Consider the following 70,874-nt stretch of genomic DNA (forward strand, 5'->3'; position numbering starts at 1 on the left):
ACAATTCTCCACATGCAGCTGAAGAAGATGGCCTTGCTCAGGTCGCTGGAGAAGGAATTGCGTTCCTCACGCAGCCACCCAGGTTACCTGAGGTGGCTGCCGCATTGTCACATAAGGGGCTCCGTCAGAAGCGAAATGCAGGAGGCAGGAATTGAAGGAAACATGCAATCAGGGAGGCCCCTCGAGAAGGTTGGGTTAAAGGCAGAGCCGGCACCAGGAGTTTACATAATGGGACAAGGGCTGTGTCTCGATCAGGACGATGGGAAGTGGGGTACAGCCTGGAGATCAGTGGCTCTGGTCACAGAGTTAAGCCCTAACATGAGAGCAAAATTGTTGGCACGTCGGACCAGCGTGCGGTCAGAAGCCTAATGGCAAAGCAAATGATAAAGTCGTTGAGATTTTAGTAGGGAGTAACTGAAGTGGTCTCAGTAAAGCTACAGCAAAGGGGTAGAAATGTGAAGACAGAAATGTGATCCTGACCCAGTCACAGTTGTTCTCCAGAGTGGCCAGCTGGGGCTTCTGTGGTTCCTAACTCTCAACCCCGTGAGGCAACATCACCTTCTGGGGAACCATAGGGACACCCAGAGCAGATCTAAATGAGGTAGACACCAGGATGTCAGCCACTCACTTCTTCTCGCCTCTAGGACATTGTCTAAGGGCTAAGCTAGACCTTCCTCAAGGATGGCAGTAAGGGCCATCAGTCCAGTTACTCAGAGAAAGAAAAAGCTGCATAAAAGAATAGACATTAATCAATATTAACCACTCACTGTCTTCTTTGTGCCTGGTAGTGTGCTAAGTATTTTACAGGTATTATTTACTCTTCACAATCACCCAAACGTGTAAGTACTAATAAGCCATTTTACACAGAGGAAGGTGAAGTTTAGAAATTTCAAATAACTCCCAAAGCCACACTACCAGCAAGCTAGAATGGGTCTGAATGGAGGCTGATACCACAACCCAGTGAAACAACACAGGGATGGGCTACTGAGGAGAGAGAAGGGATCTGGAAGTCAAAGACCCTCAACCACAGTTAAGGAGCCAGTGAACAGGAGCAGGCACAGCCGACTTCGAGAATGCAGAGTGTCAAGGGAAGACTTCTGTGGTCCTCAGACAGCTATGGCCACGGATTCACAAATGGCCAGCCACTGGTATGACCCAAAGCTAAAGATCTGACCTAATCTGACAAAGGGTGGTTTGTCTCAAGGCAGGACCCTGTGTCCAAATGAAGACAGACCTAGCCTTTGGGAAGCACAGAAGTGATACCTCTATCCGATTCATGTTGCAAACGGCAACAGGACAAATGGGAATATGGGGAAATCCCAATAGGTGGCGCCAGACAGCCTCTTTCTACCTCCAAGAGCTGTCACCACAATTATTTATGTAAAACATCACCATCCTTTGGCGTAATACAATGCTTAACGGGAGACAGTTGAAAGTGGTGGGAGAAAACTTGAGTACCAGTGTCGCTCAGACCTAGGCTCCAATCTTTGTCCTGCCCACACTCATCAGCTACGCGTTGTCCTAAGGATTAAAATAAATCATCTATACAAAATGCTTAGCCAAGTGCCTGGTATACAGTGCTCATAAATGCTGGCTATAACAATTATTTATGCTTTTAAAAACTCTTTCACATTCACAGTTTCATCTGAATTGGGGGAATCTGGTAGCAGGCTCAGCATACAAATATGAGGACACGTATAAGCCATCAAAATTTTCTTGGCTGTCTCTGTTCCGTTTTTTCAGTAAGTGGTATTTCCAAATGGAGCGGGCAAGCCAGGAAATAGCATGCCAGTGACCATTTTCTGTTTCCTCTGCCCAGGTGGAAAAGGACATTATTCATTGAACTTTAAAGTTTTTTTAACAACCAAGCACAATAACCTTATGTTCCAAGTGGTCCCCTGGCATAGATGCTGAGTGAACACAAGGGAACAAGCCCAAGCTGGCCTTCCGGAATTCTGAGTCCCTGCCTCCTCCGTACTTACAACTTAGCAGAATTCAGAACATGTCCCTGAGGCTTGTCAGTTGACACAACTAAATGACTTATGTTGTTGCTATTTTAAGGTAAACCGTGTACTGGCTCCCCAACCTATTGTAAACTCCTTGAGGACTAAAACTTTGACTTTACACTCTCTCCACTATCCCGAGAGCATCCAGAATGGTGTCGTATGCATTTAAAAATGCCCAATAAATATGTATTGATTCATTAACAGAGGGACTCAATATTCAGAAAACTAATGCAATTTCAATTAGGTGGAAGGCATCTGTGAACTCGTTTATCCATCCCTAACAGCTCCAGGTAATCTGTGTGCGGAATTAAGAGGTTTAGGGGAATAAGCAGGAGCAACTGGGGTGCTTTCCCATTGCCTCGTCCATTTGCCCTGGAGAATGACATTCTGCCAGGGACGCCTTGCCGGCATGGCACTAGAGCTCCTGGGCCTGGAGCACTTAGGTGCTGACTCAAGCACAGTGATCTCTCTGCAACTCAGAGCAACCACCATCCTGGCTCACAAGAGAGAAAATGGTATCCTTCAGGGCTGACTGAAAAACCAGATCCAGGAATCTCTCTGAGTATGAGCTCTGACTGTCACAATCAGTAACTCAAAAAGCAATAAAATCTCTTTGCCAGGATATGGGTTTAGAACGGTTGGCTGCAATGTGGAAGGCTAGGTGGCCACTGGGGACCCCTTCCACGTCCAACATGACAATTTTAGGATTTCCCCACTTACCATAGACTACAGAAGAGACCCTGGCACCAAAAAACAAAGTATCAAATAAAATCAAGCACCTGAGAGTTGAAATTTTTAAAAGAGCCATTTGGCAACTTCTATTATGTGCTTGTTGAAAGTGGAAACTTTGCCTGGCAAGTTGAAAAGCTATACCAAACAAACGCTATCTCTGGCAATTAGAAGCACTTAAATAAGCTAATATAATCAATTATGTCTTTTAATTTGCCAGACAGCATTTACAGGGTTTAATTTTCTGCTGCTACACCTTCCAAATTATCTTCAGGTGGTGTTCAGAATCTAATGGGAAGATGTATTGCCATTGCATTGATATTATCTGTGCTGAAATCCCCATATACATGCCCCCCCGCCCCCCCCCCCCCAACCAACACCCTCTGGATCCCATACCTAGAGGTGAATGATTGTAGAGAAGAAAATTCATAAGATGTTTACTTAATTTCTTATTTGATAATATTTATATCATCCTCTTGTCACTTTTTCTATATAAAAAACAATTGCAGCAATGATAGAATTGAAATATAGAGAGATACTGTCTAAAGGAAACATGTGATACAAAAATGAAAGAAAGAAAGAAAGAAAGAAAGAAAGAAAGAAAGAAAGAAAGAAAGAAAGAAAAAGAAAGATGGAGGGAAGGAAGAAAAGAAGGGAGGAATTAAGGGAGGGAGGAATAAAGGGAGGAAGGAAGGGAGGAAGGGACAAAAGAAAGAAAGGGAGTAAGAGAGGGAGAGATGGAAGGAAGGAAGGAAGGAAGGAAGGAAGGAAGGAAGGAAGGATGGAAGGAAGGAGGGAAGGATGGAAGGAAGGATGGAAGGATGGAAGGAAGGATGGAAGGAAGAAGGAAAGGATAATTAGAAAACTGGATCTCTTATCATGGGCTGGTATCATTTGAAAAAAATGTTTCCTGGTAGAAAAAAAATAAGATGTAGGACTTCGGTAACCATAAAGCAGATATTTGACCTAGTCAGTGTCTTTGAGCAAACCTTCAAAGTACTAATATGAATTAGATTATGGTATTTGAAGTATCATGACAGTTGAGGAGTTAGTGTAAGATGTGGAAAAGGGACAACTGTTCACCACAAAAGAACTACTTCTCAGCTGATGGACAAGTTCCACCATAATTCTCCCTCTATATCTGGAGAGCACTAGAATCCACATATAATGAACAGCAGTGCTTCTCTATGTGTCATCAGAGCTAAGCAACCATATAAATGTAAAGAGCAGCTATTCTCTCAGAAAACTGCAACCAGATGGGGTCAGAATGACAGAAGTCTCTGGTAACATTAAAAATCTTAAATAAAGGAAAGAGTAAGAATTCATCAGTGTCTTTCCAGTTCTCTCCATGTACTGCAAAGGACCCTTATGTTTGATATATGTAAATATTTCAGTCCACCCAACAAATATTTTATCAAATAAGAATAGCCCTCAAAAGCAGCCAGTCTGTATCATCCCCAGAAGATCTTTCAGCTGGCTTTGCCAGATGGAATTAGTTACCAGAACTGCTACCAGGTAGCAGTTTCTTGGGTTCATTTATAATTGACAAAACTTGGAAGCAACCAAGAGTCCTTTCAGTAGGTGAATGAATTTTGAAGTGCTGGTACGGCCAGACAAAGGAATATTATTCAGTGCTAAAAAGAAATGAGCTATTAAGTCATGAAAATGGACGAACTTTAAATGCACATCACTAAATGAAAGAAGCCAATCTAAAAAGGCTACATGCTGTATGATTCCAACTATATGACATTCTGGAAAAGGTAAAACTATAGACAATAAGAAGATCAGTGGATGCCAGGGGTTGAGAATGGGGGAAGGGATGAATAGGCAGAGCTCAGAGGATTTTTAGGGCATTGAAAATTCTCTGTGTGATACCATAACCATGGATACATGTCATTATTTGTTTGTCCAAACCCATGAAATGTAGACCACCAAGAATAAACCTGAAGATACACTATGGACTTTGAGTGGTTAAAATGTGTCAGTGCAAGTTCATCAAGTGTAACAAACATACCACTCTGGTCCAGGATGTTCATAATGGAGGAGGCTGTGTATATATGTGCCAGCAAGAAGTTCTATGGGAATCTCTGTACTTTCTTCTCAATTTTGCTGTCAACCTAAAACGGCTCTTAAAATTAAAAAAAAAAAAAAGTCCTTAAAATAAAAAGTTAGCATGTTAACTTAAATTGTCCAGCATCTTGATAGCAAAAAGGGAATGTCCTACAGAGCAAACCTCAGAACTCAGTTAAAAATAGCTAAGGGGCACCTGGCTGGTTCAGTTGGTTAAGCATCTGACTCTTGATTTCTGTTCAGGTCATGATCTCACGATTCATGAGACCAAGCCCCGTGTCAGGCTCTGCACTGACAGCGTGGAGGCCTGCTTAGGATTCTCTCTCTCTCTCTCTCTCTCTCTCTCTGTCTCTCCCCTGCACATGCTCTCTCACTCTCTCTTTTCTCTCTTGATATACATAAATAAACATTTTTTTAAAATAGCTGAAAAGAGAAGGGAGTCTGAAGTTCTGGTGTCGTTTTGCCACTTCTAGCCACATGACCTTGGAAAGTTACTCCAACATTCTGGAATTTGTCATCATTAAGGGCTCTTCCAGCTCATGGGTCACTGAGTCAAAGGAATTCTGATCACTGGAAATCTATAGTCCATTTTCCAAATTAATTGTTGTCTTTATTTTCATTGAAATCAGTCTTTTTTTTTTTTTAGTTTGATTAGTGGCAGCCCATCTCCCAGAGTCCCATCACTTGTCAACATAATGATGAAATCAAGTTTCTGAATTAATGGTGCAACACTAGACAGCTACCCCAAAGTCACACTGAAGGAGTTCATAAGAAATCCCAGCATGAAACAAACAGAGAGCAGCTGAAAGCCTCAGGGAACCTCCTGAATTAGGATGGGAAGTGTAGATGTTTAATGTAAATTATATATTATATGACATGTATATAGTGCTCTGGTCTGAATGTTTACGTTCCCTCAAAATTCATATATTGAAATCCTAACCCCCCAAAATGATATTATCAGGAGGTGGGTTTGGGAGGTGATAGGTCATGCTGATGGAGCCTTCATGAATGGACTATTGCCCTTGTAGAAGAGACCTCAAAGAGTGCCTTCTCCCCTCTCACCATGTGAAAACACAGCAAGAGGGCATCAGCTATGACCCAGGAGGAGAGCTCTCACCAGAATGTGGCCAGGCTGGCACCTTGACCTTGGACTTCCCAGCCTCCAGAACTGTGAGAAATAAATTTCTTTTGTTTGTTATCTATCCAGTCTGTGGTTATCTTGTGATTGCAGCCCAAACAGACAACAGCATATTACATATATATAATATATATATATTTGAGGTGAATATGGAGATATATATATACATATATATATATGTATGTGTATATATATATATATATATATATATATATGTATACACACACATAAGGTAGGTGGGTATGTGTATATGTATATATATATACACACACATACACACACACATATATATAAGATATAAGTTTGGGGGGAAGACAATAGTAATATATATGAAATCTAAAAACTGAGAAAAAATAAAGAAAAAACCAATCATTTGTTCTGCCCATAATGACTACTAACATTTTGCTATATATCCATAATCTTTTTGCTATACAGAGATATAGATGCTTTTAAAACATACACACACACACACACACACACACACACTGGAATCTGTTCTATTGACTCTTTCCCTTCTCTCCTAATAACATCATAAGCATTTTCCGATAGCTTTCAAAAATTCTTTCAGATAATTATTTTTAATGATCATACTGTATGCTGGATATACATGTACCATAATTTATTGAACCAACCCTATTGTTTGACATTTAGGTTGTTTCTACTGTTTTCTATTATAAAAAAATGTTGTGATAAATATCATACATAAATCTTTAGGTACATTGATTATTGCCTTACGATAAATTCCCAGGCATGGAATTACTGGGTTAAAGGGTAGAAATGTGTTAAGGCCTTTGATACGCACGGCCAAATTACCCTTTGAGAAGCTTGTTCATGATTACAAGCCCACCAGCTATGTAGGAAACTGCCAACGAATTTTGTTAAATGCTTGGTATGGCTAAAGAACACCAGACACATAGTAGAGATGAAATGCATTATTTCCAATGGCATGAAACACATACCCACCTACCTTATTCTCACATGGGATTAATTCCAGGGGAACCTGGTTGCAAGTACATTATTTTAGGGGGTACCTTATTTAAAGTGACACTGGTGGATTATCAAAAAAGATGGTCTGAGATAATGTGAGATTCTGAAAGTGCATTAGTTACTACTTACGATTTTGTGCCTGGAGTTTTTCCTTCCATGAACATATCTGGCTCTTATGATGAAAGTTGATAGAAACATGTCTTTTAATTTGCTGACAATATCCCATCGCTAAATTTATGGGACTAAATCTAGTCCAGAGAATGAGATCCGTCTGCTCTCATGTGAAATCCAGGGTCAAAGCAGAGCCTTGCAACTCACTCACTCTCTCAACTGCCACGGACGGCCGAAACAAGTCCAGTGGTAATATTCCCATTTTCTAGGTAGAAAAACTGAAACCCGGAGATGCAAACGGATTTTGTTAAAATTTCAGCAGGTAGTGGACCACAAAAGTCCAGTTTCTTTATTGTACTATTGCATTGCCAGATATTTTGCTACACTTTTTTATAAAACTCAGAATCTACACCCTAGCAATACCTGTGTTAGACACATGCAGCAGAGAAAGGTCTTTTCCAAGGTGATGGACAGCTGGCAGGAGCAGATGGCTGGAGGGAGAATGTTCCAGGCAGGGGCTCTGAAGGACAGATGGGTCACAATGCCCTGAGTCACTCTACCACATGCTCAGGGGTCTACAGGCTCTAGGAGCTTTGAAGAGGTTGTTGCTGTCATCTGGCCTGGGGTTTGCTTTTGTAGAACAATAGGGACCCCAAACACGGAGATCAAAGTTATTACTGGCTGGAAATGGGGTGTCTCATTGGAAATGGGCCTGGTTCTCTAGCAAGATCCTAAGAAGCATAATTCAATTAGAGGTTGATGCAACTTTGATCACCATGTTGCTCTCGATTAAGGGTATTGCTACCTGTTTCTGTAAGCCAAAATCCCAGCTATTCTCCATGTTCACCTCAAATACTGTCTCTTCCCAGATTCCCCAGCCAGAAGCAATTTCTGCTGCCCTTGGCCTCTCGAAGCCCTTCACCTCTCTCTCCCATTATACTTAATATTTGCTATCTTGTATTAAAATGACTTACACAGGCATCCCATCTTGGCCTCAATGAGCCGGGAGTCTGGCTGAGGAGACTGCTGTATCCTTTTGCACACATGCCCTATTGTATCCTGCACAATACATTGGAGCAGAAACTGTTCAATAAATGTTTACAAAACGACTGAATGAATGAAAATGTATTACGCAGTCACTTCCTGCCAATTCTATTAAGCAGCTCAGATGCTAATCACCAACTCTCTTGAACTTTAAAAAGTTGCCTCATAGGCCAGAGGGGAATTACTATCTTAACATAGCTTTCCTCTAAAATACAAAGCTTAATTAGTCTAGCTGTATTTTTCTGTGTGTTTTTATTTAAAAAGGGACACCAAAGGGAAAGATGAGAAATGATTGATAGCACATTGCACTAATAAATTCACCATTCTGGGAAGTTTTCATCATCCGGTTTTAAAACAGCCAGATTTTTAGCAGTATAAATATTAATTAAGTTTCCCATACTTGTCCAGGAGGGCCCGCATGTGATATCTCAGCTTAGAGACAGTCTTGATGGTAAAAATAAAGATACTGCCCATGTCAGAATGGTATGCTGCTTCCAGAAACAGCTAATACTATCCACTCCTTCTCTTTAATAGGACTAGCCTCTCAGTGGCTTAGCAAAGCTTTATTCCTTCAGCAGAAGCCAAAATCTGGGTGGATATCTAGAAAGAGAGTATACAAAGCAATATTTCATTTTCACATCACAGGACCTCTTTGAATATTCTTTAAGTAAGAATGTTTTCGTTTATTATTACAAATGACATGTGGTTATAAAGGGAAATAGCCAGAGCATATTAAACACCTGATCAAGCTTTCCACTGATAGGAGTATGCAGAGGACTGGCAAATACATGCATGCAACGGCATTCACAGTGGGTTAGAAGAAACACATATGCTGTGCTGTAACTGCGAGGTCATGTGACCAGAGCTATTAGATTAGTACCCAGGAGATGTCAGCACAGAGCTGGGACAGATGGGTCTAGTGTGGGCAAAAAGCTGAGCAGAGGGTTTTTATAAGGGAAAAGTTGTTTTGGAAGCTCTCCTTTGCAGCAATAATCTTGTGTGGGCAAGAGAGTTATGCAATACGGAATAGGCCGATCAATCAAACACATTTTACACGGTGAACACCCAGAGGGCTGAGTATGAAGATTTTGGAAAATTGCTAAAGCCACAGGAGCTCTGGTAGAAAACCACTTAAATGCAACATCTCTTGTAACATTAAGTCAAAGGAAAAGCTGCTTTAGAGCCACAGTCCTTATGTGTGTTGAGGAAAAGCCATGTGGCTTGAAGAAATGAAGGACTGGGATTCAGGAGATATGGGTTCAATTCCTAGTTCTGTTACCAGCCGACAGGAAGACATCCTCTTCTTCCAAAGCAAACCTCTGTATGTCACGAATGTGTTGCAAGAGAAGAGCCGAGAAGCTGGTCCAGTACACCAGCGAGTCCCTTACGAGCTCAAGTATGTCGCAACTGAAAGTATTACTACTGAAATCATCTTTGAGAGCTGACCTCTGATTCCAGGTTTTCCTTAGTTCCTTTGCTGGAAAATGGTAAAATTGGTTATAACTACAGCTGCCCAGACAACTGTAATCATAACAGTGTTTTCTCTGAAATAACAATGGGAAAGCTGGTTTGATATTGAAAGGAAACTTATCCGTGATGCCGATATAATAATACAGCTCTCATTTCTTGATCCAAAGGTTTTCAGACTCTAGCTGATGAAACTCTGTGGTTTCAGAGAAACTTGCCAAAATTATGGGGTAGAAGCTTCTAGAAATTGCTCATTTTTTCATACAGTAAATTTAAGTGAAAGCATATGACCAATTTTTAAAAAATACTTCACGGATTTGAATGGATATATGCTTGTGGAAGTGTACACATGAACACCCTCATTATTTATATTGTAAAAACCCCAGGTAATTTTAGTTATTTTTTATTTGCGTCACCTGTCATGGGATAAGAGCAGAACATTAGAGGTTCCCACCACTAGAACAAGTGGAAAATTTTTTTTATTTACTATAATTTTAGCCTTAAGTACTTCGATGCTGTGTTAGTTGGTGTAAAAATATTGTTTTAGTCTCCACATGGTGTATACTCTTTACTAATATCAATTATTTATTTTGGTCTTCTGTAATGCTTTTTTGTTTTAAATTCACTCTTCTCTCATATTAATAGTTCTCACTCCTGGTTTTTGTCACTCTTCCTTGTTTTTGGTTTGGGCTATAGTTTTTGTTGTCTGTTTTTTTGTTGTTGTGGTTGTTTTCTACCTGCATGTATTCATCTGCTGGGTATGGCTTTGCCTATTGATTCATAGGTGATATTTTGGAGTTATTTTATTTTAATCTGCCCCTCTTATATAATCGCAGACATTCTGTTTTATTAAGTGGATTTATTCCTTCTACGCTGTTTTATAAGAAACGTGTTGAGTCTCAACTTTTCATCTTATTTTACGTTACTGTTTCTGTAGTTCTATTATCTGCTAACTTTTCCTTCAGGTTATTTCTTCATTTTAATTGCTTGCACCGTTCTGATGATTTAAAAGATATGTTGTCAGTATCTTTTTTAAGTTCTTCAAACTTTATCTGCTGCAACCTCTATTTATTGACATCAACTTTGTGCAGTGTCTTTTGACTTCCAACTATCAAAAATAAGGAAATAAGTACACCCTCTTGTATTTCCATGTCCCCTCTTCCCTGTCTCCCTGCAGATTTCTGATTAGGTTATTATCATTTTACATGGCCAAGGTTTGTATCAGTTGTATTTCCTTCTGTTCCCCAAACCCCCATCGCCTTTATTTTTCAACTTCCTTATGTATTCAAATGAATGCATTGTTCACCTCCAGATTTTTCATACTGCTGCTTCCCCATCCCTGAATCCTTTATCTAAAATAATTTCATTTAGTTGGCAACTGGTTTCCATCACGAAGTAATTATTTTGAAAGGGTTTATGAGCATTCACTTCTCAGTAACATGCATGTTTAAGAATGCCTTTATTTTTACTTGAAAGACAAGTTGGTATAGAATATAATCCTTAGGTCTCCTTTTTAGCCCTATAGAAATCTATAGACATCTATCCATTCTATTTTTAAATTAAATGGTTAACCTGGGTTCAACCTCACATCTTCTCCCTTCTTCCTCTCCCTTAATTTCTATAGGATTTCTCCTTCCTTTGAAGCTTACTAAGTTTATTAGGCTACATCTCAATATCTACTGTTCTACATTATTTTTTTCCTCTTGAAACAGTATGCCTTTTAGGACAATGGATTCTTGAAGCTTTTCTTACGTTTATATTCTTTCTCTCATTACAAATGATTAGTAACATACTGAATTCTACTCTGTTCCACATATCTGTTTTCCTCTTTGGAATCGTCTTTATCTTTTGGTTCTTCATTTGTGATCTTCCCAGGCACATTCTCCATATCCCTGACTCCATCTATTCCACTTACTGCTTCCAACCTGGATGGTTCTCCGTTCTGGTAAAATGCTGATGGTTATTTTCAATTCCTCTCCTGAATTCTGCCATCCATTTTTTTTTTTTTTTTATCCTTGAACTCTTATATCTTTTCATTTCACTTGAGGTTTTTTTGTGGGTTTTTTCCCCCAAAATTCAGAGAACTTCTCCTTTCTTTTCTCTCTAGAATAAAAACGTTCTCACTAGGGCACCTGGGTGGCTCAGTCGGTTAAGTGTCCGACTTATGCTCAGGTCATGATCTCGTGGTTTGTGAGTTCGAGCCCCGCATCGGGCTGTGGGCTGACAGCTCAGAGCCTGGAACCTGCTTTGGATTCTGTGTCTCCCTCTCTCTGCCCTCCCATGCTCATGCTCTGTCTCTCTCTGTCTCTCAATAATAAATAAAGGTTAAAAAAAAGTATAAAAAAAAACGTTCTCACTATATAATCTTAAGCAAGCTGGTTGCATAAGAAAATAATTTTCTTGGTGGGGGAGAGGGGAAAATGGGTGAGGGGCATTGAGGAGGGCACTTGTTGGTATGAACACAGGGTGTTGTATGTAAGCGATAAACCACAGGAATCTACCCCAAAAACCAAGAGCACACTTTACGTACTGTATGTTAGCCAATTTGACAATAAATTATATTTTTAAAAAATGAAAATAATTTTGTCTCTGTAACAAAAGACAGCAGTATCTCCCTATCCAACTCAAGGCCTTGTTATGAATATCAAAAAAAAAAAAAAAGATACGCAAAACACTTCTTTACCTATAAAATACTTTACAAACATAATCTATTATCTGTAAATGGCACATCATACCACACAGTGGTACATCTGTTCATAACTACTACAAAGGCTACTGTTACAACTGTAGTCACTAATAGCCACCACTTACTGAGAACTTATCAGGTACCATGCACTGTGTTTATCACAGAGGTCATTTAATCTTACTGCTAACACAACGAAAGCAGTATTTGGATATACACAGTGCATGCTTTATAAATGGGATGACAGAGACAGAGACTTTAAGTATTTCACCCAAGGTCATAGAGTTTGTCAATAACAAAACAGGGATTCAAATGAATGAATGTGTCTGATACCAAGTTTGTGCTTTCGTGCCTTCTAAGCACAGATAAGGAGAAGCAAACAAAAAAATAAATTTAATTTCAAATTCCACATCCATCATAACACCCTCTAGTAACCTCAAACTTATTTATTAATTGACATTCATCCTTGTATTTTAGGTCTTGTTTTAATAGACTTTATTTTTTCAAGCAGCTTTAGGTTTACAGAAAAACTGAGAACAAAGTGTAGCGACTTCCCATCTACCCCTTGCCCCCCCCCCACACATGCACAACCTGCCACCTTATCCTGCACTAGAGTGGTACGTTTGCTACAACTGATGAACCCACGCTGACATCTCCTTATCAGCTGAAGTCCATAATTTACATTAGGATTCACTTTGGGTGTTGTGCAATGGATCTGTACAAATATGTTATGGGATGTATCCATCATCATCGTATCATACAGGACAGTTTGCCCTAAAAATCCTCTGTCCTCTGCCTTTCTCCTCCCTCTTCTCTGACCCGAGGCAACCACTGATCTTTCTGCTGCCTCCATAGCTTTGCCTTTTCCAGAATCATAGACATGGGATTATACCTTATATACCCTTTTTAGACTCCCAGTTAATAATATGCACTTGGGGCTCCTGGGTGGCTCAGTCGGTTGAGCATCCAACTTCGGCTCAGGTAATGATCTCATGGTTTGTGGGCTCGAGCCCTGCGTCGGGCTTTGTGCTGACAGCTTGGAGCCTGGAGCCCTCTTCGGATTCTGTGTCACCCTCTCTCTCTGCCCCTCCCCTGCTCACACTCTGTCTCTGTCTCTCTCTCAAAAATAATCATTAAGAAAAAATTTTTTAATTAAAAAAATAAATAATATGCATTTAAGTTTCCTCCATATCTTTCACAGCTCAGTACCTCATTTCTTTTCAGCACTGAAGAATATTTCATTGCCTGAATGTATCACAGTTTGCTTATCCATTCACCTACTAAAGAACTTCTTGGTTGCTTCTGAATTTGGGCAATTTTATAATTTACAATCTATGTAGTTTTTTGTGTGGACATCAGTTTTCAACTTATTTTGAGTAAATATCAAGAAACACACTTGCTGGATCATACATAAGAAGTATGTTCCATTTTGTAAGAAACTGCCAAACTATCTTCCAAAGGGGTTGTACCATTTAACTTTCCCACCAGCAATGATCGAGAGTTTCTGCTGCTTCTGTTACTTTGCCAGCATATGGTTTATCAGTTTTGGATTTGCGCTGTTCTAATGTTGTGTAGTGTGTCTTGTTGTAATCTGCAATCCCTAATGACATGTGATGTTGCATATCTTGCCAAATGCTCATTTGCCATCTGTATATCTTCTTTGGTGAGGTGTCCATTTTATAATCAGGTTGTTCATTGTCTTATCATGGAGTTTTAAGCACTCTTCAGAGCTTTTGGGTAATAATGCTTTATCTGGTATGTCTTTTGTAAACATTTTCTTCCAATCCGTGGCTTGTCTTCTCATTCTCTTGACAGTGTCTTTCACAGAGCAGAAGCGTGGAATAGTAATGAGCCCAGTTTATCAATTATTTCTTTCATGGATTGTGCCTTTGGTGTTTTATCTTACCAAACCCCAAATCATCTAGATTTTTCCTGTATTATCTTCTAGGAGCTCAAATTTATACTTTATTGTTCTTTAAGATCTCCAACTCTCTGATGCATATTATTGACCTCCACCTGGTGCCAACTTTATTTTTTCACTAAAATTTTACTTTTAGGCCAAAACCATACATAAATATGAACATGTAGATATGTATGTGTATATGTGTATGTGTGATTTCTATGCTTTCTAACTATTTAAAATTTTTGCCATAAACAATTCCGTAAAATAAGAACTCTTGTAGGACTGATGATGTGCTTAGATGTCAGAGCAATGTCAAATTGCCATAAAAGTTTCTAAACACTCACTCTCGATTTCTTATTCCTAGCACATCTCAAACCAGTAAGAAACACTTCACAGACCATCACCAATCTATAGACAATACTTTGAATAGTTGTGCGAAATGAATCAGCAAAGCCAAAAGTTGCTTTCTTGAAAAGAGTAACAAAATGATTATATCTCTGCAATGACAGATCAAAGAAAAAGGAAATAAGGCAATATAGAATTGGAAAGAGACCTCTGCACAGAAAACAAAAGACTAGAGAACTAAAGGAAGATCCAGATGAATGCAGACATACATCGTGTCTGTAGATTAAAAGGCTAAATATTGTGAAGATGCCATTTTCGAAAATTTTATCTAGATATTCAATGCAATTTAAATCAAAGCCTTAGAAAGGATTTTTCTTTTGTTTGTAGAAGTTGGCGTGCTGATTCTAAAATGAATATAGAAATACAAAGGTCAAGAATAGTTGAGGCAATTTTAGAGAGAAAGAAATCAGAGAGCTTTCAGACAATGTGCTGTTGGAACAGAGACACATACATAAATAGAATAGAAAAGAAGGTCACCAAACATATAAGGATTCATAGTTTAGTTTTTATTTTTATTTCTTTAAAAGACACTGAAGGGGCGCCTGGGTGTCTCAGTCAATTGAGCATCCAACTCTTGATTTCAACTCAGGTCATGATCTCACAGTTCACGGGGTCAAACCCCGAGTTGGGTTCTGCACTGACAGTGCAGAACCTGCTTGGGATTCTCTCTCTTCCTCTCTCTCTGTCTGCTCCTCCCCTCTCATGCTCTCTCTCTCAAAATAAATAAACTTTTTAGATAAAGGCACTGAAGAGTAGTGGGGACAGTATATCTTCTAAACCAATGACACGAGGTCGGTGGAATGTCTTACCGAGAAATTCTTATGTTTTATAAAGTTTGGATATTAAAAGCCAGATGGCTGCATTAACCCAGAAACATTATGCTGCTCTGGGACAGAGAGACAGATAGACAGACAGAAGGTGGACAGTTGGGTTTGGGAAGAGAGACATGCTTTGGGTATTTGCAATAAGGTGATTATAATGCTGAACCATGGACTCCAGGCTGGGGGTGACAGTAGGGACTGATGCCTAGTGAAAAAATGCCAGGACTTTCCTTTTATGGGTGGTTTGAAGGTTTAAGGAAGGTTTCTGACCCTTCCAAGGCTGAAAATTATGTATGAGGTTTAGCTTGACCACAGGATGTTGAGAATGGACTGGAAGATTAAGAAAGATCAGGTTGGCCCCACTACCTTTTTTTCTTTCCCCTGTGTTTTTCTTTGTTTGTTTTTTTAAGTTTATTTATTTATTTTTGAAAGAGAGAGAGAGAGATGGAGAGAGAGAATCCCAAGCAGGCTCTGCACTATCAGCACGTAGCCGGATACGGGGCTGGAACTCACAAACGTTTGAGACCATGAGATCATGCCCTGAGCTGAAACCAAGAGTCAGAAACTTAAACTGAGCCACCCAGGCACCCCTTCCCTGTGTTTTTCTGATTCTTGCTTTTCTCTTTTCCTTTCCCTCTCTCCTCTACTTTCTATGCTCTCAACTTCATACTTCTCTAGCCTAATTTACTCCTTTTCTGATTCCCTTTCCTTGCCTATTCTTCTGTCTCCTGACTCAATCTTATGCCTTGTATCCATCTTCCCAGGGGATGCCAGGATCTGGAGGTGGTGGTGATAAAGGGGACTAGTGAATGAAGGCTCGCTTTCTGCCCCCATTGTCCTTCTGCTACTTACCTACCTACTATTCAACTGTTACTTTTGTAGTTTGTCACTTTTTTAAACAGTATTTGGCCTACACATTGTGTTACCATTTTCAAAGGCTTTCACACCCATCACGTCATGCAGATCCCACCATATGTCATTAGCAAGTTCAAGGAAGCCTGTGTTTTCCCGTCTTGTGCTCAACAGGGAAGAAGAACAATTTTGGACACTATCCTCTGCAGACCCACCCTTCTTGTTCTTCCAGAGAGTTAATAATCTGCCCCTCAGCCTTAATTTCAAAGTTTCTAATTCATTCATTAGCAGTGCAATTTTCAACATGAGGTTTGGTATGAGATGCTTAATAACTAAAATGCCCTATCAATCTCTTTCCCTCTTAGAACCTAGATTCTAGACTGGGATTTCAGAGAGCCCAGCTCAGACACGGCAGGGCCGGAATTCGAACTCAGACATCAACCTATTACCAACACTACAGTCCTGAGCAGCACTTTACAGTTTACGAAACACATCCATGTGCATCATCACACTTTATCAGGCCACACCTTTGCCATAATTAATAAGCGTGGCTGTGGTTCCCCCATCTGGCGAAGGAGGCGGCAGCATTCGCCTACCCCAGCACCGTAACAGTGCTCTGTACATTATGCAGCACTAATGATGCAATTAATTCTGACATTAGCTGACACACCATTCCTTAAGGTAAAATGTCCGAGTAGAAACCTTAAAAAAAAAAAAAAAAAAAAAAACAGTTGAAAAGGCAAAGCTGAGGGCCGGCTAAAAAAGACTGTACAAGGAATCTTAATTCATTCCCAGCTTCTGCCTATTATATTGACAAATACACTACTTTAATCTCTCCCTACCAGACCTCATACACAGTGGTCAAGAGGCCACTTTATTAGAGTTTCTTTTTTTCATCCATTCATTGTGAGAAAGGTTATGGGTACAAATACCTCAGAGCCAGTATTAAAAGGACATACTGGCAGGAAAAAAAATTATATAGTCAGTCTTGCTAAATTAGTTTACCTAAAATTGTATGTGTGAGTGATTTTAATCAAAATCTAATTTCCCCTCTTTTTAGAGTAACTGAAATGAGATTTTTCTAATTTACTTTTTGCGGTTCAAGTTTCTCATAATTCTTCTATGGTCGTGACAGCACCGTGAACGCGTCTGCTTCTACAAAGCATTAAAAAAAAATTAGATTTTCAAATTGATGTGCTAAATTAAAAATGTTTAATGTTTCTCATCAAAAGGCACAGGAGTATGCAAGGGGCCTCCAGTACAGTTAAAGGCGCAATATTTTTTTCATCTGTTTCTTTAATTCACAACCCAGGGCAACTGTACTGTGAAAATTAACAAGCTCTAAGTAAAGCAATCCTTGTAAGCAGTGTCCTCTACGAAGCTTCTTTTTAATTTCCTTCTATCCCTTGACATGGTGACCTTAAGGATGTCATAATAAAAATGGATGATAGTGCCTTGGGTTTGTTTTTTGCTTATTTGCTTGTTGTTGTGTATGGTGTGGGGGTTTTTTGTTTTGTTTTGTTTTTTTGCCTTCTGCCCCAGTTGGAGTTTGCCAGATGTTATTAGGGCTTGTGAGCCTCTGAATAATTGTAACTCTCAGGCTTGACTAGCTAATTCCAATGATTTAGAAAATCATATTACTTCTGTAAATTGGCTCCAGTTGTTATATTAAAATCCAAGTTTCTGCCCTTTGTAGATGTCTGCCGCCTCGCTTGGGACAAAGCCGGGCATACCCCAGGAGCCACAAACCCAGACTTTGGAAGATGACTCAGTGGGTAAAAAGGCTTGGGAAAGGTTTTGGATGTGCAGCCTTTTATTCAACTTTTACATGCATTAGATTCCCCCCCCCCACCCCCAATAGAGTTCAGAACCACCTCTTGGTATGAGATTAAAATTCATTTATTTCTGAGATAATGAAGTGTAAGACCCAGTTCTCAAATACTACAGCCTTCTCTGCTTTGATAAACCATAGGTACAAATTTCAATGAGGAACAAGGCAGGTACTCCCACACTGCTCCTCTCTCCACCATCCTTGGCACGGATAGTTCAAGAAACTGGGTCTCTGGAAAGAGGAATGTGTTTGCCTCGAGCCACACAGTAATTCCCGGCAGAGCCAGACCAAGGACTTAAGGGACCTGGCCGCCAGTCCAATGCTACCTCCATGCCATGGAAATGCTCCCTGGCCGCTGTGAGGAGAAGAGCCCTTGGTGCATTTTGGTTTATAGCAAAACAACCAAGCATGCACAATGTACATGACCATTTGATGCTGACGACCTCAGCCATGCTTCTTGATGAGGAAACAGCAAGAAGAGAGAAGGCAGAAACTATAGCTCCTCTGGCCCCCAGTGGACAGCCAAAGACTTCAACACATTTTTCTAAAGCCGCCAAGGCTTTAGAGCAGCCTGAGAGCTTCTCTCCTCTGTCTCCCATCCATACTTCATTAAACCTTATCAATTTCCCATTCTTCTTTCCCAGCTCACTTCTGTCCCTTAGGTGAAACTGAACGCTAAAGGACTCTCTAGATAAGCAAAGCCCCGCTATGTAGAAACTATCCAAGACGTTACCTTCTAGGTAATAAGATCTTAATCTATTTACAGAGTAAATGTCTCCAGAAAGCACCTACCTGCAAACTTCAGTAAGGTGGGAGTGAGGGGACTGGAGTTGCTGCCAGCCAGGGGAAGAACTATCAGACGTCATCTTGACCTTGAGGTATCTTGAGTCATACCACAAGGACAGCCATTGCTTCTCTGTCAATAGGCAAAACAGTGGGTCATAAACTTGCATGCTACCTCTTTCTAACAACATTGGAAGCAATGAAGTTATGGGGAGAGGTCAGCCCAGGTTCCATCTTCATAGAAGGTAGTCAAGACATTCTAGCTCATTGGTTTTTTTCTTCCCTTATGTGGTCCATCAGTTGATGCTGCCCAGAGCCAAGATCCTCCCTCTCTCCAACCTTCTCCCAAAAACTCAGTTTCATTTTTGTTTAAAAAAAAAATCCTATCATTCTTTCTCCCTGTTTATTTGTTGTAGGATTTTCAATATATCATTAGGCTACTTTGCGGTTTCTAATAATGTCATAAATTATTTGTTTTGTGGAAGCTGCAATTAAGCCAAGCAATATTCTCTTGAGGTCATTTCTCCTTAGTCTAGGTCAAGCATACAATAAAAGCATGCCTTTTTCTGTCACCACTGTTGAGAAGGTGACGGTTTCTGTGGAATGCAGTGGATATTGAAGCCAGAAAACAAGGGGAAAATCAGCTCCCCTAGAAAATAGAAACATAATTATGAAAGGATTAGCCTCCTTTACTTGGTAGCAAGCAAGATCCTAAAAGCAGATCTGTGTCTTATTCATCTCTGATCAGTTCTCTGTAGTTTATTCACAGGAGGCATTCAGTAAATAGCTACTGACTTAATGAGACTTCAAAGATCAGGTTGCCAGCAACTATCAGTTATCCCTTCCTAAGCTGCAATGCTTTGCCCTGCAGAGATTGGTGTTTCCTGGGTAATACTGAGGAGCTCTGGAGTTGAGAGGTCCTATGGGACAACAAGATAGGAAGGGCCCAAAGTTCTAGAAGGTGCTCAGAAAGGTGGGACCTAGGATCTAAGGGCATAGGAGCAGGAGGGATGGCCGGTGACTTACTGAGTAACATAGATTCAACCCCAAAGAATCTCTTGGAGTTTTCAAAATAAACCTGCATGTCAAGTTGAACCAGACAAGGAAAGGAAACTTCTGAATCAATGGTCTAAACATAAGGACTAATTCTACAGAGACTTCAGGATTCCAGGGCTTTGTATGATGCCAACATAGAAGAGATATGCATCCAGGAAAATCTTGCAACCACCACCTTGTCATCATTCAGAATAGCACAAGTATCACTTGTCTTCAAGTTTTGATAGCAGAGAAAAAGAGGAGTTCAGTTTTACTTCTGCCCCAACAAACTGTACATAGGACCCCACGTGAGTATGAGTCTGGTGACAACAGTACTTGCTAAACCACTTAAGGGAACAAACTGTTTTAAGCACTTTTGTACCCCACGCTGATGTATAAACAATAAAAGTTAATTACATATCATTCTGATACATTCACGCAAAGATCTATATTTGGCAAAACATCCTGGCAACATTTTGTTAGCCCAGTATATTTATCGTGCCCATTTGAAAGTAATAAAAATGGCATTTCTGAAAAAGTAGCTCATAATTCAAACTATTCACTGCCCCCGGTGGGAGCACAAACCAGGGAGATTTCACCGTAAATCCTGACAAAATTCTCTGCCTAATGAAGGGCTACTGGCTGGTGCTTTAGGTTAGGGAAGTAGAGGAGTTCGGAAGTATTAACTAGCCACAGACTCAGACTGTTGTATCTAGATTAGGAAACTCTGACCGCTCCCTCTCACCCCCACGTGATACTGATGAAGAAGATTCAGAGATGCAAACACATCGCCCAAAGTCAAAACAAACACTGAGCTGGGGAGTTGGGTCTTGAACCCTTGCACCTCCTACATCCCAAATGATACAGGTTCAGGAGCTGGCAGATCCTAAATTTATCCTGTTATCTTTCAGTCTGCAACAAATAAAGTCGGAATAACAGAGAAGTCTGCTGTGGAGCAGAGACTCCCGCTGATGGTTGTATTCTAACCGCACAGTGCTGTCGTCTGCCCCTGTTCCATTCTTCCAGAGAACAGCTAGACAGAGTGTATTCCTCCTTTTTTAAAGTATAGCATGTGCTTCTATACCTTCCGTGAGCCTGTTTTGTGGATGGGCCCAATCATACAGAGGAATCTTGCTTCCTTACTTGGTAGTTACATAGGGAGATAATGTGTTTTTTTTCCAACTTAGCCCCAAAGCAATCAGTTGACAAGTCCAGAGTAGACCCCTGCGGTAAAGTGAAATATAAAAACTCTCCGGGTAGCAGGTGTTTCCCTTTTAATGACAGCTTAACTGGTGAAGTGTTGAGCCGAGCACTGCCGTTTCTCCCTGCTGTTTGCATTGGGCTGGGAGCCAGCACAAACCTGCCTCGGTGACATTTCAGGTCAGGCCATTATGTCAGGAATTTCCCCACACAGCCAGGGGAGGGAGGGCTCCAGCCTGCACGCGTGTAACTGGAGTCTGAAAAGGAGAAATCTGAGGGAAGGAGGACATTCTTGGGGCTGTGATTCATGTTGAAGACTTGAAGGCGGCAGAATAGAACAAAGTGTGGGCTTTGCCTGAAAACGGTGGCCATTTACAAATATGGGGTTAAAGAAGGACATTTTTCAGGAGGGTGATGGGATGAATAGAGAACAAATGGAACCGTGTGTAAGGCTGTAGTGACTCCTGTCATTCCTTCACTCAATAGATTTACATCATTCAGCTCCTGCAAGGGGCAAAGTACCTGCTAGAAAGTGGGTGGGAAACTAAAAGCTAATACGCTTTAACTTCTATCTTCAGTAAATTTATAATCTCACAGAGTGGGAGACAGATATATGAACAACTTTTAAGCTGTCAAATGTGACCTAAAAACAGGGCACTTTTCTAATTTAAAGGCAGCAGGGGATACTTTCCTGATTGGGGGTAACAGGAAACTCTTAAAGGAAAACATGCATTTGCTTAAGGAGCAGAATTTCTATATGGGAAATGGAAGAACTTTCTAAGGTTAGCAAACAGGATAAAGATTAGCTCATGTCATGGAATACCATGAGAGAAGGAAGACCCTATTTCAACTGGAACAGGGTTCTCTGTAGGAGAAACATAAAAAGTCAAGCCTGAAAATATAGGTTTGACCAAGATGGTGAAGCACTAATCTATCTCAGTGAGAAGGGTCTGCCTTCATTTGGGAGATGCTGAAGTTTTGATCAAAAGGGTGATGGCATTGTCTACATTTCCACACTAGGCAAACAGAGGAGAAAGCCAAGAACAAGACAAGATGGAAGGAGATGGTAAAGGGAAAGGAGAGGAGGAGAAAAGGAGGTTGAGTCAGGTTGGAAGCATGATGAAAAAGAAGAGAGCAGGTGCTGGACAGGATGAGCTTATACAGGGCTAACTTGGGAAGATGCATAGAGCACATATGAGTGGCACCTCAGAACAAGGCAGGATCAAGGATTAAGGGATGCTTCATGGCATTTAAGTCCAAAAGAAACAGACAGCCAAAGACAGAAATGGTATATAGAAACCCGTTGTAGAGTGGCAATCCGGCAGAATAAAGTAGTTGGGACTCAGAATGGCAAACACAAGGAAGGGCCAGGAGGAGTTCTCTGGAACAACAAAAAGGAAAGAGAAGAGTCTGCTGCTTAAGAGCTTGTTGCCTCTGACACATTTGGAGCTAGAGGGTATTATGCTAAGTGAAATAAGTCAAAGAAAGACAAATACCATAGGATTTTACTCACGTGGGATCTAAGAAAACAGATGAACATAAGGGAAGGGGGATAGAAAATGGAGAAAGAGAGAGAAACAAGTCAGAAGGACTCTTTAAGACTGAGAACAAACTGAGGGTTGATGGAGGGAGGTGGGTGGGGATAGGCTAGATGGGTGATGGGGACTAAGGAGGGCACTTGTTATGTTGAGCACCGGGTGTCATAAGTAAGTGAGGAATCACTAAGTTCTACTCCCAAAAACAATATTTCACTATATTTTAACTAACTAGAATGTAGACAAAAATTTGAAGAAGAACTTGTTGCCTCAACCATGGCATAACAGACCTCAGGTAAGGTGTGTGATAACATGCCAATAGTTGGTTAGACATGAAAAGCGGGGGGGGGGAGTAAATTTAGTGAGCTCAGCTCATCAACTCCCTTCACATCCAGGAGAGAAGAGATGAAAACCTAACCCAGCCAACAGCAGTGGTATTCAAAAATACACAGCCAAGAGCAAGAAAGAGCTGGGTTTGTAAGGTCTTCTTGCAATGTGTCAACTCATTGGGTGCAGAAGGAAATGAGATCATGGAGATTACATTCTGGAATGGCTGACTGCGTTGATTTCAAATATAAGTAGATCAAAAGAAGAGCCAGTTTGTAAGAGGAAAGTGACAAATTTGGCCCGAGTCACATCGGGTTTGAGAGGCTAGCAAAATGTTCATATGGTGACGGCTAGCCAATTAAAATTCATGAATTTAATTTAGCTCAGGAGAGGAAAATGTGTTGTATAAAAAACTTAGACTTAAAAAGTGTTCACACGTTGGTTATAGTTGACAGGGGTTGGGGAAAGACAAAAGAAAATAGATAATCACACAAATTCAAAGAATACATGTTCCAAGTCAGTACAGGGGAACCACAGAGAGGTGCCCAAAGATCTGAAAACCAAGACTGTCCTCAGAAGATTATACCATGTACTTACACAAAATAAATCCAAGAGGAGATATTTTAAAATCTCCAAAGGGGATAGAATGAGTCCTAAGATGAATGATACTCCCTACCTCTAGAATAGTCTTGGCAAGCCATAGATGATAAACAAATGTTAGGTTATTGCAGAGGGATAAGAATTGATTTCATTAGATTGAAGATCCATGTCTAAGGAAGGAAGATATCAGTCAGAAGTTGGATTGATCAGAGGTGAGGTAATGAAAGGGCAGATGTTGAACACGCCTATCCAAGGCACCTGATCTTTCTCTGTGGAGCCTGGGCAGACCCATGCATTCTGTGGAAACAAAGACATGGGGCTATTTCAGGCACAAACTGCCAGGACTTCGTTTTATGGTTGTGTTTAAAAGCTTCAGCTGTTAAAAGCAGAGACCTCTCCTACCTACTTATGTTTCTAGGCACACCTGGAAACCTGATTATAATTTGGCTCCCATGCAGTTTTTCTACAGGGAGAAGATACCTGTCAAATAGAAATGAATATTTGTTCCCTTTGGCCATTCTATTTCTCACTGTAAATTAACAAATTGCCATTGTGTTTAACATAGCCGTGTCTTATGAACTTTGTATCCTGAGTCTTCCAGCATGGCTAAGTACTGTCACTTCTGGGACACCAAATAGATCAAGTTTCAGGGCTTGCAAAGCTAAGGGCAGGACACTGGACTACTGGGAATCCAGCAAGTTCACAGCATTCTGAAAGACATCTCAGGAGCCAGCCTACTGACATTCTTTAATTAGCTGATAGAATGTCCAATGCTGAACTGCATTACATTTTTGGGAAGTTAAATTGGGATTCAATAAATTTTAGCCAACTTTCCAGGACCAGAAATAGATGAACTTTCAAACTGGCAGTAGAAGTATTTCAAGCCTTTCTTTCCTGTATTGACTGAAGGAAAATCATAGCACAGTATATTACGAGCATATGTTCTGGTTTAGACGACCAGAGCTCCAACCCAGCTCTGCCACTTACTGGCTGTGCAAATTTGAGACAGTAACTTGATGCCTCTTGACATTTCTTCATCAGTAAAACTGACATTTATTATTAAAGAATTATCAAAGAATTATCAAATCATCAAAGTTACTGTTATATATCATGAGACACATAAAGAATAGTGTTTATCTTGTCAGGTTAAATGAGTTAGTATTTGTAAACATTTCAAATAGCAGTTGCTAAAATTTAAAAATAACTGACAGGGGGGCCTGGGTGGTTCAGTCGGTTAAGCGTCTGACTCTTTGGTTCAGGTCACGATCTCACAGTTCGTGGGTTCGAGCCCCGTGCCGGGCTCTTGCGCTGACAGTGCGGAGCCTGCTTGGGATCCTCTCTCTCTCTCCTTTTCTCTGTGCCCTCCCTCCACTCTCACTCTCTCTCAAAATAAATAAATAAACTTTAAAAAGAAAACAAAATAAAAATAACTGACAATAGCAAGTGTTGGCAAGAAGGCGGAGTAACTGGAATTCTCATACATTACTGATGGGAATGCCAAATGGTACAGCCATTTTGTAAAACACTTTGGCAGCTTCTTATAAAGTTAATGACCCAGCAATCTCATTGCTAGATATTTACACAAGAGAAATGAAAACTTATGTTCACATGAAAACCTATATGCACATGTTTATAGCTGCTTTATTCATAATTGCCAAAACCCAAAAACAGCTCAAATATTCCTCAGGTGATGATGGATAATCAGACTGTGGTACATCCATACAATTGAATAATAGAACAATGTACCGATCTCAAATACGTTGTGCTAAGAGAAGCTAAACTCTAAAGGTTGCACTTATATGACATTCCAGAAAAGGCAAAACTATAGGACAGAAAATAGATCAGTGGCTTCTAGGAGCTAGAGGTTGAAGGTATAAGGATTTACTACAAAGGAGCACAAGGAAATTTGCAAGAGTTGGAGGGTAATGAAACTCTTCTGTATCTTGATGATGGCGGTAGTTATACTACTGTATGTGTTTAACAAAACTCACAGATATGTACACCAACAGTAGTAAATTTTAGGCCAATTAGAATGTATATAAAAGGGAAACAGGGAGGTAGTTGGGGAGACAGAGAGAAAATTGTGTCTGGCATATAGTCATATAGTAGCTATTCAAGTAGCTATAGAAATGCTTACTGAATAAGAAATTAAATTTCTTTCTTTGACATGTTTCATATAATAATACGACTCTACTATCTAAAAAAATACTAGTAGAGTTGTCATTTCCTAAGTTCTTACAAGGATAATATCTAGGGTAGATCATTACATAAGTCATTTGTGATCCTTCTGAGAAAAAAAAATAGAATATATAGATAAGTAAAAGAAAACACAATCACCCATAATTCCACCATCTGAACATAACCACAGTTGAAAACTAATTTATAGTCTGCCGGAATTTTTGCTATAGATGAAAACAATCAATTTTTTAAATTAGAAAATGGTTGCATACCATACATTCTGCTTGAAAACTACTTTTTCACTTAGCAATATATTCTGAAAAAATATATAGATCTGCATCATCAGTTTTAATGATTGCTAATTTATGCTACCAAGTCTCTCTTGTTGAACATTTAACTTGACTCCAGTTTTTGGTAGTGTAAACCAAACTGTGTGGAATATTCTTGGTATATTCAACACATCTTTATAGACACAGCATTATTTCTTCATGATAAATTCTTAGAATGGGAATTGCTATATGAAAAAAAATGTACATTACACAATTTTTCATTCATATTGCCAAATTGCTCCCCAGAAGATTACAGAATTTACTTACAGCAGCTGTGGAACAGGACTTGGAGCTGTATTTCAGTGGTCCTTTCCTTTTTCTTTTTTTTTTTTTTAATTTTTTAATGTTTATTTATTTTGGAGAGAGAGAGACAGAGACAGAGCATGAGCAGGGGAGGGTCAGAGAGGGAGACACAGAATCTGAAGCAGGCCCCAGGCTCTGAGCAGTCAGCACAGAGCCCCCACGTGGGGCTTGAACCCACCAACCATGAGATCATGACCTGAGCCTAAGCTGGATGCAGAAGTTGGTACTGAGCGGAAGTTGGTCGCTTAACCAACTGAGCCACCCCAGCACCCCTCAGGGGTCCTTTTCTGACAGATCCTTTTTCTAAACTACTTTGTAAGTTGTAAATGTTCTTTTTTTTTTTTCAGTTAAAATATTTTTAAATCAACCTAAACACTATGAACATGTGCTGTATTTTTATTGGGTATCAAGAGATACAAAACATAATTAGGAAGGTAAATCAACTGAGCATCTAAAAGTACTTTGGGATTGCTTGGGAGCATGGTCTACTCTACAGCTGGCTATCTTTACTGGGTAGTTTGGGGAGAAGTGGTTTCATTTTATAGGTAGGGACACTCCCTAGAAAAACGGTAGTGTTCTATTATGGTTATCTCTAGGACAGTTACTCATGACACTTTCCAATCTTGTTTTACTGTTTTGCATACTTATAAATGGTCTTGAGTTATACTCATCACAGTGACCTTTCACTTTGGGGCAGGGCCCTAAGTCAATGACCCACTACTTTTCTATAAGGTAGATGAATGGATATTGTCTACATTTCCTTGTTCTATTTAAATCAACTGTTTGGGAGGCCATTGAAGAAGCACCACGCACTGAAATCTCCCTGAAGCAATAAACAAAGAGACAGAAATCTGAACTTCACTCTGCACAAAAGATCTATTCCATCGTTTGCAAAACATAGGTTCCGTCCCTATACTCAGTCCCTCATTAAATCCTAATATGGTTTTGCAAGCCACCTCTAGGCTTAGTTCAAGTAAGTCTCGGTCAAGGGAAAGAATTTCAACCACCCTGAAGATCAGAAACAGTTAACTAACAAGAAAGTATACTTACCTCAGACAGAAAACTAGGTCGTTTCAGGGAAGTGACCTGTACAACTGCTAACCTGCAACTTTCTAAAATATATTACTTTTAAGACTTTGAATTATTTTCCTTAAAGTCTGAACCTTCCAAATAACTAGATTCGAATTCATACTGCATTAAGACAGTTCAGAAAATGTACTTATTAATTACCCCACTGAGATGCAAATAGTACCCTATTTATATTTATATTAATATATTTAGTGTAATATATTTAGTAATTACATATATATATTTATTTAGTGTAATATATTTAGTAATTACATAACATGATTAGGATCGCTTTTCAGTTGGTGTATATTAACATCCAGCTATGTGCCAGGCATTGTGTTAGGTGCTGGGAAAACCACATGCTCCTGTAGGAATTCTCCACTGCTCTGGCAGGAGTGGGTCCAGCTCCTCTGTGCCACAGGGAGCCTCATGCTTGCCTGGGATATAAAGGTGACTGGACTGAGAGCAGGTCCAGTGCCTCTCTTCCCAGGCTGGTCTCTCTGCCCTGTAAAGCCTTCATTATTGAAACATTTTAACACCACATGTTCAGGGAAACTGACTTGGGCTAAAATAACTTCAGTTGTTTTAAAGATGATAGTACCAGTAGGATGGAAACTGTAATGGTAAACATCTCTCAAATAATTAGAACCAATGATTTATGCTAACTACACAGTGCTCTCCTGAGAGGAGGGTAAGCCGGATGGCATTTAAGACCTGCAAGAGTCCCTCAAAACCTTACGCTGGAACCTCTTTCTTCTTTGGGACTTGGAAAGCTGCCAGGACTCACGTGCCTCTCCATGCAGTTCTACAGCAGGTGCAGGATCTTCACCACCTTCCCCTCTACCTTCACTGGGATGAGAGCAATGACCTTGGACTGACACAAGGAGAAGTGGCTGCGGGGGAAAGGAAGAGAGGGACCTCACCAGAATTTTCCCCTAGGGTCAAGTCTGAGGAAAAACATAACCACTGATTCATAATTACCTTTCCCAATAGTTCTAGAGTTTATCACAGCCTTTTTATCTCTGAGATATTTATTCATGACCTGCTTTTCTTAACATCCGTGATGTTTTAGGGCTAATGGGTGTCTTCAAACTCACATAAACTAAACCCCACATTTTGTTTCCTGGCCCTGCTCCAACTCACATGGCTCGTTATTGAGGGAAATGGGCTGTCCTTGCTCTCCTGAATGCCCATCTGGGATCTTCCAACAGTACTCAGACCTCCTTTTCACTGTTCCTACTTTTAAATCTGGTGTCACTTGTGAAGTCTTAAGGGAACTATACCTTATCTCCTTCAAAGAGTGCTACCTATGTCTAATTCTATAATATTATATCTGTTAACATTACTCAAAGAGGCCAACTTCAAATTCCCACACGAAATCTTCAATGTCAGTCAAAAAGCAAGTTATTAATAGTCACCAATACGATAACAAGAAAATACTTGTAGCATAAAATGGACCTTTCCTTTTTCTAAAATGTTTATTTATTTTTGAGAGAGAGGGTGAGAGCGAGCGAGCACGAGCAGGGGAAAGGGAGAGAGAGAGGGAGGCAGAGGATCTGAAGCAGGCTCCACACTAACAGCAGAGCCTGCCACAGGGCTCGAACTCACAAACTCTGAGATCGTGACCTGAGCCAAAGTCGGACACTTAACCAGCTGAGCTACCCAGGTGACCTAAATGGACCTTTTCTTGATGGTTCAGTCATTTGGGTGTCCAACTTGATTTTGGCTCATGTCATGATCCCAGGGTCATGAGATCGAGCCCTAAGATCCTCGGTCTCTCTCTCTCCTCCTCCTCTGCCCCTCCTCCACTCATGCACCTGTGCTCGCTCTCTCTCGCTCACTCCCTCTCTCAAAAAAAAAAAAAATGGATCTTTTCTCTGTATGATCTTTTCTTTGACACTAAAAATATTTATTCAATAGATCAGCACTCCTGGGGTCTAATAATTTATATAACCTAAAAATGCTTAAACTTAAAAAAAATGAAATACCTAGAAGAACATTCATTCTAATTTTTAATTGTGTTGTGACAATTAATACATATTTGGAATAATCCAAAGATGTGTACATTCTGGCACCTGCTTGCAGGAGCTCACACACCAGTAGAGAAGATGTGTACAAAAAATATAGAGAAAATAGGTCTAAGATTTTCAAGAAGGAAGAGGGGTCTCTTTACTGGGGTGATAAGAAAATGGTTCCTGGCAGAGGTAGCATTTATGCTGGGTCTTAAAGAATAAGATTTGGGCAGGAGACACGCTGATGGATGGGCCGTTTCAGAAAAAGGGAAGAACCCGGTAACAGGAAATTGCAGGTTTGCTTAGCAAAAGATGAGTATTCTAGATGACGGAGTGGCAGGATACACAAAGTGCACAGTGGGAGAGAAAGACTCCAGTTAACATTAAGACACTTTGTGGAGAACACTGAAGGCCAAACTTTGGGGTTCTTTGGCTTTTTCTCAATTAGGTTGGCATTTCAGGCTTCGGGGAGGTTAGGGATATACTTACAGAACCATCTGTTCCATTAACAAAGTCTTGCCCCAGTGGAGTTTGCATCCTCGTGTGTGGTTTCGTTGCTTTATCAATTAGCTAATAATTACACTTGGGTGGACAGGAATCAGGGAGTCTGCATTTTTTTTTGGTGTAGTTCAAAGTTGATCTGAATACTTCTGTGGCTTCATATTATGAGTGTCCAGATGCTTACCAGACAGGGAGGTTTGGTCATCCTTATCTGACAGGGAAACTTTGGAAGCTAATAGATTAGGTTTCATCATCTAATTGAGCTTCACCTTTATAACCCCTCAAATATTGTCACAGTTGTCGCTTTCGCCGCTTTAAATAATTAACAATAGATTGTTCCAAATCCAGGAAATCTCAGACCTCAGCCTAGAGCCTCAGAAGGAACTGTTCCCTCAACTCTATGCCTGAGGACTCCTATGACCCTAATGGAGAGACAGGCTTTTCTGAACATTTTTCTGGATCCTATCTTGTTTGGGCTTTATCTGTTCTCCAGGGAGCTGACAGTCAGAGAGTAACGCTTTGTGTGGGTGGTAGAGGTCTGGCAAATCCATCTGTGTCTTATCACTGTTTCTTTTGCCACGCTGCTGCGATCCCTGAAATGACTCAGTTGTTGACACATGCAGTATCTCCATACGAACCACGGGAAACTCACCCACATACCATTCTTCCAGACTCAATCTCATATCAGTTTCAGCTCTATTTAGACATGGATGTAAACTTCTTGGTTGTTCCTTAAATTTGGTCTTAGACTGTAAGCCCTTTGCTGGGCAGGGGATAGTGTTAGGTTTTCCCCTGGTTCATGGCAATTCTGGCCACTCCTCTTCCTCCTGGATCAGTCTTTCTTAGCTCCCCAACACACAGTACTGCCAACGGAGCTGAAACGTCTGGGGAAAAAAAACTTTCTGTGGAGAGCTACTCAGATCATAGGCTTCCTACTTGCCAGAGAAGCCTTTGGCCAACTCAAAATCAGCTAGAATAAAACTGTTTAGGCAGTACCTTCAAAGGAAGAGCAGCATTTTCTACCATGATCTGGTTGATCTCAATTTTCAAAGCTCATTCCTCCTCATAGATATCTACTTGCATCTGTTTGGTTACATATGATTTACTTTATATGTTGGATATTACAGGACAGGCGATAGAAAGCTTAACTTACACTATACCAATTGCATTACACAAATATCTCTAGTATCAATCTAGTATCAATATCTAGTATCAATAAATATCTCTTAGAGCAAATGCCAAGTACTGAGCAGGTCACCAACTAAATCTGAGATGACTTCGGCATCCTACACTATGGAGTGAAGATCATATATTGTTTCCTCTCTAACCCAATGCTAGAATCCCCAAGCCAGTTATTTTCAACTCCAGGGTGCAAAGTAATAGCCGTTCTCTTTATGGGTGTGTGATGTGAACTATTTACAAAATTACCCTGTAATTACTAATGTGGAGTCAAGGTAATTGCAAAGCAATTGTCCTATAATTATTGGATTTTGTATCTGATTTATAAAATGCAGTATGAATTACATGGTAATTAATACTGGGTCTTTCTGGTGCAATTTAGTTATTATTCATTAGTTCATTAGTAAATCCTGATTCACACAGATCTGTGTGTTTCAACAATAGCAATCAGTATTTAAACCTCTAAGACTTGGGAATCTGATTCATGCATTAAATAACTAGAAAAACTCATGTCAAGCTATACATGGTTCAGCAAAATTAACCAAAGAAGTGCTCCGACGTGATCCTAATACAAATTATAGTATTTAGGAAGTACATACACACACACACACACACACACACACACACACACACACACACACACATTTATACTTTATGTATATTTATTTATTTCTGTGAGCTACCACCAATCCCACATCTGTTCCTACCAAGCTGATGAAGGTGGGGTGCTGCTTATTACATAGCCAGTGAATTAAAAAAAAAAAGTCCTATCAAACACCACTCAAATATTTTCATACAGTTGTCTTCAACCTTGATCACACATTGTAAATCACCTGGGGAGCTTTAGAGCACTGATATATGGACCCACCTCCAGAGATTCTAATTTAAATTGGTCTGGGGCAGAGCTGGGCCATTAGGAGTTTTAAGAGTTCCCCAGGTAACTACAATGTATACCCCAGATTATTTTTATTTGCTGCCCAGGTTGAGCGCCGTTAGCTTTGAAATATCACTAGAGACAAGACCTAAAGATTGCTGAATTATTTGCAATTTCCAAAACTCTGATGTTAATTTTTGCTCTATGGCTCACATTTTTGGACAACAGAGTCAAAGAATGTTAATTATATCACTATTGGTAATAAAGTGTATGTGGCTTGCCTACCTCACTAAATGTGTTCTATCACATGTTAACTTAATTATTCGTTTAAATATTTTTATCAAAGCATACCTGTGCATACTTTAAAAAGTCAAATAGGGGGTGGGGCGCCTGGGTGGCACAGTCGGTTAAGCGTCCGACTTCAGCCAGGTCACGATCTCGTGGTCCGTGAGTTCGAGCCCCGCGTCGGGCTCTGGGCTGATGGCTCAGAGCCTGGAGCCTGTTTCCGATTCTGTGTCTCCCGCTCTCTCTGCCCCTCCCCCGTTCATGCTCTGTCTCTCTCTGTCCCAAAAATAAATAAACGTTGAAAAAAAAAAATTTTTTTTAAAAAAAGTCAAATAGGGGCGCCTGGGTGGCTCAGTCGGTTAAGCGTCCGACTTCAGCCAGGTCGCGATCTCGCGGTCCGTGAGTTCGAGCCCCGCGTCGGGCTCTGGGCTGATGGCTCAGAGCCTGGAGCCTGTTTCCGATTCTGTGTCTCCCGCTCTCTCTGCCCCTCCCCTGTTCATGCTCTGTCTCTCTCTGTCCCAAAAATAAATAAACGTTGAAAAAAAAAAAATTAAAAAAAAAAAAGTCAAATAGGGGCGCCTGGGTGGCTCAGTCGGTTAAGCGTCCGACTTCAGCCAGGTCACGATCTCGCGGTCCGTGAGTTCGAGCCCCGCGTCAGGCTCTGGGCTGATGGCTCAGAGCCTGGAGCCTGCTTCCAATTCTGTGTCTCCCTCTCTCTCTGCCCCTCCCCCGTTCATGCTCTGTCTCTCTCTGTCCCAAAAATAAATAAATAAATTAAAATAAAAAAAAAAGTTGGAAAAAAAAAAGTCAAATAATGCCATGGGGCTTATAGTGGAAATCAATAGTTTCCTGTCTGACTTTGCCCCATGCCAATGTCTCGATCCCCAGGGACAACCAACATTCTCTCTTTAGGTATTTCTAACTAATACTCTTGCTCTGCTATATATTTTTTAACTTTTTTAATGTTTACTTTTGAGAGAGAGAGAGAGCAAAAACAAGGGAGGAGCAGAGAGCAAGAAGGAGACACAGAATCCGAAGCAGGCTCCAGGCTCTAAGCTGTCAGCACAGAGCCCGATGCGGGGCTCGAACTCAATCAGGACCTGAGCCGAAGTCAGGCTCTTAATCAACTGAGCCACCCAGGCACCCCTGCTTAGCTATATTTTGATTTTACAATCTGATACCTCATCATTTGATGTCCTATCCACACAACTCATTGCCCCCACCACCACCCCACACACACAACACCCTCTACCCACCTCCCCAAACACTTAAACCACAGTTAGTTAAATCAATAGTTAATGCTTATGTAATTATGATGGTAAATAGCCTTGACATCTGGAGTTTGTACTACGAAATTGTAATTGCCTCATGGAGAGGTATATTTGTTCAATATTCCATGCACCCATCAGTAATTCCTCCCCAAAAATATCCGACAGAACTCTAAAGCATCTTTAATAACAAAAGATAACAATTGGGCCCTGATGTACGTACCAGAAGCTATTTTAAGCACGCCACATGTATTAATTTAAACCTTACTTCAACGCTATATGGCAGAACTATTATTTCCATTGTGCAAAAAAGAAAACCGAGTTAAGTAAGTTGCTGGCATGGTTAGTAAGTGATGAAATGAAGCTGAGACCCAGACATTCTGGCTTCTTAAGGCTGAGGTCTCAACCCTCGCCCAGTGTAGGCCAATAAATAATCAACCATCAAGTCTTGTTTTCCCCTCCTGGCTCTGCTTCAATCTGGAGCAGAGCCTTGCCCAGTTATAAACCTGGTCCTCCCTTTTACCCTCCACCTGGGCATGCCTCTCTCCTCTTTCCTATTGGCCTCCATTTCCTGGACCCGATTTCAGACTCTGTCTTATGCTTGGGCCCTCACTGAGTAGAACATGTTTTCTAGTAAATTCCTGATAAAAGGAAAATGGAGGCAAACACTTTGAGGCATGAGTATCTGAAAGGTCTTTACTTTGCACACTCTGTTAATAATTTGGCCAGCATATTGGTTTCTTCTTGCTGCTGTAACAAATTACTACAAACTTAATGTCTAAACACATGAATGTAGTAGCTTTCCGTTCTGGAGGCTGGAAGTCTGAAATAGATCTTCAGGACTGCTTTCCTTGGAACAGTTCAGTGGAGAATCCGTGTCCTCATCCACTCCAGCTTCCAGAAAACAACTACATCCCTTGGCTTATGGCCCCTCCCTCTATCTTCAGAGCCTGTCCTATCAAACTTTTTTTCTCCTTAGTTCTCTGTTCCACATTGTCTTACCTTAATAGGAATGAGTATTTGGTAGGTACTTTACCTATGAAAAAATCACGCTTTGCAGTTCTGAGAGATGTTATTTCTGTGCTATATCCTCCACATTTTCTCTCTTTGTTCATTCTAAATGTCCTATATTTGACATAAGGGCTCCTAAATGGACCCCCAATTTTCTATCGTTTTGTCATTTTATACATTCTGGGAGATTTCTTCAACTTTATCTTTTAACTCATCAGCTGAATTTTTTTTTCCCATTTCTGCTGTTATATTTTTACATCCCAAGACCTCTACCTGGCTCTCTTATGTTGTCTGTCTGGTTCATTGTTGTTACTTTTGGCAAAACTACCCTATTTTTGTTTTATGAATGTAATATCTGCCTTTGTGTATCTGAGAATATGGATCATAGCTATGTTTGTTATTTTGTGTTTTATTTTGTTTTATTTTCAAATTTTCATTGGCTCCCTGCATTGTTTCTTTATTCTTAAATTTACTTTCATTCCCTTTGGTTGATTTTGTCACCATCTTTCATGTTTGGGGCTTTTCTCAGTCATGCGGGGATCCTTGGCTTAATCAAACATTTAGGACTGAGGCACCAAGAAGCTCAGTGGGACTTCTGTGGGTGAAGGTGGATTTTCAATAAATGAGTCACACTGTCACACGTCAGGACTTGACCTTTTCATGGGGAGGGTATCCAAATGTCAGTGTCTATAGATCTCATTTAGGGTCAGCCAACTTCTGCAGCGAAGAATGTTCAAATCTTCTGCCCTGCCAAGATAGAGGCCATCTGTGCCCAGTTCCAAGCATTCTTGGAACTGGGAGGGCTGGGAGATGAACAGGGGCAGCCATGCAGTCTGACATTTTAGTGTATGGACTTTCACTTCATTCTCCCTGATACCAGGAAGACAAATTATTCCTACTCATTTCCATGCCAACTTCCCCCAAATCTGTATAGGTTCAGTTCCTCTTGAAAATTCTCCTATCTTCAGCAAGCATCTAAAAGGCATTATGGGGGGGCCTGCTGCCCCTTGCACAGCCCTCCGCTAATTCCTTCTGTTTTTACTTCATCCTTTGTTTCTGCTTTCAGGTCCCTGGGGCTTCGGTTTCCTGAGGCTCTCCGTGTGGTCCTGCAGCAAGACCTCACTTGCTCACCTTTCTGATAATGCTTGATTTCAATATTGTTTGATTAATTTTGTCATCTCTCACATTATTTTTATCCATATAGATTTAAAGCCTTTCCCCGCACCCCCCCCCAACCAAAAGTGAAATAATTTCCAAAGGTATAAACAGAGGTGCAGTTTTCTGTGTTTAACAGGAAGATTCCAGCATTTCGGCGTGGATCTTGGCAGGGGAACAGAAGGCAAACCAGAGCTGGATAACCGAGGGCAGTTGAATGAAGTGTCTGGACACTTCCAATGATGTCATGGAGCCATTACTACCCCGCAAAGAATAACAAACAGAGAGAGAAGTTTCCAGAACCCAAAGAAAAAGCTGTGTGGACAGAGTCATTGAGCAGATGTGGCCCTCTGCTAGATCGTCAAAATGGCCACCACTCTTTACTTCTGCCCGCAACCATGCCATTTGTAGTATTGCAGTTCCTTTTACTAAAAGCTGGAGTCCATATCTCCTACCCTTAAATGTGGGCTGATCTCATGTTACATTAGCCAATGGAATATAGCAGAATGACAGGTAGGCAGCCCCTAGGGAAGTTGAGGCCTCAAGACACCTGGTGGCTTCCAGCTTGCTCTCTGGAAACCCTGCCCGGTGCCATGAAAATAACCTTGAGCTAGATTGCTGGATGATAAGACATAAATGTCTGTTTCTCTCCTGTTGTCCCAACTGACAGCCAGCCAACTGCCAAACTGTGAAGTGAAAGCATCCCAGGCCAGCCAATACCCAGCCAACCCACAAACTGACCGACCGCAGATTCAAAAATGACCTGGCCAAGCCAGGCCCAGGCCCAGAACTAGCCAACCGAGGCCAGCCTAATTTTCAACCCCACGGAATCAGGAACCAAATAAATGGTTATTTAAGTCACTAAGTTAGGAAAAACCTTTTAAGGCGGCAGTAGCTGACTGATAAAAACTTTTAATCAAGGGAAGCAGCCAACATGGAGTGACAGGGGAGAGAGGAAGTCATAAAAATAAGTGCCCTGACCATACCTTTCCCATCCTTCCGATCACCTGTGAGTGCCGTCCATTCATCTAACTGGAGAGTGAGAGAGCCCATTCATGCATTTCAGGTGGGTCCAGCTCCCCGTGCACACAGCAGGATGAACAAAGTCACAGTGTAGACCTGGAAGAACAAAATAAAAGAGATTCACCATCCCGTTCATCTATTTTTCAATTCACAGAATGTTTAGCGATTTTTGCCAAAAGTCTGCCCTTACATTGGAGACTCCAAAAAGAATCCCCAAACAAGAGTTGGGAACAAAGAGGTTTTAGCCAATAGTGGTAGGAAATGGACGGGAAAGACTGTGTTTATTTCAAGTGTATTATACCAATACTACTTTCTGGTACAGACCAGGCCACGGCTTAATATCTCATACTGCCTTCTCAACACATATTCATAATAATAAATTATAAACTATACACCCAAGGTAGGATCTGTTTAAAATATTATGTCAGGCACCAATTAAACAAAAACCCATCTAATCTAAAGAAAATACAGAGAGGCAAGATTGCAGTCATACTTAATGCTTAAAGAGAAAAAAAAAGTATGAGAATATTAATCAGTTTGGTTTAGGTGTGGCTTCAAGAGAAAACTAAAATAACATGAAATAAATAAAAGAGAAATTTATTGGGGCGCCTGGGTGGCGCAGTCGGTTAAGCGTCCGACTTCAGCCAGGTCACGATCTCACGGTCCGTGAGTTCGAGCCCCGCGTCAGGCTCTGGGCTGATGGCTCGGAGCCTGGAGCCTGTTTCCAGTTCTGTGTCTCCCTCTCTCTCTGCCCCTCCCCCGTTCATGCTCTGTCTCTGTCTGTCCCATAAATAAATAAAAACGTTGAAAAAAAAATTTTTTTTTTTAAAAAAAGAGAAATTTATTTCTCTCTCACATAAATGGAATTTAGAGACCAGCAGTTCAGGCTGGCTGTTGTCCCCATTCTAACTTGGTGTTTCACCCTTCCCAAGGTGCGGTTTCTACCTCGTGGTCCCAGCTGCCTGTAAGCCCTGTTCAGCACGTCTGCATTCCAGACACTAAGAAAAGGAGGGTGGAACATAAGAAGAGCATCTCTGCCCCCCTAAGGACACGTCCCTTAAGTGTGTATCTCTTCTACTTAACTTCCCATTGTTCAGAATTTAGTACCCTGATGGCCTTGTCCTATAAATAAGGTGAGGAAGGGCGAGTTCTATTCCATAAGGCCATGTTCATGTGCTCAGCTGGAAACTTGGGACCTAGTATAAGAGGGAAAAAAAGAAAAACAGATAATAGGGAACCACCAGTAAGTAGTCTCTGCTTCAACTTTTATTACCTAATGTTAATTATTCACCCAATGCTCAACTTCCTACAGTGAAGTAAGTATTCACTGATGATCAGATTGATGATTTGGAACCCATGAGCATCTTCGATTATCAAAGGTTTAATTTTTTTGTATGACATGGAATTTACTCAGCCAGGAATGGGGACAAGAATGGTTTGGTGTGGCTTTGTTTTGGTAAAATGGCCCACCGGGGTCTTCTATTTAATCCAGTATAAACATTTGAGATAATTTTGGCTGGAGGTCATAAAACAGTGGCTTTAACTGTGTAGAAAGGTATTCCTCTTATACATAAAAGTCCAGTAGTATATAGTCCAGGATGTGAGGATGACTTCATAAAGACTTCAGGAGCCTAGGGTCCTTCTTTCTTTTTTTTTTTCTGCCATCCTCATGCTCTGGCTTCCACCTGTGGTGTAAGACATGTACTCAGGGTTCACCTGTCATGTGCATATTCCAGCTGGCAGGAAGGAATAAGGGACAAGGACAAGTGCATGGCCAGTGGAGGGTGGTAGGTTTGGAGAGCAGGTAGAGGAGAGAAAAGAGATGTGGTAAGATTCACCAAGTGTTGATAACTATTAAAGCTAGGTAATCGGTATGGAAAAAAGATAAAAGTTAATAAAATAAAATGAAAAATATCAAAGCGATACCTGTGGAAGCTGTACATGGCTTCTCTTTACATACCAAGAGCAAAACTTTATCACATGCTCACATCTAGCTACAAGGAAGATCGGATAACGTAATCATTAGTACTTGGGCCCGTGTGTCCAGTTACAAATAGCTTTATTTTATCGTAGGGAAAGAAAGGTAAGCATCAATAACAGGGGAAAGATTATGGGCCCAAAGTTAATAATTAACATCTGTGCCTCTCCATCTCGTTTCTCCTTAGTAACGTGAAAATGGCAATACTGTCCAGCATGGATATAAAATGATGTAACAATAGCAACACAAGGGCCAGAGTAGGGGCCAGAAGTAGACACTTGACATATGTTGACTTTCTGCTGTGTTGGAAGACCAAATGTCATATATAAATAACACAAAGCAGCACTTTGATAATACAAATGACCTCACAAGTATTAAAGAGTACTTATCCTCTGTGAGTCAGAAACCTCTATCCAAGAGCAATCCTGTGTCTCAGGTGTGAATCATCATGGTATCTGAGCCTTCACTCCCTATCTTTTAACAGGATCTGTCAGACACTGGTGCATAAGAATCTGCTAGGTGCTTGTACAATGTACAGACTCCTTGCTCTCACCCCAGACCGACTAATTCAGAATTTTCCAGGGGTTTTACGAATCTGTATTCACAAGTAACTTTCACCAGTAATTCCAAGGCAGTTGGTCTCCAGCAGAGGGGAGATAAGAAAGGCTGGACTGCATATGTCCTGAGCTATTGCCAAGATACTAGTAAGAGAATCAGATTTCATTGAGCTTCAGACTGGTTTTCCTAGGAATGTAGAAACTTGTTTTGCTGTGTGTTAATTTCCAGGAAAATTCTAGCACAGCCTTGGGAGAGCAAGTGCAAGCATATGACATTGCCCCTGGAGTGCCGTTTACCCTTTGCTGAAGCACTAGTCTCCAGACCACACTCTAAGAAACACCACTTTAAAATAAAAGTATAATCGTTCAACTCTACCTCAGCGAAAACTCGCTATGAGCAGTCTCGCCATCGACACCGGCTTTCTGATTCTGTAATTTTCACCCAGAAGGTGCTGTGGGTGGTGAAGCCCTGTGGTGGAACTGCGGGGTTACACAGCGTCAAGAAGGGGGAAGAGGTAAGATCGTAATTTAAAAATTATTTATGAGCGCAAAGGGTCCTTAAGCAAATCACTCAGAAATAAAGCCATTGAAGTTTTTCTTACGCCTTCCCCGCAAGGCCAGGTATCATCACACCTCAATGTAATGAACACCTGCCACAGGGTGCCACCAGCCACACCTGCTTCCTTTCCAGTTGTGTCTTCTCTTTCTGGGGAGCAAGAAAGCTGTCTAACCTGGGGGCTCTGGCTGGGGCATTCAGCAAATAGCATTTTGCTTCACATCAAGTGATTCTTCCGAAGAAATCATCGCTGTTATAATAGCAAGACAATTAGGGTAGCAGTGAGAAAGATTTGATTAATACTGCTTACAGTTTTTCCCATCTAACAAGAATGTGGGTTTCTGTGCCAGAACCATCAAGAAGTTTAGGTCCCAAATGGGTGTGGCAGTGGTGGTGTCTTCTAATATGCAGAACATAGCTCTGTGTAAGGGTGTGTGTGTGTGTGTGTGTGTGTGTGTGTGTGCAGCTGCATGTACATTTTAATTGCTTTTCATAAATCAAACATAATTAGGTGTATATTTATACATAGTTTCCTCACCACTTTGCTGATCTGCAGGAAGTGTTTATTGCAGGAGAATTCATTTTGTTTCATAGCAAATGGACATTACGTGCGTACACGGGAAGAAAGCTGTTCAGACAAGGAGGTGGGTGACCCATAGACTGCCCTGCGACTAAAGCCTCAACGTGCTCAATGACAGTACGAGTTGCGGTGAAACCTCAGCTGACAGAACTTCTTAGCTATAAAAAGTCTATTTTGCAAACACACATACATATATGCACACACACACACATTAGAGAGAATGTTTTGTGTTTTTTTTTTAATTTTTTTTTCAACGTTTTTATTTATTTATGGGACAGACAGAGACAGAGCATGAACGGGGGAGGGGCAGAGAGAGAGGGAGACACAGAATCGGAAACAGGCTCCAGGCCCCAAGCCATCAGCCCAGAGCCTGACCGGGGGCTCGAACTCACGGACCGTGAGATCGTGACCTGGCTGAAGTCGGATGCTTAACCGACTGCGCCACCCAGGCGCCCCGAGAGAATGTTTTAAATACAGCTAAGTGTTACTTTCCAAACATATTTCTTTTTTTTTTTTTTTTAACATTTATTCATTTTTGAGAGACCGAGAGAGACAGAGCATGAGTGGGGAAGGGGCAGAGAGAGGGAGACACAGAATCAGAAGCAGGCTCCAGGCTCCGAGCTGTCAGCACAGAGCCCGACGCGGGGCTCAAACTCATGAACCGCGAGATCATGACCTGAGCCAAGGCCCGACGCCCAACCGACTGAGCCACCCAGGTGCCCTTTCACAAACATATTTCTAACCGAATATTTTTAATATATTTTCTTTACCTATTCACTGGGAAAAGTCTATTTTTTCTGTGTTCTTTGTAGCTTAAAAAAAAAAAAAACAATACCATAGGACAGTCTACAGGCAATTTGATGTCAAAATAAGATTATGTGCTTTTTTTAATGTCCCATTTTTCTTTGGGGCTCCAGCATCACACACTTCATTTGCAAAGAATTTCCAACAATATCAAGAAAAAGTAAACCAAACCCTAGGAAAAAATCCCCTGGAATACCAATGCTTTTGGTGATCTTTTAATTATGAGCCAATGCTTAGATGCCACATGCAGATTGCTTTAATCATTAGGTCTTGAACTCAGAAGTTAGCATGTCTCTACCACCTGTGCTGTTTAGTACACCACCACCCACCGAGAACCATTTCTATTTAACTAGCTTCCTCTAATCATTTCCCTGATATCTACCTCTCTCTCTCTTTCTCTCTCTCTCTCTCTCTCTCTCTTTCTTTCTGAGCATGCACATGCACAACACCTACATACACACCCATGTCTTCTCTAGTTTCCCAATTACATGTATTCTTTCACCTAATCTTTCTCGTCTCTTACCACTTTGAATTATACAATATGTGCACAAAGAGTCCTGAATGATGGGATAGATTTGGGGTGTGGCTTAAGGAGAACAGTCTCCGTTCTCTATAATCATAGTTTTTCTTTATTTCCAGGGTTATTACCATCTAACTGATGTATAACATTGTGTAAGCTTAAGATACACAAGGTGATGATTTGCTATACACATATATTACAAAATCATTACCACAAAAAAGTTAGTCAGCATCTCCATCACCTCACATAATTAACTTTGTGTGTGTGTGTGTGTGTGTGTGTGTGTGTGTGTGCATACGTGTGTGATGAGAACATTTAAGATCTCCCCCCTTAGCAACTTTCAAGGGTACGATACAGTATTGTCAACTATAGTCACCATGCTGTATATTAGGTCCCCAGAATGTATTCATCTTATAACTGGAAGGCTGTTTGTGCCCTTTGACCAATATCTCCTCATTTCCAGTGCTCACAGACCTTGGCAACCATCATCCTACTCTCTCCTAGTTATATTTTAATATATATGGGCATGGATAATTATAGGTCTAGGCATTACTCTCAAACACATGCAAAAAAATGAATGTAATATGGAAAATATAAGATCTTGGCCTGTTTTAATTGTCTATTGTTGTGCAACAAAACAGCCCAAAACTTACCACTTTTATTTTTTTTTTTTGCCTTCATTCTATTTGCAACATAATTTTTTATTAAATATAATGTATCGTCAAACTGGGTTCCATACAACACCCAGTGCTCATCCCAACAGGTGCCCTCAGTGCCCATCACCCACTTTCCCCTCCCTCCCACCTCCCATCAACCCTCAGTTTATTCTCAGTATTTAAGAGTCTCTTATGGTTTGCCTTCCTCCCTCTCTGTAACTTTTCCCCCCCTTCCATCCCCCCCCCATGGTCTTCTGTTAAGTTTCTCAGGATCCACATATGAGTGAAAACATATGGTATCTGTCTTTCTCTGCCTGACTTATTTCATTTAGCATAATACCCTCCAGTTCCACAAACTCACTACTTTTAAAAGAAACATGACATTATTTTTCATGATCCAGAAGTTGCCTGGGTGGTCCTTCTGATGCTCTCCCATGACTGCTCATATGGCTACATTCAGCCAGCTGGACAGATAGCCACTGGGCTCCACTGAGACAGCTGGTTCAGCTCCACATGGTTCAGCCTCTCTCTCCATGTGGCCTTTCACTGTGGGCTTGGGTAGCGCAACAGCTCAGGGCAACATCACAGGGGGAAAGCCCCAATATGCAAGTGCTTCACAAGGCCCTACCTGGGTCTCATTTGTGATATCCCATTGGCCAAAGCAAGCCAGTGGCTGAATTCAGAGTCCATGTGGAAGAGGAATATGTAAGTGCTTGGATCCTGGAAGGTGTGACTCTTTGGAAGTCATTTACTCTTTGGAAGTCAATCTACCACATGGCTCAATATCATATAGTTGCCCAGAGATATTGGACATTGTCGCTTTGTATAGAGGATGAGGTATCTGAATGTAGACAATCTTAAAACTTCTTTAACCTTCTTTATTGTGTGTTTTCTAGGGCATACTTTACCTTGAAGACAAGCTTACCAAATGCAATTCACTCCTGGGTTATTAAAAACAATTGATAGCTTCTTTAACACAGGATACACATACTTCCTGCTGTGAACAAAAATGAGAAAGGGAGAATCAGCAAAATAAATATGAAGAAAACACTCTAGGATGGATTTCTCGTCTTTGTTAGCTAATATTTCCTGTTCGTATGCTCCCCCCGTGACCCTGTGCCAACCACTGTGACTGTTTAGATTGATATTAGATTTGCAGGTGTCTTGGTCCAGCTTTCCTTCTATATCCAGCATCCTTACCCTAGAGTGTGAAACAAGCCATTATTGAGAGAAGGAATCTCTGAGGATAAGGAAAACAGGCCCTGTTTTCCAGGAAAAAGGAAACTAAGAAATCCTGAGAGAATCAAGCAATCAAGTGGTATCTGGGGATTGCTCATGGAGGAGTAGGTAGGCTTCTTATTGGATGGCTCTCTACCTGAGTTATTCCTCAAGCGATATGGATGAATGGCTTTGTGCCTCTCTGCCCTTGTTGGTTGTCCTCTAAGGACCAAGGGAAGGTCCACTGTCTTAGGAGTTACTTGAATTTTATCCAAAGAAGCAAACTCCATAAACTAAACCAAACCCCTTCATTTTTAAGCATGTGTGGACGTTATTTATAAAATGTTTAGTAATAACCCCAGGAGGGGAGGTTTCCCTTGGCTAGATTTTTAAGGTTACCTCATTAACAGAGCCCCTGTCGTGGCCTTCTTTGTGAGCTCATCTGAAACATTGCTGTAGCTCCTCTGTAAAACCAAGATCTTCCAACATGACGCAAGATGTGATATCAGGAAGGAGTGCCTTGAATGCATTTCAGATGAAAGCCACTTCCTGGAAACAGCCTGCAGGAGCAGAACTTTCCTTTCTGCCAAATCTCAGATCCCAAGTACAAGCAGCTAGAGCCAGGAGCTTGGTCTCAAAGCCTATTTTAATGGACTGGGCCATTTAATCCTGTAACCAGATAATATCCCCTGTTAATTAAGTATTAAATACAGTTAGACTCCCTCAGAGGCATAAACATCTGCTGTGGCATAAAACTAAATCTCTGTATTAATAGAAAACCAGACTGAATGGAAAATAATCAGGTGGTCTGGATCACCAAGGATAATTTTGTTGGACTATGAGGTTTGACATGAAAGCAACTAGAGTGACTTAGTAGTTTAGCCCTGCAATACCAGTGTATGGCTTATATATGGTTTATGGAGCCAACTCTAGGTAAAGCCCTGAATTAATATTTAATCTGCACTTACGCTTCCTAATAGTTAGACCTTGGGGTGCATGCTGTCAGCCCATGCCTGTCTCAGCCACACCAACATATAGTTGGCTGCTAAAGACCTGAAATCTATTATGGCAGTACCATCTGAACCCGGCAACAGTGAGCACCAGCCCATGCCACTGGTCTCCATTCTTTCTACTCATTTGTAAATCCATTCTAATCTGGCCTCTGCCCCTCTTATTCTTCTTCAGCAGCTCTCCCTAAATGCACCAACAGCTACATCACAAACTCATAGATTATATTTGGTCTTCATCTTTTTTTTTTTTTTTTTAATTTTTTTTTTTCAACGTTTATTTATTTTTGGGACAGAGAGAGACAGCATGAACGGGCGAGGGGCAGAGAGAGAGGGAGACACAGAATTGGAAACAGGCTCCAGGCTCTGAGCTGTCAGCACAGAGCCCGACGCGGGGCTCGAACTCACGGAGCGCGAGATCGTGACCTGGCTGAAGTCAGATGCTTTACCGACTGCACCACCCAGGCGCCCCTATTTGGTCTTCATCTTATCTGACTTCTCTATTGACCACTATCTCTTTCTTCTTTGGTCTTATAATCTGTTTTTTTAATTAATATATAATTTTTTTTGATATTTGATTTTTTAATGGAGTCTGTGTTCTCACTTCCTTTATGTATATGTTTACATATGTATATGCATACATATATGTGTATACACATATATTGTACAGATGCATTATATACACACACGAATACAACATAATGTGTATATACACATATATATATAAAATAATAATATTTATGCATATTTAACAGTTTGTTTGAATTAGGATCCAAATAAGGTCAATATATTACAAATGGCTGATGTGTCTTTTATTTTTTGTTCATTTGGGTTTTTTCATTGTTTTGTTTTCGGTTTCAGGAGTAGATATTTGATATTATATAATATCACCCTATCTCCCTGTCTCCTTTTTCCAGTCTACTTGAGCTCTACTTCTGCAGAGCCTAATGCGAAGCCACCCAGTGAAAAAGAACTGCAAATTACAAAATCCCAGCTCCGGCATCAGAAAGTAAAGCATACAAGAATGGACTTGGGGTTGAGACACAACAGCTTAATGACCAGAAAAAAAAGATAAATTTGTGTTATTATTTTTTCCAGCAGTTCTTTGGTAGAACACTCAGATGAAATAATCCAGGTCTAGAGTTTTCTTTGTGGGAAAGAAAACAGTAGATTTGAGACTTTTTTATAACTATAAAATTATTTATTTCTTCTTGTACCAATTTTATAGTTTTTTAATATTATCTTCCTTATTTTTAAAATATTTATTAATATAGAATTATTTATAACATCTTCTCTTTTTAAATGTCTGCCAAAAATGTAACAATGTCATTTTTTTAATTCTTGATATTTTTTTTTTATTTTCTCCTTTTTTATCCTATATTGACCCTCCCAGAAGCATATAAGCCTATTAATGTTTTGAAGGAACCAATTTTTGAATTTGAATTTAAGGATGCACTCATGCATACGGTTTTACTAATTTTGTTAATTTCTGCCCTTTTTAAAAAAATTTTTTCTTATGTTTTATATTTGAGGGAGAGTCAGAGAGTGAGTAGGGGAGGGGCAGAGAGACAAAGACTGAATTCGAAGTGGGCTCCAGGCTCTGAGCTGTCAGCACAGAGCCTGATGTGGGGCTCAAACTCACAAACCGTGAGATCATGACCTGAGCTGAAGTCAGACACTTAACCAACTGAGCCACTCAGGCGCCCCTCTGCCCTTTTTATTTTATCCTACTTCCTTTGCGCTTAATTTGCAATTTTTTCTAATTTCTTGACATAAAGACACACATCATTGGTTTTAGCCTTTCTTTTTTATTTCAGTATGTATAGTAAAGCCTATATATTTCCTTTAAATGTAATTTTACCTCTACATTACACATTTTTCTATCTCATAGTTACATTCTCTTCGACTTAAGAATATTTTCTAATTTTTATTGTGATTCTTGCTTGACCCAAGAATTCTTAGAAGTTGATTTTATAACATGAAAATATTTGATGACTTTTCCAGCTATTTTATTATTGGTGTCTAGGTAAATTTTGTAAATAGTCCAATATCATTGAAAAATAGAGTAATGGGAAAACGTTGTGCTGTGTGCTACAAATGTAAATCACATCAGTTTATTAATAATCTATTGAATTCAATAGACTTGTTGATATTTTATTTTTCTACTTGGTTTATCAGTTGTTGGGGAAAGTGTGTTAAGATCTCTCACTATAAGTATGAGCTTGCTTATTTATCCTTTTGGTTCTGTACTAATACCAATTTAGCATTAGTATATATTTCTAATGGGCTGACCCTTTGATCTTTATAAAGTGCCCCCTTTTATATCTAATGCTGCTTTTTAGTCTTATTGTTGCTTCTTAAAAAGTAATATACCATTTTTCCCTGGCTCTTTTATGACTTTATCTTCATCTCTTGTTTTCAGCAGTTTGAATGTGATGTGTCAACAGGTGTGGTTTTCTTTGCATGTATCCTGCTTGCATTTGTGGCCTGATGCCTATAATTTCTGGAAAATTTGTGGCTGTTATCTCCTTAAAGATTGCTTCTGTCCATTTTCTTTCTCTTTCTGGGACTTCAATGTCATGTATGTTAGAAGATTTTACCTTCCATATTTCCCCTATACTTTCTATGCCTCTCCTGTATCTTCTTTCTATCTCTCTCTTGCTTTTCAGCTCAACCTTTCAGCCATTGTTTTTGAGGCGGCAAATGCCTTGAGGAGGACAATGATGTCATGGGTGACTCACTCCCCCAGGCTTTCCTTCTAACTGAGGTCTTACGCTAACAAGCCCTAACTGTCTTCATAGCCCTCCACTACTTTCAAACAGATTAATTTTCTTTTTTTTTTTTTTTCACTTTTTTAGTTGTTCTTTGTAGGAGGGTTGATATGAAACAAGCTAGTTTGTCCTTGCTTGAAGCAGGATTCCCACAGTATTAAAACATCAGGTTTTTACTATTTTTCAGATTTAAATATTTTGATTTTCCATCAATGTTTATTTCATGACCTGTGAGTTATTTAGAAGACTTTCTTCAAAAATATAGGGATTAAACCCATACACATATGATCAACGGATTTTCAACAAGATTGCCAAGGAAAGGGAAAGTACAGTCTTTTGAACAAATGATGTTAGGACAGATGAATAACCATAAGCAAAAGAATGAAGCTGGACCTGACCTCACACCATACGCAGAAATTAACCCAAAATGAATCAAAGACCTAAATGTTAAGAGCTAAAGCTATAAAACTCGTGAAAGAAAATATAACAGTGAATCTTCATGACTTTGGATTTGGCAATAGATTCTTGGATATGACACCAAAAGCACAAGAAACAAAAGAAAAAACCTTAACTAAATAAGACTTCCAAATGAAAAACTGTTATGTATCAAAGGACACTATCAAGAGAGTCAAAAGACACCCCACAGAATGGGAGAAAAGTATTTGCAAATTATATATCTGATAAGGGTCTAGTTTCCAAAGTATATAAAGAACTCTTACAACTCAACAACAAAAAGACAAACAACCCAGTTACAAAAATGGACAAAGGCCTTGAATAGACAGTTCTCACAAGAAGATATATTAATGGCCAAAAAGCACATGAAAAGATGTTAATATCAGTCATTAAGAAAATGAAAATGAAAATCACAATGAAATATTAAATCAGGTCACACTCACTAGGATGGCTATAATTTGTTTTCTTTAATAGAGAATAACAGGTGTTGGTAAGGATATAGAGAAACCGGAGCCTTCATACATTACTGGTGGGAATATAAAATGACGCAGCCACTTTGGATAACAATTTGGTAGTTTATCAGAAAATGTAAACGTAACATTATCATACGACCCAGAAATTTTACTTTTAGATATTTACCCAAAAGAAGTGAAAACATGTGTCCATATTTAAACTAATATATGGATGTTCACAGAAGCATTATATATAATAACTAAAAAGTGGGAATGACCCAAATGTTCATCAACTGATGAACGGATAAATAAAATATGGTATACTCATACAATGGGATATTATCTGGCAACAAAAGAATGACGTATTGATATGTACTACAAGCTAGATGAATTTTGAAAATATTAAGCTAAGTGAAAGAAGTGAGGCACAAAAGACAACATATTGTATCGTTCCATTTATGTGAATGTCCAGAACAGACAAATCCATAGAGACAGAAAGCAAACTAATAGTTACCAGGGTTGGAGCAATGGTGGGGGATGAGGAATAATTGTTAATAGATAAGGAGTTTCTTTCGGTGATGATCAAACGTTCTGGGAATGGATAGTGGTGGTGATTCACACAACCCTATGAATGTAGCATAAGCCACTGAGTTGCACACTTTTAACATGGTTAAAACAGTTAATGCTACGCCATGCCAATTTTATCTCAACAGCAAAAAAAGGTTTCAATAAATAAAATAAAATATAGGATTACTTCCATTTTTTGCTATGAATTTAATAAAATTGATCAGGGAATGTGATCTCTTTGATAATGAGTCACTGAAATTTGCTGAAACTTGCTTTGTGACTTAACACATGGCAATTTTTATCAACATTTCATGTGTGCTTAGGAAGAATATGTGCCTTCTACTGATTGAGAGCAGAAGTTTACATATGTCCAATATACCAAGCAAGTTGATGACAGTGTAGAAATAGTTTATTTCTTCACCAATTCTTTTATTTGTTTCATCCACCAATAAAGGAAAAAAACATGTCAAAATTTCCTATTCTGGAGGTACATTTCTCAATTTCTCCCTGAAGTTCTATCAGGTTTTGCTTACTATATTGTTCATGATATTATGAGAAGCAAGTTCAGAAATGCTATATTTTCCTGATAAATTAAACTTCTTATCATCATGTAATGACCTCCATTATTTCTTGTCATGCTTTTTTACCCAAAAGTCACTTTTATTGACCAAAGTAAGTTTCATTTGCTTTTGATTTGGACTTATTTATCATTTTCCTTTGCTATATTTTCAACCTGTGTCTTTATGCTTTAGGTTGTCTTTAAAAGGCCAGAAAGCTGCATTTGTTATTGTTCTTAATCCAATTTGACAAACTCTGTAGTTTTGTTTTTGTTTTATTTTGCTTTGGATCATTTTTAATAGCTTTACTGATACATAATTCATATGCTATACAACTCACCCATTTAAGAGATGTAATTCAAAAAAAAAAGATGTAATTCAATATTTCTTCACATATTCACAGGGTTGTACAATCATCACCAGAATCTAATTTTAATACATTTTCGTCCACCACAAAGCAAACTAACAAAAAACCCATTTGCAATCACTCCCCATTTCCTTGTGATAAATCCTTACTCCTTGGCCCTAGCACACAGTAACCAATGTTCTGTCTCTATGTATTTGCCTATTCTAAACATTTCATATAGACGGAATCATACAATACATGGTATTTGGGGACTGGTTTATTTCACTTAGCAGAATATTTTCAAGGTTCATCTGTGTGGTAGCATATATCAGTACCTCATTCCTTTCTATGACTAAATACACACTCTTGTGTGAATGTACCACTTTTGTTTATCTGAGTTGTTCCAACTTTTTGATTGTTATGAATAGTGTTGCTACGATGATTCATGTATAAGTTTTTGTGTGCACATCTGTTGTTACTTCTCTTAAGTATATACCTAGGAGCAGAATTGCTGGGCCAAATGGTTATTCTATCTTCCAGACTGGTTTTCAATCAGCTACACCATTTTATGGCCCACCAGCTATGAATGAGAGTTACAATTTCTCCACACCCTCTATGGTATTTGTCATTGTCTGTCTTTTTTATTATAGCCATCCTTGTGCTTGTAAAATAATATCTCATCGTGATTTTGGATTTGCATTTCCTAATGATGTTGAGCATCTTTTCACGTGCTTATTGGCAAGTTGTATATCTTCTTCGGAAAAACATCTATTCAGACCCTTTGGCTGTTTATTCATTGGGTAGCTTTTTATTGTTATATAATTGACACATAAAGTTACATTTGTTTCATATGTACAACATCATGATTCATTATGTGTACATATTGCAAAATAATCACCAAATAAGTCTGGTTAATACTCATCATCATATTTCTTCGTCTTGACTAATTATCCTGCCTGAGATTTCCAACACTATGTTGAATAAGATAGAGTAGGCATCCTTGTCTTATTCCTGATCTCAATGGTGAAAAGCTGAAAGCTTCTGAGTATGACATTAGTTGTGGGCTTGTCATATATGGCCTTTATTATGTTGAGGTACACTCCTTCTATAACCACTTTAGTGAGAGTTTTTATCATAAATGGATGCTGACTATTGTCTCATGCTTTTCCTGCATTTATTGTGGTGATAATATGATTTTCATCCTTGATTTTATTAATGTGATGTAACATATTGATTGACTTGCAGATGTTGAATCATCCTTGCATCCCTTGAATAAATCCCACTCAATCATGGTGTGTGATCCTTTTAATGTATTGCTAAATTAAGTTTGCTATTTTTTGTTGAAAATTTTTGCATCTATGTTTATCAGAGATATTGGCCTATAATTTTCTTTTTTTGTTGTTACATCCTTGTCTAGTTTCAGTATCAGGATAATGCTGGCCTCATTGACAAACTCTGTATTTTAATCAAGGGTGGTCCTTTTAAATTTATTGTGGACCTGTTTTTATCTTAATTTTTGTTTTTGATTTATGTTCTTCATTTCTTTTCTTATAAAACTTTTGTTTGTTTTCTTATTCTAATTATTCACTACTTGTCTGAAAATTACATACCCTATGTCTATTGTTTAGAGGTAACTATTGAAATTTACCGTTTATATATAACAATCTAAAGTTAAAAAGATTTCCCCTTACTGTGATCAAGAACTCTTAGAACACTTAAACTCTGGTCACCTCAATTCTGGCTTATAAGCTTTTTATCTCCAATATTTTAATTGTGTCTTTTTTGGCCATAACAAGCTACTCATTATCACCACAATAAACACTGCTTATTTATCTACATGTTTAAATTTTTTCCCAATTCCATTTTGCATCTCATAACATCCTCCTAGAATAACTGTTCTTCTTCCTGAAATATATCTTTCAGAAGTTTCTTCCATTCTATTTGTGATTAACACTCTCAGTCTGTAGTCAACATTGACTTATATGTAAATGCCTTTATATTACTCTGCTCTTGAGATAGACGCAATTCTAGATGAACAGTTCTTTTCTCTCTAAATTCAGTATATGTAATAATAATATTATTATATGTAATTATTCTACCTCTCATTTTTTTCTGTTAAAAAAAGCCTGTTCTCTTAGGTGGGCAGGGGTAATCTGCCTTTCTTGCCTGGTTACTTTTTAGAGCTCTTTGTCTCTGATGTTCTACTGTTGCTCAATCTCTTAATTAGAGATAGGTTTCTTTTCACTTTATTCTGCCTAGTAAACATTGTTTCTGGATCTGTGACTTCATATCTTTCATCAGTTTTGAAAAATTCTCAAACATTGTTTTCAAATATTGCCTCTCCTCCACTGTTTTTATTTTCTCTTCCCAGGGCTTCTATTAGAAGCATATTAGACATTCTCATTCTATTGTCCATATCTATTAACCCCTCTTTCATATTTTCCATTTTAGTTTTCTGGATGCCATCCCAAAATACTCTTCAGTTTTATCTTCTAATTCACTAATTCTCTCTTCAGCTGCATCTATTCTGTTGTTTGGCCCATGCTTTAAGTTTTCTGTTTTTTAATTGACAAGCACATTTTACTTGAAAAATTTTAGTTACTTCTTTTTAAATCTATGGTTATTCTTATGTATTGCCTTAGTGCTTTTCTTTTTTGTAACTCTATTCTTTAAACATTCTTTAAGCATTCATGCATAGTGTGGCAGACAGAATAACGCACCCTTCACATACACAATGATGTTCCTTTTTCTAATCCCCAAAATCTGTAAGTATGTTATCTTATGTGGCAAAAGGGACTTTGCAGATGTGAATAAGGATCTTGAGAAGGGGAGTTTATTCAGGATTATCTGGGTGGGGTCAATGAAATCATAAGAGTTCTTATAAGAGGAAAGCAAGAGAACAAAAGCAAATAAAGGAGATGGAACAATGGAACCAGAAATTGGAGGGATGCACACTGAAGATGAAGGAAGAGGCTGTGAGCCAAGGAATGCAGGCAGTCTCTAGAAGCTGGAAAACGCAAAGAAATTTTTCACCTCTGAAGCCTCTAAAAGGAACACATTTTATCCAACACCTTGATTTTAGATTTCTGAAGTCCAGAATGATAAGACAATAAATTTGTGTTGTTTTAACCCACTAAATTTGTGGTGATATGTTACAATAACAATAGAAAACTAACACACATATTTATTTTATATCCATATAGATAATACGTCCATTATCTGAAATCCTTGAAGAACTAAATCTATCATGTCTCCCTTCAGGATGGTTTATGAGCTCATGTTGGTTGATTTTAACCTGTGGAAAACCTGGGAGTCTAAACGGAGAATATAGCCCTCCAGGCATTATTTGGTTTTGCTTCTGCCAGAAGCCAGATGTTCTACCTATCTAGGATCACTCCATTCTCAGTCTTACAGGTTAGATCTGGGAATCTTGAGTTCAACTCCCTCACTTTATCACTGGAACAAAGCACTTTTTCTACTGTAGTAAAAGTATGCCTATGTCCTCAAAGAAACAGGGCCACAGAGGAAAGTTACACAGGTTGTATAAAAAGCCCTACAGAGAACTTCTTTAAATGTGCCCATTTAAATTTTAATTTCAGTTTATATTATTCCCTTCTTTTTTTTTACTTGCTCCTTGAAGATCTTACTTCATGAGAGGCCAACTATGCAATAAAATCTTTTTTAATGAAGGTGCTCATTTTTTTTAATTTGAAGAAATACTCTCCCCAGAATATCTAAAAATTAATTTACTAAAGAATAAGTTTCTACTCCATCCTTTTTTTTTTTTTTTTTTTTTTTTTTTTTTGCTTCTAAGACACAACACTTCTTATTCTGGCTCTCTACCACTTTACTTTCCCTACCTCTTAGACTTAGTCTCCTCACTCTGGCCAAAAATTTTTACAGTTTCTCAATGATTTTCTCTTTTCTCCCAATATTCTCTTTTCCTATATAATCTCATCCACTCAGCTACAGTGAAATTTCCCTTTTACATGAGGATTAATATCTAATATCAGCCTGTCAAGTAAAGGAGCAACTTGTCAAAATTTGCCCCCAAAAAATCCCACAAGAATTGCCATATTTGAGACTGACATGCTTATCTCTTAAGAAATTCAACACAGATGATTTTTTTTTGACCCAGGATTTGGAAGATTGCTGATTCTTCAGCTGATCTCCAGAAAGAGTTGGCTTGTATTTAGGTGTTATATTGTGTGGAAACTATGTTTGGTATTTTTAAATATTAGAATCACATTCAACTCAGTGAAATACTCACACTGGAATTCACTGAATGAAGAAACAGCTGATGAGTATCTCCTAAATCCCACTCAATCCAGGCCATGTACTCACTGAATGAAATGGCAGCAAGAAAATCCCACACTATTTAAAGCACTGCACTCTTTTTTTATCTTTGCTCTTTGGTTTCTGCCTTAATTGCTATATTTGAATTTCCATACATAAAGTGTGATCATCTCCACTGGACTCCATATATGCAAATGTCTCCTAACATTGTACCTAGAGCTCAGACTTGAAGACTGTGCTCTAGACCCCAAGTGCTTAAAAAGCATCTCCTATTGAATGTCTCAGAAGTACCCCAAACTTAATATGTCCAAAGTAAGACTCAAAATCTGCCCACTTGTACTTTTCTTCACCTTTACTACTCCAAATGAAGTTATCATGACATAATCCAATAAACTGTATACATTAAACTGCCAAAATGAGACTGTGAAGGGAATCTTGTGAAGAGGTGTATGGCTGTTGTCTCCATGTGACCATGTCTTTGTGGTCCCACAACCTACAGAGAAAGGGATTCTGGGAAAAAATAATTCCTTGCTCAACCAAACTAACAATAGAACAATTTAGCACAACTTAACAACAAATTCCAATTTACATTTTATTTGGGAGATTATGTATGTTTAATGTCTTTCTCACCCGCTCAACATAAACTCCACAAAAGCAAGGACTATTTATTAATTATTTCAACAAATATTTATTGAGTATCTACTGTGAGCCACTTTTCTAGGCACTGAGTATACAACAGTGAAGAAAACGAATAAAATTTCCCACTCTCACTTTAGTGCACAGAGTTGGGCAATAAACAAAATAATAACATAGTATGTGCATCATATATATATATATATATATATATATATGTATATATATGTACACACACACACTTATATGATATTTTTAGTGAGATAAAAATCTAGAATTATAAAGCAGGAATGGAGGATGGGGAATATTGGCGCGGAAGAATTGGGCCACCAGACTCATTCAATCACCCCAAATACCTCCAAATTGTGCAATAGTCAAGCCTCATTTTCTGCCTATCTAGGGAATTCTATAAGTTAACTAATATATTTATTAAATCACTTTGTGCTTGTACTATCTAGAATGGATTCTATTTTCTACACTAAGAAACCTGATTTTATAAAGTAATTTATAACAGAAAAATTTGCAGGCAATAAGCCCTCAAGGAAATGAGAATCTGTAATTACCTAAACTGGTAGGTTTTTGAAAATAGTGGATATCTGTTTAGTCTTGGAGGATGAGATATTGGCATTCTATGGCATGCAATGACAAAAGTAATTACTTAAATTATTAACTGTGTGCACCTGAATGAAGTGCTTAGTGAAGTCAAAATTTTAAAGGACTAAAGAGTAGCTCCTAAAGACCATGATGGATAGCATGGGAAATATGGGGACTGAGCAAGGAAAGGAAGGAAGGAAGGAAGAAGGAAGGAAGGATAGGAGGAAGTAAAGAAGGGAATAGGAGAGGGAGGGATGAAGAAAATGATACAATCAAAATTTTAAATTCTCAGTTCAAGGCATAGTCAAAAACCTATAGCTTCTATGTCCTAAATTGTATATCATGTCTTCTGGCCACAGGCCTGGCATCAGCTATAATCAACTCACATTTTGATTTCACAGATGCTAGATAATCCATTGGTTAAATTCCAGATCAACACATCTCTTATGTGAAAAACTTGGAAAGAGTAGAACACTGAAAATTTGAATGACAGGATTTGATAATTTCATTTTCTCTAAATTCCAAGGGTTGATGGGCCCTGTTACTAGTAAAAACAGTGATTTCTCTCTGTCTGATGAGGTTGATAATGCCTTGTTCAAATCCCCTAATACAGTATCACCCATAGAAGTTACCTGAAAAATAGGTGACAATATTGCTTGTTTTCCATCCCTATCATACATATGTTTCAGTTGATTGAAATATAGACTTAGCATAGGCTATGTGAAAAACATTGACATGCTAGAAATTCCTGGATATGATAGAAAGGGAGGAGATATGAGAATGAATTTATTACAGGAAATGTAATGTTAATTTTATGTTTCAATATGACTGGTCCATGGTATGTTCAGATTAAATATTATTTCTGGATGTGTCTGTAAGGGTGTTTTCAGATGAGACTATCATTTGAATCAGTGGACTCAGTTAAGTAGATCACCTTCTTCAATGCGGGTTGGCATCACTCAACCCATTGAGGGCCTGAATTGAACAAAAAGCAAAGAAATGAAAGATTTGTTCTTTTCTGCCTGCCTGGCTGAGCTGGGACATCAGGCTTTTCCTGCCTTCTGGATGGAATTTATACCAGCTCCCTTGGTTCTCAGGCCTTTGGGCTCAAACTGGCATTATGCCACTATTTTTCCTGGGTTTCTAGCTTTCAAGCATCAGGTTGTGGGACTATTTAGCCTCCATGATCCAATTGCTCATAATAAAATTTCACATATATTGAGCAAGTCTTGGTGCTAACCAGAGTGGTTACACAAATACAAAATATTCTTGGCAGTGGATAACTGGTCATAAGGTTTCTAGAGCCAGAATAAATAGCCTACACTCCAAAGCTGTCCCTATAGGAGGCATATAGAGGTCAGATTTGGGGGTCTCATCTAATTCCAGAGTTGATTATTTCATATTGGTCTAGGAGTAAAGAGAAAACTCTGTACCACTAAGGAAGGCCCTCTCAATTTTGTGACATTTACATTTTTTAAGTCATCTGTCTGATCCTCCTCAAAGGAACCTGTCACCACTTACTGCAAGGACGATGTCCAAAAGGAAGGGAAACAATCGGACCTTCCAGGGATAATTGGATACTAGCTCTGAGCTCATTTTTATATTCAAAGAATGTACTAAGATCTACCAGAGTTTAAGTGGGTTTGATAATAAATTTTGGCCCCAGTCTATTTTATAATGGGTCTAGTTCATCCCATGGATATTTCCCCCAGAATAGTGAAACATATAGTTGGAATAGATATGCTCAGCAACTACCAAAACACCCATACTGGTCCCCTGGCCCACTATGTAAGGACTAGGGTATTGGAAGCACCTAAAGAGAGGCCCTTAGAGCCCCATCTCCCTACTACAATAGTAAACCAGAACCAGTAACTTATCCCTAGAGTGCCACTAACAAAAACTTGAAAGATTCAGGGGTGATGATTCTTAGCATCCCCATTTCACTCCCTGGTTTGGTTTGTGCAAAAGGCAGATGGGTCTTGAAGACGGACAGTAAATTATCATAAACTGAATCATGAAATGAATCTGCTGCTCCAGATGTGATCTCTTTATTGGAGCAAATCAACACATTCTGAAACACCTGGTATACAGCATTGATCTGGAAAGTCTTTATTTTCTAAAGCATGAAGCAAAAAATCATTTGAAGTGGTTTACTTTCAGTTTTTGGTCAGGAGGATAATTTCACTCTTTTGCTCAACTATCCAAACTTTTGTCATAATTTTGTTCACAGAGACTTTGATTATCTCACCATTTCATAGAACACCATGTGGGTCCACTTTATTGAAGTCATCATATGGATAGAAGCTGGTAAACAAGAAATAACAGGTACCCTAAATGCCCTGGTAAGACATAACTGTGTCATAGGATGGACAATAAACTCCAAGGTGATCTAATTCAGTGAGCTTTCTGGAAGTCCAGTGTCTAGACTGGATATCCTCTGAAGTGAAAGATAAATTTCTCTCCCTTCATCCCCTACCACTACAAGAGGATGAGTATTTGAATGAGCATTTTGAAATCAACACATGACACATGGGGTGTGTGGCTCTATGTCATTTACCAAGGATAGAACTTTTTACTGGAGTCCAGAACAAGAGAAAGTCTCTAGCTAGTCCAGACCATAGTGTAAGCAGTTCTGACACTGGGTCATTTTAGCCCACAGGATACAATGATCCTTGTAATTTCTATGGCAATTTGAAATTCTGTGAGTAATGTTATTTTGTAAAAAGTTCTACAGTGATTTGTAAGCAGAAATGATGTTAATATCTCTTTAGGAGTTAAAGGTATTTCATCATCATGATAGCATTAAAGTCCATTTCATTCACATCAGTGGGTTCTTTTTGTAAACTTGATGACAATATGACATTGTTTAATAGTTTTAAATTATTTCTGAACCATCCATGAGAAATCTTAATGATGCAGAGGCACCAGTGGTTGAGAATCCAGTCTAGGTCAATTCCTAGAAATCTTTAGTAGAAAAGATGGCTTATTTGATAGCATTAATACATACAAAATTAAGTGACACAAAATCACATGTTTAAAAAATGATGCATGAGCTATCAAAAACAAAGGCATTAGAAGGGCTTTTCTTTCATTTAAGCAATATTCTCTAATTCCCACTCTATGATTCTAGAGTTTTCTCTCTCACACACTGGGGAATTTGTTGATACAGACAGCCCAAAGGAAAGCTAAAAAATCTTTTCACATTTTGAGATGACTTTCTAAGATAAAGACAATGAGAAGAAATGTATTGAGAGATATTACAGCTATAGTCTGCCCGCAGTCATTCTCTGCCATGGGTGGAAATAAAATGACCTGTCTTGAGACTAAGGCCTAGTAGCCACAGTAAGATTTTTTCTGTATTCCTGAACACTAGTTATTCTTGGCTCATTTCTTCCAGCTCCCTGATTCAAATGTAGCTCAAATTCAAGTTTTGAATACAAACTGGCATCCCTAAATATAATGTTTTATTAAAACAACCAGAAGAGAGGATTCTTTTTCTTTTCTTTCAATTTTAGAAAGAGTGAGCACAAGTGGGAGGGGCAGAGAGAGAAACAGAAACAGAGAGAGAGAGAGAGAGAGAGAGAGAGAGAATCTCAAGCAGGCTCCACACTCATCATGGGCTCGATCCCACAACCCTGGGATCATGACCCGAGTGGAAATCAAGAGTCAGATGCTCAACCGACTGAGCCACCCAAGAGCATCAGAAAAGATAACTTTCTACAGTCTTAAGAAGATACGATTTCCATGATAACCACAACAAATTATAAAAGAAAAATTGATTTTATTACTGGTAGTGTCTTCAATGAGATTTCTCAACTCCATCATGATCGTAAAAAAGCTAAATGGAAACACCAACAGGGAGTACAAGAGCAAACTGGATGGATGTGATCAAACTACTGGCAACGTGTAGGGCCTTGAAATTAAGCAGTAACAGGTACATGAAGAACTTAAAGCTGAAAAACTGAAATCTTACTTTGCTCTTAATGGTTTCATTGCAGGGTTTAAAGCCACATTAATCAAAGGAAGGAAAAGAGAAACATCTAGTTTCATTTAACTAGTAAGAGTCATGTCCATGCCAGACCTGTTCCCTTTTTTGAAGATTATGCCTTATGTCAGTAATGGTGTCATATTAAAAGCATGGCTGGGTTTGAGTCCTGGCTCTGCCCTTTCTGGTTATGTGACCTTGGCAGATACTTAATTTTTGTAATCCCCAGTTTCCTCATTTGAAATATGGTTATAATAATATTATTAATTCACAAGTCTATTTTCAGATTAAAAGTATGTACTCTTTCCTTCTTATTGCATCAATTAGATTTATAGAGTCTCATCTGGCAACTTTCAACTGGTCTTATATTCAGGAAACATTCAAAGGCATAAATGTAGGATGGCGAAAAATACAAGACTATCTATTTTCCTCTTTTCAGGTCTGTCAGTATGTTTTCCCATTCCAGGAGTATTTCTGGCCATATTGCAAAGATCACAATATGCCCTCTGTAGTTCCGCTTCTACTTCCTTTGTCATTTCACCTTCAATGAAACATATATACGGTGGTGAGGGTAGTGGACACAGAGCCCTGAACCCGGCAGCCAAGAAACCTAGATTTGTGTCCTCACTCTAACACAGTCCTGAGGCAAGGCCTTGAACAAATCTCAACTTTAACCACAAGCATGCTATGCTGTAAGTCATGTTTACTCCTTGGTAGTTGTCTTCTCTGCTCTTGGCAAAGCCATGCCAGACTTCTTGATCACTTGGAATGCTATAGGTAATTCCGAAACTCTGGATAAAGGTATTCCTCAGTCTTCCTTTTCTTGCAAACTATTTCTATCTTCTTCATATACCAACTATGCCCAGTGCCAACCTGGGTGGCTTTTCATTTTGGCTTTCCTATGTTTTGATAATTTTCTGGGTTTTGAATATGGTAGTCTGATACTAGCCTTCTTACCCAAGCTTCTAACACCATATTTCATGGTAATAATCATAAAAATACTAAATAGCACCAAAAAAAATCCCAACAAACATTTATTGAGTCCTTACAATGTATTAGGCATTGTGTGAAATGCTTCACAAACATCACTTCATTCCAGCTATGAATGAAAAGCTCTATGAGGGAGGCATGTTTATTATCCCCATTACATAGATGAAGAAACTAAGGCTTAAAGAGGAAAAGTAAACTTATGTTTGAGAAAATAGTTCCAGTTAGCCACAGCAAAGCTGGTGCTTGTGTTCAGCTTTTATGGTTCGCTTATTTAAATCAGGATCCAAATGAGACTCACTCTTTCCAATTGGCTGATACATCACTTGGCTCTTCAGTCTCCTTTAATTTATAAATGTCCCTTCTTTCTCTCTCTTGTTTTCTTGTAAGTTATTTGTGAAGGAGACCAGATCGTTTGTCTTGTACAGTTTCCAATAACCTGGATTCCACTGATTACGGCCCACGGTATTGTTGAAAGTGCTCCTTCCTTCTCTGAGGTTCTTGTACCACTGGACGGACATGGAGGACTGAACGGATCCAGGTTTGATTTCTCAGCAAGACGACTTCATATGCAGCAGTGAGCCCTTCCATTAAGAACGTAATGCCTGGTTCTTTCTCACTGTCTAATTTTTTTAATTTTAATTTTATAGTTTAACAGCCACTGATGTTCAATGCCTAGATCCAGTAATTCATCACAGATTGCCAAATGGTGATATTCTAATTTACATCACCCCTTCTTTCATTTATTAGCATCATTTATTTATACTTCTATAAAGATTAATTCCCTATATCAACTATTCAATTATCCAATTATATAGATCATGGAAACAGCAGCCTTGATTCGCTCCCTGGATACACCAGTTTCCTAAATGATAAGTAGATTCACAAGCATCCTACCATGATGAACAATTATGTTTGTTTTCTCAGGATCGTGGTAAACTCATTGTAAACTCATGGGTTCGATTAGATGTATATTTAATTTCACTGCAGTCATCCTCATGGATGTCCATTTATTTCATATTTGGCCAAACTCAAGTTGCTTCCTGAAACTTTTTGACAAAACTCTAGGGGTTTTAATAGCTGCCTTGCTATCTGCTCAAACAAGGCTTCCCACGTCAATCTTGTGCATTTCCTTTCCCAGCCATCTTTCCAAGGGTTTCCAGTTCCTTCTGATGAGAAATGGTATTCCAGTGCTTCCATCTGCACATTGCTATTAAATTGATCATTTCTTTTAGGCCACCCCAGGGACATAACCAAGAAAAAACTTTTAACACAAAATACATCATGAGTTTATACTCATTTCAATACCACTTCAAACTCAGACTTCAAAGTTTTTACTTAGGAACTTCGAATTGACATCCGTATTTCCTCTCTCCGACATAAAGAAGTACAGTTCTCAATGACAACCAGGAATGATAGAATTGGAGTACACACATAATTGCTTCTTTTACTTACTCGACAATATACACAAGAGTAACACAAGGGTGCAGAGTAACCAAAATTATTATGAATAATATAAGATCTATGATCTGTTTAACATTTTCTTTTTGCAATTCTTTTTGTTCCCCCCACTAGAAATGTAGTCAAATCGCTATGTTTTAAAGTCCCTTGCAATAGCTAGAATTCTAACTCAGTGTACTGAAAAGTTGGCTTCTAACTTTTACCCCCCAATCTGTAACCCATAGCTTAGGACCTGCAACTCCCCAATCATTTGAAATAGGTGATCACAACTTTTAGGCATGACAACCTCTGACATGCCTCCCACTTCTAACTTGATACAATCCTAAGGCCACAAGTACAGCTCCCATAAAGGTGTGTGGATGGCAGATCTATGTTGTGATTGCTTTCATTACATAAATCCATTCTTAGCACCAAAGGTTTTTAAGATTGATTAAATTTCACCTATTTTGCTAACAAATTGATCCATGCAAAAATGCCAAGCTTCTACAAAGCCACTGACACCTCTCCCAACAAAGAATGAACCCACTCTTCCTCTCTTCCTCCTCGGTGCCATTCAACTTTTCAGAACATCTAGTGAGAATTCCAGGGCCTACCACCTTTCCCACCATCTTTTTTTTTTCTATTAATAAGGTAAAACAATATGATGTTTTTAAATTTATTAGGTAGCGTCATTCTGTTTTGACCCACTAGAAATGGATAAGAGAGCCAGTTCAGTCCTGTTTCTTCTCCACATTTTCATAAATGTTTGGTAGAGAACATTTATTAACTTTTGCCAATCTGGTAAATATGAAATGAAGTCTCATTGTGATTTTAATTTGCATTTCACTGAATACTAATGAAGTTGAGCATCTTTTCATATGTTTATAGGTTATAGGTTCCCTCTTCTCTGAAACTTATATTCATAACTTTTGCCCATTTAAAAATTTACTTGTTTTCCTTTTGCTTAATGATTCATAGGAGGTCTTTATATGTTCAGGATACTAAATCTTTGTCGGTTACATTTGTTGCAAATATATTTTCTCAGTTTACGGTTTGTCCCTTTATGGCATCTTTTGATGAACCAAGTTCTTATTTTTAGTGAATTGAATTTATCAACCTTTTCTTTTATGTTTGTACTTTTTTATTAAATGTAAAACAAGTCATTCATAGCCATAGCCGATAAAGATATTCTCTTATATTTTCTTCTCAAATCTTTATAGTTTTTACTTTCTTAACTTTCACATTCATCTTTAATTCAATAGGCATGTATCACTGTGTATGATTTGAAGCAAAGATCCAATTTTATTTTTGTCCGTATGGTTAATGGTTTGCTAGAGAGTTCATTTCTCTTCCTCATAGTCCTTAGTGCAGCTTCCGTTATATATCAAGTTCCCATATAATCATGGGTCTATTTCTGGCCTATCGTTTTCCATGTGTCTACTTGTCAATCTCTGCCCCAGTGCCACACTGTCTTAATTGATCCAGCCTAATAATAAATTTTGATATCAGTTAGGAAAAGGCTCCCATCCCTCACACCTTTTTCTACTTTTTCAGGAGCACCTTGGTTATTTTTGACTTTGGCTACTCCGTATGAATTTTAGAGTGTTACTTTCAAGCTCCATGGAAATACTTACTGAGACTTTCATTGAAATTTACTGAATCTATGCAAATTTAGTTCAACCCAGAAACCACATTTGCTTCAACCTGGGAATAATTGATATCTTTAGGATATTAAATCTTACATTATATATAATTTAGAAAACACTAAACAATGTCTTGTTTACTGTCTATGCATAGATATAGTAATGAAAAGTATAAAGAAAATAAATTGGAAGTACAAAAAAATACCAGAGAATGATTCATTCAACATTCGGCGGCTGCCTATAAAGGGGAAGGAGGAATGTGGGGTGGGTTCAAAGGGAAAGTGCAAGAGATCTCTAAGGTAGTTTATTTCTTGACTTGGGTGGTAGATGTATAGATGTGTATTCTATTATCCTTCTTTAAACTAGACATACACAGTTTATAGACCTTTTACATACGTAGCATGTTTACAAGACAGAATTTAAGACATGCAATAAAGGAGACATTTGCCAAACCAATTGGTTTAAAACAAAAGTGCTAAAATTTTGAATTTTTTCTCACATTACATAAGTCTGGAGGTAATGAATTATTAGTCCAACATTTTCTGGAGCTATACCCCTCTATGTACCACGGAGAAAGTCTCTTTTTGTTTCAAAAAAAAAGTTATTGTTGACGTTCAGATTCAACCACCAGCATTTTAGAGTATACTATCTCTTCATGAAGTTCAGTGATTCTTGTTCTACATGCAATCTAGTACAATTCAAATTGAATTGTGTATGCATTCATTCATGCATTTATTTGCAAAACATATGCATGATTCATTGTGCTAGTGGGCTGGAAAATATATGAAGATAAATATGAAAATTCCTGAATACAAAAGGGTATATGAAGCAAAATGAAATAAGTGCCCAAATAACTATACCAGCTGATTGAAGAAGTAAAAGTAATAACGATAATAATAAACAACACAACATTTCAAGGAAGTTCAAAGGAGGGTGAGTTGACATCTGATTAAAGGAGATACATTGAGAGATAGTCACAAATCATAAATTTTTTTAAACGTTTTTCATGTTTATCAAGTTCCCATATAATCACGGGTCTATTTCTGGCCTAACTATCCTTTTCCATGTGTCTACTTGGCAGGGGCGGGGGGAGGGGGAAGGGAGCGGGGGAGGGGCAGAAAGAGAGGGAGACGTAGAATCTGAAGCAGGCTCCAGGCTCTGAGCTGTCAGCACAGAGTCTGATGCAGGGCTCGAGATCATGACCTGAGCCGAAGTCAGACACTTAACTGACTGAGCCACCCAGGCGCCCCATAAATTTTTGTTTTAAAAACATGTAAGAAAATGTGTATATTCTTCAGCCCTTTTACTCATATTTCAAGTTTCTGCCAGTTGAAAGAGGCTAACAGCTGGATTCATGATCACTGGACCATTCTCTTTTGGCTCCAAATTGTGTTGGTTTGGGGTTTTCAAAGTAGAAAGAATTTCATCTCCCTTCCAACCCTACCATGACAGAGAACTACACAGCCTTAGGCGTTGCAAATATAGCACATTTTGAGAGGGAAAGAGACTGCTTTCTTGCAAAGGTTTTACCTGCCCAAAAGCCTGTAGCCAACCCTGCATAATTTATATGCACCTCTGAGAACAAGCCTGAAAAGAAGCCAGTGCTAATTGACTGAATTGACCATGTCAGCTGGCTTCATAGATACTTGCTCACACATCCAATAAATTCTCTGGGGGGAATAAATGAAAAAACTGATTACCTGATATTGTGTTGCCTGTTCCCTGCTGTCCACTGCCTCTCCAAGCCCCTCCCTGAGATTCTAAATGGCTGTTTGACTAAATTTTTCTGTTTTCAGTCCATTTCACTGGTTCTCTGTTTACGCAACCTGTTAATATCCTGTAGTCAGTGGAAGGTGCGTTCAGTTGCCAAAAGAGCTGAAAATATTCCTGAGATACAGACATGAAGACAGAAACAGCATGCGTGTTAAACAGAAAGGCCTACAAAGCTAATGGCATTTTTCCCACTTCATATCCCAGAGTCAGAGCGTTCCATGGGACACACTTGGCTATCATTGACATTTCCAAAATGGCAACACTAGTGATATGAAGAGCCCTTCTCTTCTGAAGGTGCTGGTGATTTTTAAGCCCAGGCACAGATTGAAGGCTGTATTCTTGGCCCAGTAGAGCTACATTCACACTTACTAATGCAAGAGTTAATAATAATTAAATTCAGGACCAGTAGCAACTGCCACCATGAGAAACTTGTCTCCCAAATGTGTACAGAAGGAGAGTCCAATTGCCCATTGAAAGGATTAGTAGATCCATATACTATCCTGAATCCTGGGCACTGTTTCAACCTTCCCCAAATTATGTGAATCTATAATAAGGAACGGTCTGAGACATTGGCAGAGTAGGGAAAGCAAAGCGAAAATTTACACTGTCTCTTTGAAACAGTTCTTTCTTTAGGTTGTTTGCAAGACCACAATTTGTGGGATCACCTCACCCCATTGTGCACCAGGTACAGCTTTAAGAAATTATTTCCCTGGGACTTCAATAGAGACTGTAGAGGATACACACAGAGCTAAGAACTCCACCATGCTCTCATGACGGTTAATGTGTCAGCTTGCCCAGATATTCAGTTAAACGGTTCAGGACAGAACAAAAGGGCCAAGGAAGAGAGAAGTCTCTCTCTTTGTCTTACTGTCTTCAAGCTAGGACTGAGGTCTTCTCTAGTCTTTGGCCTTGGACTCAGAATGGAACTTCCACCTCAACTATCCTGCTTCTCAGGCCCTTGGACTTGGATGCAATGACTCCATCCATTCTCCTGGGTCTCCAGCTTGCCCCTTCCAGATCTTGGGACTTCTCAGCCTACATAATTGCATGAACCAATTGCTCGTAATAAAACTCACACCATCCTTCCTATTGGTTCTGTTTCGCTTGACAGCCCAGAATAACACAGGCCACAGTCACACAATTTCTGCATGAAGGACTCCATTTTTGACAGCGTAGGCTTCCGCATGTCCTTTCAGCACCTGGAGATCATAACCACTACACTCTAAAAAGCTCTTGATTCCTTTTTTATTTAAAAGAAATTGCATTTCGTCTTTGAAAACTGTTACTGAATAGCATCTATGTCACTCAAGTACCAAGGATCTAAAATAACCTTGTTCAACTGCCCTGCCTCACGGCATCATTGACACAAACAAAACAAGTAACTCTCAAACTTATTAAATCAAATCCCTCGAGTGTTTGTTTGATTCGTTTTATTTTTCATTTTAATTTTCCTATTTAATTTGCACACGTCTTGACCTAATCTGGTTTGACCCACTTCTACAAATCATGAAGCATTTGAGATTTAAAGTCACCAAGAAACAGGGGCTAAGCCTAATCACTGAGCTTTCCACAAAGGACAGTTTGAACAGTGGGAGATCAACATCTTCGTGGGCAATAATATTATGACACTAAAAAGGGGGGGAACTTTAAATTATATACAGGAATTCCCGTTTACATCAAAGTTGATTTGGTAGAGTATGCCTTCATTTTTTTTTTAATATATAAAATTTATTGTCAAATTGGTTTCCATACAACACCCAGTGCTCATCCCAAAAGGTGCCCTCCTTAATACCCATCACCCACCCTCCCCTCCCTCCCACCCCCCATCAACCTTCAGTTTGTTCTCAGTTTTTAAGAGTCTCTTATGCTTTGGCTCTCTCCCACTCTAACCTCTTTTTTTTTTCTGCCCCTCCCCCATGGGTTCCTGTGAAGTTTCTCAGGATCCACATAAGAGTGAAAACATATGGCATCTGTCCTTCTCTGTATGGCTTCCTTCACTTAGCATCACACTCTCCAGTTCCGTCCATGTTGCTACAAAGGGCCATATTTCATTCTTTCTCATTGCCACGTAGTACTCCGTTGTGTTACCTCCAAATATATAAAACAGTATTGGTAATACTTCCCTCTCTCCTCAAATGAAGACATAGCATATGGAAAAAAAATACTTGTATGAATTTAAAATATGTTTGACCATAGAAGCATTCTACAGATAAAATCTTTCTAAACAGGTGAAAACTGACCTACTTGATAAAGTGGATAAGCTTTGTTCTCCAAGTAGTTGCCTTGTCCTTCCTGCCACAAATACATCTAACCCAATGCACTCCTGCTGTACCTGTGGGGGGTCTTTATTTATTATACTCAAATGTCATTGCTGGAATACATCACCAAAAGCACAACCAACAAAGGAAAACATAAACAGACTGGACTTCATCAACTTTAAAAGGTCTTGTGCTACAAAGGATATTAACAAAATGACAAATCAAACTTCATAGTGGGAGAAAATATTTTCAAATATCATCTAGAAGAGATTTGAATCCTAATTACATAAAGCACTCTTCAAACTCAATAATAAAAAGATAAGTGACCCAATTTTAACATGGACAAAGAATCTAAATAGATACATCTCAAAAGAAGATGAACAAATAGCAAATCGCACATGAAAAGATGCTCAACATCATTAGTCATAAGAGAAATGTAAATCCAAACCACATTGGAATATTACCCCTTCCCACTATAATAACTACAACAAAAAAAGACAGACAATGACAAGCATTAGTGAGTATATGAAGATATTGAAACTCTCTTACACTGCTAGTGAGAACATATATGGTGCAGTCACTTCAGAAAACAGCCTGGCACTTTCTCAACCTGGTAAGTGTAGAGTCACAGTATGACAAAGGCAATCTCACTTCTAGGTATGTGCCCTAAAGAAATGAAAGATGTGCCCACATAAAAACCAGTATGCAATTGTTCATAGAAGCATTATTTACAACAGCCAAAGAATGGAAACAACCCAAATGTCCATCAACTGATGAATGGATAAATAAAATGTGGTTTTCTTTTTTTAATTAAAAAAAATTGTTTTAACATTTATTTATTTTTGAGAGACAGAGAGAGATAGAGCATGGGGGGGGGGGGGGGACGGCGGGACAGGGAGAGAGGGAGATACAGAATCCGAAGCAGGCTCCAGGCTCTAAGCTGTCAGCACAGAGCCCAACACAGAGCCCAGCGCAGGGCCCAAACTCACGAACTGTGAGATAGAACTCATGAACTGTAAGATCATGACCTGAGTCAAAGTCAGATGCTTAACCGACTGAGCCACCTAGGCACCCCAAAATGTGGTATGTCGTACAATGGAATATCATTTGGCAATAGAAAGAATGAACTGCTGATACATGCTACAACATGGATAAACCTTGAAGACATTAGGCTAAGTGAAAGAAGTCAGTCACAAAAGGCTGCCTATTACGTGATTCCATTTACATGAAATGTACATAAGGCAAATTTAGAGACAGAAATTTGATTGGCAATTGCCAGGGACTGGGAAGTGACCGCTAATGGAGATGGGGTTTCTTTTTTGGAAGTGATGGAAACATCCCAAAATTGATGTGGTGATGATTGCACAACTCTGTGAATGTATTAATAACCATTGAATTTTACACTTCAGTTAGGCAAATTGTATGCTGTATGAATTATGTCTCAATAAACCTGTATTGTTTTCTCACGAACCGTGAGCTCATGACCTGAGCCCAAATCAAGAGTCGGACGCTTAACTAACTGAGCCACCCAGGTGCCCCTGAAAGTCCCTTAATTTAAGACATAGCCAAATGCACAAAGGAAGATGTACTGTGTGGCTGTGATTCTCTGAGTACCTTATGATTTTGACAGATGTTCTCTCTCTCTCTCTCTCTCTCTCTCTCTCTCTCTCTCTCTCTCCCCCCCCCCACCCCGGCTTCCCCTGACCCACCCAGTCTGACATGCTACTGTTGATACTCTCTCATCCTCAAACCAGGAATAGTCACTAGCTAAGACTCAGAAAATACCATAAGAATACAGTTTCCACTGGTGTCCTACTCCCAATTCTCACCCAAAAGTCAGAATCGAAATTTGTCCCCCTTACTTGAAGCCCCAATAAGTCACAAGGTGAGTATTTAAAGAGGCATATTAGCCCCAGTGACTTTCAAATGTCAATACACGTGCTCAAGAGAGTCAAGAATCCTGAGATGTTTTGCCATTGCCCCCAAAGACTCAATTTAATTTTCAGTAGGCATTGCCCCACCTCTCTTATACCTTACAAGGATTCCTACTGTGAGAATAAATTGAATTATCATTTTCATTTAGTGTATTGAACACTTATGCAAAGCGAATGAAATCACTGCAAGACTGGGTCCTTCTAAAAATGTTTAAATGCAGGGAAAGGATTTAATGTTCCTGTCTGGGTAGCAACATTTGATTTTACTGAAATTCAGGAAATTTTTTTGCGGAAATATTCACAGATAAGATGGATAATGGCTATACAAGAGGCCTTCCTCTCCACCTCCCTCTCCCCAAATCTGGGGATGGAATAAACTATCCTAGAAAGACTTTGCCATCTGAAGTGTGGGTGTACCCACCACCCTGAGAACCAGAGGAAGACACAGGGGCCTTGGCAGAAATAGACCCTGGATAAAAACAGCTCTCAGAAAGGAGAAGGGGCAAGCAAAGGAAACCAAACACCGCATGTCTTGCTGATGAATCCTGGCACAGCAGAGCAGTCGCTGGCAACAACGGGCTCAAATGAGAGTTAATAAAACAGAGAATATACATTGCCCATTTACATTTATTGCACATTAAACTTCCTCGCATACAAAAGATAATGACAGATGCAAAAACAAGTGCTGAATACTGCAGGTCTGTCAGTGGGGAATGGGCGAGGTGCCAGCTCCCCAGATTAAACCTAACAGGCAGCTTTACACAGGGTCAGTGGGACCAGGAGGGAGTGCAACGGGGGCCTCTGGGCCGCGCTGAAATTGACATCTTTCTCAAGCAGGAAGTTAAGCCTACTACAATGGTGGTGAGTGGGGTGTCCCCAGGAATGGAAGACAGGTCCCTTCCTTCTCAAATAGACTCGAGATGGCCCGCACGGTGTGATTTCGCATTTGGGGGAAATATATTCTGCAAAATTTTCAATCTAGGCCAGGTTATCTATTGGATACGAAGTTCCCTGAAACCCAGAAAGGGCAGTAGCAGGGCTGGTCCTTAGGGTAGGGGCAGCGGAGGATCTGCCCCAAGGGTTATGCTGTGAGGCAGCCCAGCCCACTCCACAAAGAACCCGCTGCGAAGAGCTTTTCTGTGTGGGCCCTTTGTGACACCTCTCAGTTCCCATCTAGTGCTGTTGGCTGAGTGACTGACTTCTTGGCAGCTCAGAAGCCCTTTCTTTTTGTTTTGGGTTTTTTTTTTTTCAACTTTTACTTATTTTTGAGAGACAGAGAGAGATAGAGCATGAAAGGGGGAGGAGCAGAGAGAGAGCAGACTCCAAAGCAGGCTCCAGGCTCTGAGCTGTCAGCACAGAACCTAAAGTGGGGTTCAAATCCACGAACTGTGAGATTATGACCAGAGCCAAAGTCAGACGCTTCACCGACTGAGCCACCCAGGCGCCCCCAGAGCCCTTTCTTGGGCAAACTTCTTGAACATCTCTCACCAGTGTCCCCACAGCATCTATTCCAAAGAAACCTTGATTTTCTCAAGAGAACAAATACATTCCAGATCCATTTGTGATGCTGGGCTGGTGGAAGAGTAGAGTAGATGC

The 70,874-nt window shown here is 39.3% G+C and overlaps 1 long non-coding RNA gene across 1 annotated transcript; it reads right to left on the bottom strand.

Moving 5' to 3' along the window:
* Positions 1–36,682: 36,682 nt before the first annotated feature.
* Positions 36,683–44,229, bottom strand: LOC147581622 (uncharacterized). Its single transcript, XR_015249715.1, has 3 exons — positions 43,982–44,229; positions 43,290–43,361; positions 36,683–36,809 (listed from the first exon to the last, which is right to left on the bottom strand). It is a non-coding gene; the product is annotated as an uncharacterized LOC147581622 (long non-coding RNA).
* Between the last annotated feature and the right edge of the window lie 26,645 nt (positions 44,230–70,874).

Source organism: Puma concolor, chromosome B1 (assembly GCF_028749965.1).
Source record: "Puma concolor isolate L17-30 chromosome B1, mPumCon1.1.hap2, whole genome shotgun sequence".
Lineage (NCBI taxonomy): Eukaryota > Metazoa > Chordata > Mammalia > Carnivora > Felidae > Puma > Puma concolor.